At 41.5% G+C, this 72,089-nt stretch overlaps 1 protein-coding gene across 1 annotated transcript; it reads left to right on the top strand.

The window, feature by feature from the left end:
• The first annotated feature begins 18,129 nt into the window (after positions 1-18,129).
• Positions 18,130-65,192, top strand: RRP41L (3'-5'-exoribonuclease family protein). The gene is made up of 7 exons (XM_087694189.1): positions 18,130-18,619; positions 18,945-19,023; positions 36,700-36,811; positions 36,941-37,061; positions 55,585-55,673; positions 64,111-64,260; positions 64,599-65,192. The coding sequence occupies exons 1-7, from the start codon at positions 18,490-18,492 to the stop codon at positions 64,686-64,688; spliced, it is 771 nt and encodes a 256-aa protein (XP_087550315.1). The 5' UTR covers positions 18,130-18,489; the 3' UTR covers positions 64,689-65,192.
• Positions 65,193-72,089: the final 6,897 nt, after the last annotated feature.

The raw sequence follows: 72,089 nt of genomic DNA, 5'->3' as shown, positions 1-72,089 counted from the left end.
AACAAAAAAAGATAATCAAGCATAGGTGATATGCATCTAAGTCAACACCATGGGATTCAGATAAGTGATGTCTCTTTGTGTTGCACCTGTTCATTATAGTTAAAACATATGACTTGCATGTACCCTCACGAGTTGTCAACTAGTGGATACAAGACAACACATGTCTCTATACGAAAGTGTTCAATGTCCAAGGTACCACAAGACCACCAACCCCACAAAGAGCCATGATAGAAACCTCACTATCGAAAGCAAAAATCACCCTTGCAGCCTGCCCACTTCGCATGGCCCAAAGCATAGTCATTGGCTACTCTCTCCTAGGTCACAAACTCTACATTTGACTCACTGCAGTTGTTACCTCAATTGTACCGACATCGCATGTTACAAATACATTTTGCAAAATCTCAAGTGTATCTCTCCATCTCAACAACAGTTCCCCTAGCAACGAGGCTAGTAACACAATCATAGCCTTTGAATCTCGACATTTCCCAATCCAAATGAAAGGCCGATAGCCTCAACATATTGCAATGGTTGTATTCATGTTATTAAAAATATAAAAAACAAAGAAAAAATAAAAATAAAATAAAATAAAGAAAATAAAAGAAAAGAAACACTCAAAATCACAACACAACACCTAGGGGTCCTCAAATTAGGTACATTCAGTGACCTTGGTCGGCTGGCTCCGTCCCTAGTCCCCTAGCACTTTACACATACCCCACAATTGTTCAGGGCACATCAAGGGCAGGACATACTTAGAGAGCTTGTCTTGCCTATGGTTAGACCTGTCACGATTCCTTTTTGCACCCCACCTTAGTACCATTGCAATCGATCGTAGTAAGCAATGTACAAAAGACCATGCAAAGTACACCATACTCGTCAACCACTACATGTAGCCACTAGCCACCAAAGCTAAGGCATCAATGAGCTCAATTATGCTACATCATGTTATCAAAAGCACAAATGATGTCTCAAGAAGCGTTCAAGTGTACTTCTTCTCAACATCGACAAATTTTCCCACCCCATCAAACCCTTACTTCATCCATCCATTGCTATGAGAAATAGACTAGCATTCTTCTAACCATATAATATCTAAGTATGCATGTGCACTCACATAATATCTACCCACAATATATACACAGTTTGGGTCCTCAAGTGCAGGATAATACTCTTAGCTTGCTTACAGTTCAACTAGTCTCCCAAGCTAATCAACCTACGTCGTGCACAATAAGAAAACTAGCACTACCCCAGGGAGAGATCACATATGAGAGGTTTTCAATTGCAGGTATTGCAAACTCCAACGAAAGTACCGACAGCTCTTCATCAACATTCAACTCTGAATTCTTATCTTTTATCATCTTGCAAGCCCACCAAAGAATTGTTACTTGCCGCCACAGAATCCCTAGAACATCAACACTTGTGCAACCCATGAGTGCAACTCCCAACAAAAACTAGCCCTATCACCAACTTCAAAAACCCTATCACCAACCAATCAGGTCAACAAAGTGCCACCAACCACCATCATCCACACCACCAAAACTCCAAGGCAAATTATAGTAGTCCCTTCCACCCATGTCTTTGGTGCATAACAAAGCCTGCTACCTACGATGGTGAGTGCCATGGGACTGGCACTTATCTAGGAGGGGGGTAACGTTAACCCTCAAACGAACAAGGTGGAAAATCCAAAAAATTTAAAGCAGAAGACAAGGCTAAGGCGAAAGTGAAATGGAAGGCAAAGGTGCACCAAAGAAGAATCTAGAAACACAAGAAGTGCAAAATAATCCTAAATCAAGGAGAAAGGTGCACAAGAAAAAGCACAAGTCGATACTTTTGTAAAGGAGTGCAAGGTGCACCATGATTTATGTTAAGAGCGTCAAGCTCTCACGCGTGCAAATTGTAAAGGTAGATGGGCGGTAGGAAGGAAGCTAGGAAGATAGGAAGACGATGGGAAAAAGGGCCTAGGCCACGACCAAGCCATCTAAAAAAGGGAATAAGGGAATGACCGTCCAAAAGGGATTTAGGGTTTTGTATATAAAGTTAAAAAGTGAATAAGAAGCTCGTTGTTGTGTGTGGCTAAAAGTAGATCTCTTCTTCTTCTTCTTGCTTTGCTTGAGCTTATGCTTGAGAGAGGGAGTGTGAGAGTGTGAGGGAGTGAGTCTATGAGGGTGAGGGACCGTGGTGGAGACGCTCTCCATCTTCTCCTCTCTTCTTCTCTTCTCTTGTCTTACTTGCGGCAATGGAGCTTGGAGCATGGAGCTTGAGGATGGAGCTCACTTGAAGCTTGCACTTGGATCGTGGAGCTATCGAAGTGCTCAGGAGAGGAGGCAACTCAATCGAGCATGGAGGTATGCTCACTACACTCGTAGGAATGGATAGTGCCTTGGCTATGTGAGAGGTAGCCATTAGTGCTTATCTTGGAACGCTTGAAATAATAAGCAGTCTATGGATCTAGGTGGTTGATCACCTCTACATAGGTCAAGGCCAAGTGCCTAAGACACTAAGGGATACTATGATAGGTTTAAAGGCTCATGTCCCCAACATAGTGACTTCAAAGGGAAAGTCCTAGAGAGCTAGCACTATTTGTGAAATAAAATATGGATCTAGAGCATACCACTGACTATGGAGGATGCAAGTCGGTAACAAGACTCTTAGTGACATAGACAAGAAGACAAATTATTGCTCAAGTGAATTGGGTTCCAAGATGTAGGCTTGGACTCATAAACACAATCTCGGGTTGACCATGACAAAGACTCAAAATGAAGTACAAAGTACTAATAGCATTGCATTAAAAAGTGAACCAAGTACATGCCTTTATAACTTTTCAGCTTCTCCACTCTCCTCACTGTGCATATGGGATTCAGGACATCTCTTCCTGGAGCATACATCATTTGTCTCTCTTCTAGCCTCTTCAGGGCATATGTCATTTGATTTCTCAACACCCCCCTCCAATGATGAGTCTCTATCTTTGTTGGATTTTGCAACCCCTGCATGTGAACATGGACCAAAAGACTTGCTCTTTGGCAGCCTAGTCAAGTTAAGGCTTGAAACTTTATGTCTTGAGAGGGTTTTTGCAAAGCAAATCCACTATGGGAACAAATTCCTTACAACAATCTGTCAGAGTTGTTGATGGTAGTGGAAGCATATTCTTCTTCTTCTTCATTCATGAATTGACTTTGGTGGTGGTCATTCTCTCGTCATTCCGCATCTGATGTGCTCTTTTCTTGTGGAAACATTAACTGACAATATGGCCAGTCTTACCACAATAATGACATGTCATTCAACTTTTATTGTCGGTGTTGAATCCTCGACCTCTTCCTTTGGATCCAATAGCTGCTTTGTTTTATAAGAGATTTTCCCTTGAGCTGGTCAATTTTACATCTTTGCTTTTAAATTTACTTTCTCCATCAACGAGTGAGTGCTCAATGTCCTTGAGTGAGAGACTGGGAACATTACTTAGTGTTGAAACAAGGTTTTCGTATGGTTCATGATTAACACTGGCGAGTAGCATTGCTATTGCCTCATCCTCATCAATGTTCTTTTTAAGAGTTGCTAGCTAAGTTTTAAGGCTCTTGAACTTATTGATGTGTACAGTCATAGATGAACTATCTTTTACATCCAACTTATTAAACTGCATAAGTAATTTTACCTTCAAGTTCTTTGTTTGTGTACCAAATATTTTTTCAAGTTCTTCCCATGCCTTCTTTGCATCCCTGCTACTAGAGATGTGATGTAGTACATCATCTGATAGACCCCAGGCAATAATACCTAGAGCTTTGTTGTTCACCTTTTTCCATGCCTTTCTTTTAGGCTGGTCTTCTACAGCATCTTCCTCTTTAGTATCTTGTGCATCATCTTCTTCAAAGAGATCCCACAAATCGTTTCAAATAAGGTGGCATATGGTCTTCAAAGAGATCCCACAAATCTTTCTACATAAGGTGGCACATGGTCTTCTCCTTCCAGGCATAAAATCCTTTCCCATTAAACTTTGCTATTTGCTCAAGCTCTGCCATTTCTGAATAGCAGCAATCAGCTTCATATAACCAGCAAATAAGTTGTATCTCAATGTGTCAAGAGACACAGGATGATTAGTGTTTAACAACGTTGTATGATTATCAAGGAGATACTATCTTGGAGCTCAATGTTGGTCATTGATGCTTAATCTTCTTCTTTAAGCTTTTTCTCGTTGGCTTGGAGAGGAAATATTGATGGACTTTGAGTAGATTTGATTGACAGAGGCTTCAATGAGGAGGAACAGTGAGGAAAAATCAAGTTTCCAAGCTTTAGTTATGGCTGCCAGTTAGGGTTCCAAGACAAGGGCCTGGTTTTACAATCTATGTGGGCTGTATAAATCATCATTTCCAAATATTTTTTTATAGGAAGATAGCTTAAGTATTGGGATTCAATCGCCCTATGATGGCCGCCTAGATTTTGCCTCGTGTTGCACACACAGTCATACGGAAATGTATAGCACAAATACGCAAGCCAGGAAAATGCAGCTCAAGCAAGAGTTGCACAATGTGCAAAGAGAAAGTATGAGCATCAATGACTACCACATGAAGGTGAAGAAAATTGCAGATGCACTTGCTTCCATTGGGTTACTAGTGAAAGATGATGATTTAGTTTCTGTGACCTTGAATGGTCTAGGAAAGGATTATGCACAGTTCCGAACATCCATTTCCGTCCGTGAAAGATTTCCTGATTTTGAGGAGTTGATTGCTCTTCTAATTTCTGAGGAGTAGAGAAATGGTGGTGCATCTTCTTTAGGAGGAACTTCAAAAGAAGCTGTCTTCTACTCAAATACTGGAAGAGATAGAGGCAGATGTAGAGAAGGCTGATCTGGAGGCCGTGGTAGAAATCAGAATATGCAGCAAACTCAAGAAAACCAGTCCTATGGAGGAGGACGTGGTAACTCTAGAGGCAGGGGGAGCCAAAGAGGTCGTGGTGGATGGCAAAGAGGCCAAAATGCAAACAGCAATGTTGAATGCTACTACTGTGGTAAAATGGATCATATGGCTAAAGACTGTTATAAAAAGTAGAATGACATCATGAATGGAAAATTGCAACAAGGGAATTATGCATCTTCTAGTAAACAGGGTGATGACAAAAATGAGCATTTGTTTATGGTGCAACACATGACCAATTCTGTGACAAGTGTAAAAGAAAATAACGATGTGTGGTATGTTGACTCAAGTGCATCAAACCACATGACAGGTCATGCAGAATGGATGCAGGATGCAAGGAAAATAGAAAAACCAGGATTTGGGAAGACTGGTGATGATACTGCACATCCTATTGTGCAGATTGAAAATATTCATTTGTCTATGCAGGATGGGAAAAAGAAATACTTGTCGGATGTATTTCATGTCCCGAATATCACCAAGAACCTAGTTTCTGTTGATCAAATGGTTGAGCAGGGCTTGCAGGTCAGATTTAATTCCCATGGATGCTTTGTTGAGGATATGAAAAATAAAGGTCGCTTGATAGCACAAGGAAAGAAGAAGGGTAGAATGTTTACATTGGATGTAGACATGTCTGAATTGAGTGCAGCAATGTTTGCACATGGGACCGGTGTAGTTGCATATATTGATATCTGGCATAAACGCATTGGTCATGTTAATGTACAACGACTTAAATCAATGCAAGCCCAAAATATTATTGCAGGACTGCCAAAATTCAAGGTTGCAGAAATGCATAAGGTATGTGAAACCTGTCAGTTTGGAAAACAGGCAAGGAAACCATTTCCTAGACATGTTCAAGAGAGTAAGAAGCCATTGGAATTAATCCACTTTGATGTGTGGACTACTAAAGTTGCATCTCTTGGAGGCTGTCATTATTTTGTCACTTTTATTGATGACTATAGCAGAAAAGTTTGGGTGTATTTTATGAAAAAGAAAAGTGAAGTTTTTGGGCATTTCAAAACTCTTAAAGCTATGGTTGAAAAAGAAAGAAACCTGCAAATAAAATGCCTAAGGTCAGATGAAGGGGGAGAGTACCTCTCAAATGAGTTTGCAAGGTTCCTACAGGAGCATGGCATAAAGCAGCAATATTCATGCAGTCATACCCCACAACAAAATGGAATTGCAGAAAGGAAAAACAAGCATATTGGAGAGGTATCTCGTCCCATGCTCAACTAAAAATACTTGCCAGATTTTTACTGGGCTGAAGCAGTTGCTACAACAATCTACATAATGAGCAGGACTCCCACTGCAGCAATACATGGGATGACTCCAGAGGAGAGGTATACTGGTAAGAAACCAGATATTTCTCATTTGAAGATTTTTGGTTGCATTGCCTATGTTCATGTGCCAGATGAGTTGAGATCCAAGTTGGATCCAAAAGTTGAGAAGTGCATCTTTATTGGTTACTCTCTGCAGCAAAAAGGGTATAGATGCTATAACCCTTCTACTCGTAAATTTACAGTGAGTAGAGATGTTGTTTTTGATGAGATGAGTAGCTGGTATAAACCAGTAAATGTGATTGATGATGTAGATGCACATAATGGTAATGCTGCACAGAATTCACATCAGCAGTCACAAAATATTAGTGGACCTGGAGTGTCCTCTAGCAGTGATTCACATTCCTCGCCATGGACATGCTGATTGAGATCAGGAGAATCTCCTCAAAACAATGCAGATAGTGGTATGCAGGTTTCACAAAAAGGAAAACAAAAGGTAGATCAGCCCATGTTTGATGTGAATGCAAGTCACTCTTATGTGGATGGTGAATCCAGTGGCTCAGAACAGAGCATTGATGATGAGTTGGGTATTCCTTCTATTGTTACACCTGGAGTAAAGAAGACCAGGGATGTTTTGAGAGCACCTGGGAGTGAACCTACTTTGCGCAGGTCTACCAGAGCTAGGTATCCTGTGGATAGGCTGAAATATGATGGATTTACAGCCATTCACTATGCCTATATGGTCAAAGTGATACAGGAACCAGAACCCACTTCTTTTGAGCAAGCCATGGGAAAAGAAAAATGGGAGAAAACCATGGATGAAGAAATGGATGCCTTGGAAGCAAATGCTACATGGGAATTGGTACCTTTGCCTAAAGGTAAGAATGCAATTGGTTGTAAGTGGGTTTATAAGGTGAAGCACAATGCAGATGGTTCTGTGAACAGATACAAGGCAAGATTAGTAGTCAAGGGGTATGCACAAACATATGGCATTGATTATGAAGAAACATTCAGTCCGGTTGTAAGGATGGAAACTGTAAGAGCAGTCATTGCTATGGTTGCATCAAAGGAATGGTCTTTACATCAGATGGATGTAAAGAATGCCTTCTTGCATGGTGATTTGCAAGAAGAGGTATATATGGAGCAGCCACCAGGTTATGTGCATGCTGTTCATCCTGAGTTTGTTTGCAGGTTGAAGAAAGCCTTGTATGGCTTGAAGCAGGCACCTAGAGCATGGTCTGACAAGATAGGACAGTATCTTGTCACTATTGGCTTTCAGATTTCCAAGGCAGATTTCTCACTTTATGTGAGAAAAACAGAGAAAGGTATTATACTGCTTGTCATTTATGTTGATGATTTGATTATCACAGGTGATAGTGATGAAGATATCCTTCATGTGAAAATGCTATTGAAGCAGAAGTTTGAGATTAAGGATTTGGGAGAGCTATGTTATTTCTTGGACATTGAGGTGATTAGATCACCAAGTGGGATACGGCTCTTGCAGAGGCAGTATGGATTGGACATGCTGTCCAAATATGGGATGACAGGCTGTAAGCCTATTTCAGTTTCTTTGGAGCAGAATGTGAAGCTTAGTGCAGATGCAGGTGAGCTTCTCGAAGACCCTACTATGTACAGACGCATAGTAGGAAGTTTGATTTATATGACTATTACCAGGCCAAATTTGAGCTATGTTGTTGGATTGGTAAGTCAGTTTATGCAGGCTCCAAGGAAACCGCATTTGGGTGTGGCTAGATGCATACTCAGGTATGTGAAGTCCACATTGCAGTATGGACTACTTTATGAGACTGCACTCAACTTTCTACATATTAGATTTATGCCTATCACAGCAGACTTTTCTTCCTTTTTTTCTTTGACTAGCCACAAAAGCTTGATATGTAAATGGACTATTTTTCCAAGGTTATTCTTCTTATAGCAAGACAAAAACCAACTTATCAAGTGACAAAGTATTCAAATTTCCTTACATCATTGTACGAAGAGGAGATGCAAAACTCTAATAAGAATTAAAAGACCGTGGGAATAGTCTTCGCAAAAGTGGATTTTTTGGCAAAATCTCATCAACTACTCAAGCTATTTTATATTTGTTAAAAAACTAGCCATGGAATCAATGTTGCTTATGCAAGTAAGCAATACATGCCTTATTTCTTCCTTGTACAAACATGCAAGTATATTCCAAGCATTTTTAGCTATCTTACATGAGCAAAGACGTGGGATCGTAGTACATCTAGCAGGCAATGCAATCAAAGAATGAGCCTTAGCACCTCTACCATCCCAACAATATATGCTCAAGAGTAGGTGATGATGGTGTTGTAGCATTAATTATAGCAAAATTACAATTTGCAACATCCTCCACAACACATGTTTCAATTGCATCTTCCAAAACACTATGATGTTTTTCAATTGCATGCACAATGTTCCAAAGCCTCTTTGCAACAAATACATGACACATCATATAAGCCCACAATGTTCCAAAACCTATTTGCAATAAGTACATGATGCATCATATAAGCCCATAATAAATAACTAGTTCTATCCAACTTGCCCTCAACAACCAACATACAAAATACATCATTGGTGCCAACCATGTTCATTGATTGAAAAGTTGCCTACATAGAGGAAAATATGCACATAACCAATCTGTGCTATGCAACATAGTACAAATGTGACTACAAGGGCTCTTACCTATAGAATTGTTTGTTGCCAAAAATTATGCACAAAAGGATGAAATAGCTTGTCTAGTACTTGCCAAAAATTATGAACCAAAGGATGAAATTGTTTCTTGCCAAAAATTATGCACAAAAGGATGAAATATCTTGTCTAGTACTTGTCAACGTATGAACACTTGTCAAATTTTATCGCAATGAGAGGAAATAAGTGGAGGGTGTTTACAACTCTACCCAAGAGGTGGAACTGTGTTCTGATAGGAATACACACACTGAGAGCCTCAAGAAGAATAAGCTTGAGAGAGCACAATACAATGTGTATTCACATAGACTCCAAAAGACTAAGCTTGAGGGAGCACAACACATAGTGTATTGAGTACTTTTAATAGAGAATATATATGCCCTAAAGTGAATAGGCATACATACAAGGATGGGGGGGGGGGGGGGGGGGGCACGGTGCAACACGGGGGGACCTCCTAAAGAGGGAAAAAAGTATCTCAACAATCCTAAGTGTGTTCATCTATATCGCTACTAAAATATGGTCACACGTGAATGATGTGAGAAGTAGGCCATTTTGCATTTTTCCTCTCCCAAAAACTTATTTTAGCATTTTGCATCTCCCTTTGAGTTAAGTGGAACTCCATGTGGACTTTTTCCCATGGTTTTGATTCTAGAGTAGTACCATTCCATAGATTTGCCCACTTTTGCATGCCCTTGGCCACCACCTTAGTTGACAAATTGAAGGATTCCATGGTCAATACAGTGTCTCCTTCAAAGGCAAAGTGCATGGCCCAAAAAAGACTGCTACAAGGATGCACCATGTCTCTTGCCACCACCCAGATAGCCTAGCTCAACATCTCACACCAGTAAACAACTAGCACACATGTTGTTTCTAAGTGATAAACCACTAGGCTCAAACTTGAACTAAGCATTTTATCTACCCAATCCAACTCAATCATGAGCTTCTTGCCTACTCACACCACCTACGTGAAATATTTGACCAAACACAATCTATCTTACTAGGAATTCATTAAGTAATTGGAGAACGAGCCTTTTGCTCTCTCCACGGGCTTTTCTAGTCCTAAATCCCCCACCGAATTGCATGCCATGGCTTACTCCCAATTGATAGAGATCCAAATCTTATTGTTATTATAGCTCCATAAGTGTAGCCTAATTAAGGCATTGATCTTGCACCATCTTGTATTGGAGAAGGGGAAGATAGCTCCCATGAAGATGGTGTAAGAGGGCACAATACCCCTATAGGATATCAAGCCACTTGGCAAGGTACAATTGTGATTGTGCCACCTAAGTAGCTTCTATTTCAAATAAGTGAAAAGCCACTCAAAGCACTAAACTAGTTTGATTCCTAGCCATATGGGATAGCACATGGAACTTATGACAGTGCCTTGGGCCACCAACTGGAGTCCTTTGTCTATGAGGTGGTAGGGGGAACTCATCCCAAGAAAGATATAATACATGGGTTTGTCATGGGCTAATTAGAGAGCACGAGGCCATTGTGTAATCATTGTAGTGTTCCATTGGGTGTCTAGGGATTTCTCTTGTCTCTACCACATTGATGTTATCATCAGTGAACATTTGTGCTCAAAAGGATGTCCCTAAAGCAAAGTGAGTTCTCCAATAAATCCCTCTTCAACCTTGGGTTTCAACAATATTTCTATAGTAAAGGCAACAATAAGGGGTGAGAACGAAGCAATGGTGGGATGCAAGGTAGAAGCTATGTAGTGCAAGAGGGTTAAGAGAGAGAGAATAATACAAGAGAATTAGAATTATGTGGATATAGAATTAATGGTATCCTTATTCATTATTATCTTCATATATATATGACTTTGCAATGTGTTCTTATACAAGGGGTAACCCTTCGGCTATAGGCCATTGGCCTTTACCCCAACACCCTCCGACTTAAAGGCTAATGCACATTTATGGGAGTATAAGAAGAAAGTGAATATACTATAAAATCCCCATCAGCACTCCACAATGTGCAAAGCACTCAAAAGACAAACTCTTCCTGAGAAGATCTGCAAGGTTTTTATCAGTATAGTTCTTGACAGGCTCAATGTGCTTGTCCTCAAGAACCTCTCTAATGAAGTAATGCTTCACCTCAATATGCTTCGTCTTTGCATGAAATACATGATTTTGTGCCAACTCAATGGCACTTTGGCTATCATAGTGCAATGTAGGCACCTCTCCTATAATGCCCAAGTCTCCCACTAGATGAGTAGGCCATATAACTTCCTTTTTGCAAGCCTCAATGGTTGCAACATACTCTACTTGAGTGGTAGGTAAGATATACATGGTTGCAAATCAAGAGACCCAACTTTGAAAGTGAATAAAAAACTTGTCGTAGAATTCCTTGAGTCTACACTCCCTATAAAATCAATATCTACATATAGAATTGATGCATTCTCCTTTGTAAAGTATATGCACATAGATCTACTACTTCAAGTATCTCATGATGCTTTCTACTCCCTCCCAATGCTTCTTGCTATGGTTTGCTATATACTTACTAACAACTCCCATTACATAGGCAATGTAGTAACCATGGTGTACCTCAAGCTACCAACTATCTACACATAAGGATTCTTGGCCATTTCAACTTTTTGCTCACTTATAACTTTGGGCTATCCTCCTAGCTAAGTTTTAGATACAGAGCCAATGGAACACTAATAGATTTTCCTCTCTCCACATGGAAATGCTCTAATACCTTCTCAATGGATTCCTTTTAAGACAAATAGCATATTTTTTTGTATTGATATTGAATAATGTACATACCAACAATGTGACTGAGTCCTTCATGTCAAAGATTTCATACAACCTTTTCTTCAAAGCATCCACATTGCTAAATAACTTCCTAGCAATCAACATGTCATCCACATAAATAATCAACATCACAAGGCTATTATGTCGAGCCTTCGTAGTGTATAGGCAATAATCATCCTCTTCTAGTGTACCCCTAATATCGCATTAAGACATCAAACTTATGATACTATTTTGTAGGAGGTTGTTTCAAGACATATGAATTCTTATGCAGGTTACACACCAATTGCTCCTTGCCTTCAACAATAAACACCTCAAGTTGCAACATGTAAATATCCTCGTGCAAGTCCTCATACAAGAAAGCAATCTTTACATCCATCTGAACCAGCTCCATATCCACTTTGGCAACCAAAGCAAAGATTAAGAGTGGTCATCTTGACTATTGGTGAGAAGATCTCATCAAAGTAAACCCCCTTTCTCCTACTTAAATCCTTTATCTTAATGCATACTTGGGTAATGCATCAAATGGAGATACCTTTAGTTAATAGATTCACTTCCATTACAATGTGTGTTTTCCCTTAAGCAAAGAAACTAGCTCCCATGTAGCATTCTTTACCAAAGAATCCATATGTGGCTGCATAGCCTTCTCCTGCTTATGACTACCGTCCCTTGTCATAATATTTGCATAATAAGAAGACTCACCAGAACATGTGACCATGACATAGTGTATAGATGAGATATAGCCACTCGTGGTCTAGAAATCTGATAGATCTACGTGAAACTGGCTCAATAGGAGCCTCTAGCTGTTCCACCTATCTATCTTATAAGACACAAGTGTGCCCATCATCTTGTGGAACTTCTCCCTCAAGATTAGCATGTAGTCCAAGCCCTACGTTATGTGGAATGGGTCATACAATATCCTCACGTGCTAGCTACCCATCCTCCCGAAATACTACTCAGCAAATCTCAACCATATTTATAGATTGCTTGTGCATCTTATTCTCATTAAATATGACATTATCATGGCTGCATACTACCCTTCTAAATTCAGGATCCCACAAGTGATAACCCATTTCACCCGGTTGTCCATATCCAAGAAATATCAATTCTTGGACTTATGATCAAGCTTAGTCCACTTTTCCCTAGGTATATGTATAAATGCCTCACAACTAAAAGCACATGAGGAATCATAACTAGGTCTCTTGCCAAACCACAACTCCTCTCTAGGTATATGTATAAACGCCTCGCAACTAAAAACAAATGAGTGATCATAGCTAGGTATCTTGCCAAACCATAACTCCTCTAGTATCTCGCCATCCAATGGCTTGCTACCAAGAGGCCTGTTGATTAGATGACCTACTGTCTTTGCAACTTCAGTCTAAAATCCATTAGCGAGACTATAATTAGAGAGCATAATATGGACCCTTTCTTGAATGGTCACATTAAATCTTCTTTGCCACACCATTTTGGACTGGATTCTCACGAGTTGTCAACTCTCTCTTGATAGCACAACTTCCACAAAAGTTTGTAAAGGCATGTGAGGTATACTCTCAACCATTGTATGTCCTCAAGCACTTAATCTTTTTGCCTAACTAATTCTCTACAAATGCCACTAACTTTTAAAATGTATCCAACACATCACTCTTCTCACAAAGAAGATAAGCCCAAACCTTCCTTGTGGCATCATCTAAAACAGTGACAAAGTATGATTCTCACCCAATGAAATCATAGGCATTGTCCCACACAAAGTATTATGAACCAAATCAATATATTTTGATATTCTACTCCCATTACTTCTCTTACACAACATTTTAATTTGCTTTCTAAAGAGACAATGCTCACAAAATCCAATATCAAAAAATTTAGATAAGAAATATAGTTCAAACAACATAGAGCTTTCATTCTAGTGACTAACATATGTCCCAAATAGTGATGCCATAAAGAAACAGATAGTTGTTCAATAACAACTACAACATGGTCTTTAACACCAAAAATATGCAAAGGATACAAAGTACTAGATTTTAATCCTTTGGCCGCAACAAGAGATCCCTTGTAAATCTTTCATACATGATTACCAAAGATCACTCTATAACCACAATCACCAAGCTATTATATACTAATCAAACTTTGTGTCAAGTCTGGGACATGCTATGTATTCCACAAGACAAAAGAAGAACCATTTGGCAATAACAAGTGTACATTCCCAATCCTAACAATGCTATATGCGTAGTTATTTCTAAGACGAACGCATCCTTTGTTTCCATTATCATAAGTAGAGAACCATTCCCTACTATTTGGGGTAATATAAAACAATGCTCCAAAATCGAGAAGCTGGTTGTAAGACATGTTATTATCCATGGCAACCAAGAATGCATCACCTAGAGAGGATACATATAAAATATCACCATCATCACTATTGCATGCATTTATCTCCCCTATCTTTATTTGCTTTTCTATTCCCTTTTGCCATCATCATCATTTGCATTTTTTCCTTTGTGCTTGTTCTTTCACTTGTAGAAATCCCTTTTTATATGTCCCTTCTTGTTACAAAAGAACCGTTTTGTGTCCTTTTTGCTGCATGACTTGCTTTTTTGACTTCCCTCTCTTAGGAGAGTTCCTCCTTGGCGTTTGACCTTCCTCTCGCCATAAATGCACTAGAGCTCTTTGACCTTGCATTGTTTTTTCTATTTACCTTCTCGATGAGTAATTTGCTCTCAACATTAGCACTTTTAAGACCACTTGTGGGTACATGGTTACTAATGCTAGCTTTGAAAGTATCCTAACTCTCAGGTGAGTTAACTAATAAGAATATGGCCTACACTAAACCGTGAAAGACAATCTTCTGAGATGTCAACTAATTGAAAATAGTGTTGAACTCATCGAGGTTGTTAGACATCGAAGCCCCCTTCTTCATGTGGAGATTAATGAGTTTTTCCAACCAACAAACATGTGAGGCTACACTTTCTTTTTCATATGGGTAATCAAGCTTTTTTCATATACCATATGTACGCACTTTCTTTTACATTAAAATATATAGACTTTGAGAGTGTCAACATAATAGTGTTGTATGCTAGCTCATCCAATTCCTCCCATACATTTGCATCTATGTCCTCAAGTTTAATCCCACTACATTTGATTCACTTGCTTCTTCTAGACCAATATATTCTATATTTGCTCTTTCCAATATATAAATTTCATACGGTGAAGCTTTTATGCATTTGTTAAACTCAATAAAGAAGTCATAATGATAAAAGTATATCTATACACCAAAAATAGCAACATGTAATCTAGATCTAGGTGATGAGAATAGTACCTCTACAAGATGTGGGTAGCAAGCATCAATGTCAGAGAATAAGCTTGAATCCTTAACCTTCACAAGACAAAGCTTCACTCCTTGTACTCTTCAATGCAATGTTAAGTAGCTTTGATATCAATTGAGAGGGAAGCAATGTTGGGATGTGAGGTAGAAGCTATGGAGTGCAATCATCAATATCGAAGATAAAGCTCAAATCCTTGACCTTTATGACAAAGCTTCACTCATCGCGCTCCTTGATACAAGCATGAGCTCCAACGAACACCAAACCAAACTCTAATACTAGTTGAGTGGGAAGCAATAGTGGGATGTGATATAGAAGCTATGGTGTGCAAGCGACTTAAGAGAGACGTGGGTACAAAATGAATAGTATCCTTATTCTTTGTTTTCTTTACATATATATGACTATACAATGTGTACTTATACAAAGGGTACTTGCTTGACTATAGGTCATTGGACTTTACCCCAACAAGGGGTTGAAGGGTTATGCTTGTCTTAGTCTTCTTCTGAGGGTGAAGCCTTTAAATAGGACCCCATTCATTGAAACTTTTTGGAGGCATTGGAGAACATTGTGCCAACCATGCTAATGAACCCCTCACCAACCCCTAGCACCTGTAGGACTTTAAGTAGGAAATGCCAAGAGATGCAGTCATAATCCTTAAAATCCATATTGATAAGGATGCATGGGTTACCTAAGAGCATGACTTAGTTGATGAGGGAGACCACATTTAGAATAGGATAGTGGATCTTTTGTTCAAGCAATGAAATGATATTGCATCATGTGAAGTAGCTCAAGTAGGAGGAACTTGGCTTGCCATGCTTGGCTTTAGCCATGATTCTATGGACATTATTTAACTTAGTTAGGGGATGCCAATCCCCTAAACTAGCTCTTTATGTAGACTTTGGTATTAGCTTGATTTTGCCCTTGTTTATTGTTGGAAGATGTAGCCTCGTCTTGAAACCCACCCAAAGTTTTGCAAAGGTCATTGACCTACATCTCCCAAAAAGGTTCCAGAATAACTTTATGGGGAACTTGTCACAATTTGATGCTTTCTTCTTTTTCATCTTAAAGACCATGAACTTCAACTTCTTGTTGGTGAAATGGCCTACCTAGCAACATGCTTTTCCCTTGTAGTATCCTAACTATGATGTAGCTCAAAAGGCTGCTCAGCTTAGTACTGACCCATTTAGAGACATTAATGGGGAGCCTAGAACACTCGATAATAGGCATCAAAGGATACAATTGCCTCATCCTTAGTGTATGTAGCACCTAGGTTATTAATAATGCTATCCAAAATATATTTCTTTTGCTTTAGGTCAAGTGCTATTATGATATGTTGGAGCATACCACCTTCAATGTGATGTTTTGCACGTAGACACATCAACACTACATCATTAGGATGAATCAAAAGGCACACAAAATATTACCTCTGATATTGGATGCCACTGCATTGACAACCCTTCTCATATTGGTTGCATTTCTAACATAGCCTTTGGAGAACTCGGTGACTTCATCCATGCATAGTTGCCAAGTAATCTTCGAAGTAGTAGAAGGGGATGACGCATTAGCTTAGATCTACCTAATAGTTGCACAATAGACTCGCTTGGTTAGGAAGGTAGCATTGAGCATGAAGGGCGCCGGGGGGGGGGGGGGGGACCATTTCTATTGGGGGAGGCACATAGTAGATTGCAACAAAATAGAACAAGGATGTGGTTAGATGACATCTCCTCCAAGGACGTATGGAGGGAGCACTTGGAGCCAACCTACCATCCATTCCCATTAGCATATAGCTTGTCTAGTTGAGCCACCTACCAGGTGGGGTCACAATGTTTGTTATGTAGTAGTGTCCATTGAGGAAAGTGTCGATACGTCAATCAATTGGTGGTGCATGGAGAGAGAGTCCCATGCCTTCCTTTTCGTCTCAATTGTGCAGACAATGCCATGAGATTTGTCATTCCCATGCAATGGCATGTTCCAATCATCTCGAGTAAGTTAGGGCTTGTGGCAATCATCTACTCAAGGGTGGCATATAGGTTGGCTCTTTGGCTTAATGAATTAGGCACATAGATAGAAGTTGTTGTGACTACTTCCCCGTCCCACTCAAAGCATATAATGATGGCATATCCATTGTTGTTGGACCACGCTACCTTGGCTTTCAACTTCGTTTTGGCAAGGATGATCGTGTGCCTATCTCTAGTGATAACCTCTAGGAAGTAGTTGTGCCTTCCTAGAGTCAATAGGTCATCACCATAAGCACTTACCTTAACCTCTTGGAGCATGACAATCTCTAATTGGTGTCTTTAACCTCTTCTAATCATGATAAAGCATAGAGACTTGTGCTCTTCAATGCACAAACCTCTAAAGCATTAAGACTTGTCCTCTTTAGTGCACAAACCTCTAACATTCTAAGTTAAAGTTTAATCCTCCCAGTAAGCCTACTAACCATTGAGATAGCTTTGACTCAGGTTGGCTCCACACTACCAATCCCTTGCCTACCCAATTCCAAAATCCCAAATTTTGGGCATGGTTAAGCCAATCACCTTGTGAAAGTGGGAGTTCAAATCACATTCAATGCAATGCCTTCTATAACGAGGGAAGTATTTGTCTTTATTCACATTGGGCACATGTATGCATGCTGGGCAACATGAAATATTGTCGGTCCAAAATTTGTTTGTGGAGCATAAAATGCAACACCTATATACCTTTGCCATGTGTCAGTACGCCCCTTCATATTTTTGGGCAAGCGAGGGGTTCCCATAGGTGTGTAATCCCCCTTGGGAGGTTTTATAGTCGTCTCGACATATGGCCCAAGTACTAGAAAGAACTGAAAGATGGGTGCTTCTCATTCACATGAGTTTGTACAGGTTTCATGGGTAGCTATGCACCAAATGGTTTAAGCAAGAAGTAAAAAATGGGCGCTTCTCATTCACACCAATCCAGACAAGTTTCCTAGGTAACTCTGCATTGATGGGTTGAAGTGCTATGTGTTAAATAGAGATATGCTTTCAAGCTCTTTATTGGACCATATGATGCAAAACTGTCCGACCAGTCAATTTGGAGAGGCAACGGCCACGATTTTGACCAATGGGTAGGCTCCAAATTTGTAGTCGCAATCATGTGCTCGGAATGAATGAGAAATGGTTCCTTAATGAGAAATGTGCTCGGAATGAATGAGAAATGGTTCCTTAATGCTCATTGTTGGTATTTTACTTACCTTTTGGCGGCCTTTACCTTGCAGTTACTTGCCTGAGCTGCCTGGAGGCGCTGCTCTAGGCACCGGTGACAGTGCTCAGGCGCCTGGCTGCATCCGCACGGTAGAGGAGGCTTGCTGCGCGTCAGCCTCGTTCCGGGGAGGATTATTCTGCAACGCACAACTTGATAATTATCTTGCAAGCTCGTGTTGCCATAGCGAAGCTGCTCGTGAAATCCCTCACACCCCGAAATTTCTGCCCTCCAAAGTGAAACCTAGAGCGCAGGTTGCGTGCCACAGTACTGGCGCCTCTACCCTAGCATCGGTTAAGCTTGTTAATGGTTTTGGCAACCTACTTTCATGGCAGCCTCTAGAGGCAAAGCATCTAGCTACGCTTTGCAACAAGACATCAGTCGGAAGTCGACGTCTCTCCTCTCGCCAGAGGGAATACGAGAAGATGGCCGCCATCTCCACGAGTGCAGACCTGTCTGTAAGTGTTGATGAAGACCTTACCAAAAACAGACGGAGAGAGGGAGGCAGGGAGCAGTTCTGCGTGAACACTGAGCGCACTCGAGACAGTTTCATGAATTTTTTGGAACATCTTTGTCATGAAGTCTGTTCCCCTTAAATACTGGACACTTGTATCACAAAATGTGTGCGGGCGTGTGTGGCTGTAGCATTTCTCAAAACACACACACACACACACACACACACACACACGTGAGCATGCACGCACATGTGCACACACCCACAGAGCATGTGTGCATGGTGTGCCGTACCTTTTGAATTCACCTTTCTTTCATGTTGATTTGCAGTCCTTCAAACAGGTCCAGTCAATGCTGCAGCTGGCTCAGCTTACACTGAGTTTGGCCAAACCAAAGTCATAGCTTCAGTGTAAGTCTCTTCCTGCTAACTTAAAATGCAATTGTATTGTGTCATTACCATGGAGTGGAAAGTTATTCAGAATTGGGAGTTCGTTGAAAATTTCAAAGCTTAAAATCGCTTAATCTAATTCTTCCAATGATCAAAAACACTTGGTGAGCTCTGAGATGCAGGATGTTTTCAGTATGATATGTCTTAACATAAGTATTATAATGCACATGGGGGCCTTGAATTGAGAAGTTGTGATCTTGTTTCCAAAGGGAAGAAAGAATGTCGACAGAGAGAAGTTTTATGTTCTTTGCTATCCACAAGGATAGAGTAGATGCACTGCAACTTGATTATTTCTTTGGGTTTGATCAGAGATTCTAGAATTTACAGATCCTTAGGGGAATTGCAGCTTTGAGGAGTAAAGATGAAATGCTTTGTTAAGATATTACAATTTTATTTTGAACTTGATTTTGTCAAAGCCCTATGGATGTTTTCTATACAAGAGTAAATGATTGAAGAGTGGATGAAATGCCTTCAAGGGAGTCTTATGAGGGATTGCTACAATCGGGTACTGATTGAGGATGTGCACCAGAGTGTTAACAGTCTCAGCCCATAGATGCTTACGTAGATTTGTTGTGAACAATATAGATTGAGCCATGCTCATCACAGTGTGGTTCCTATGCTCACAACTCCATTATGAGAGGGGGAGGTGGTAGAAGTAAGCTGGTGTTGAATGTCATGCTCTTGTAAGAACTTAGAAAACTGGTGGGGAACAAACTCTCCACCACTATTGCTCCTAGTGTCCCAATATGGACATGCATCTGATTTTGCACCAATAACACCCATGCAGAGAAACGTGAAAATGTGTTAGATTTTCTCTTGAGAAAGTATATCCACATATATCTCAAATAGTCATCCATTAAGAGAAAGAAGTAGGATGTGCCATTTAAGGCGGTAGTGATTGCTGGCCTACTGAGGTCAACTTGAATCAACTAAAGAGATGGCTCAGCTTTGTGTGGCTTGTTGAGGGTATGGTGTGCGATGTTTCCCCATTTGACATGCTTTATAGACATCCTTGGATAACTGTAAGTGTGGAAGGCCTTCAACCATTTAATGGCAAGCCAACTCATAAAGAGGGACTTATAACCAAGGTGTCCTAAGTGGAAATGCTAGAGACACTTTTCATTTGTGGGATTCCTAGCATTAGCTAGGCCATGAAGTCTATGGAACTTGGAGCCCTCAATGGTTTGCTAGGATAGAAATTGTGATATTAGATAGAGACCATTAGACCATACCTCACTAGGAGCAATCACTAAACCAATCTTGGCATTCAATGCCTTGACTTTGGTCGCTATAACGAAGATTGCTCTCCCCAAGCAGCAAAGTTGATGAGTGGATAAAAGATTCACTCCCATCCAAGGGATGTGATATACATTGTCAAATGAAGCGAGATCCAAGTCTTCAACATTATCAAACTCGATGTAGCCAATGCCTTGAATCTTGTCAAAGGAGTTGTTATCATATGGATCATTCCTAGGCGTAGAGTCGTGGGTAATGAATACATCTTGGAGTGGGATCATATAGTGTGTGGCACCATTGTCCATAATCCAAATGGTTGCATAGCATGTAGGGTGGACCTTTGTAGTAGCCTCATTAGTGGGCAACTCTCGAATGTGGACCAAGCTTTGAGCATTTGATGTCTCTCCAAAGACAATATGGACTCGAGGAACCAAAGTTCATTAAAGGTCCAATAGACTAGTCTAACATCCCCCTAGAGATTTATCTTCTTCTTTAGTGTTTCTAAGTTTCTTTGTCCTAGTGTTTGCTGTACACTTTGTGTTTTCTTTCTACAAACCCTATTGTTATTTTGACAACAACATCATCATGGTTGCAGGCATATATGGAAAGCGGGGAGTACGCAACTTAGCCAATAACCATTGCATACCTTTAATTTGAGCTTGTAGATTAGCCACAAGGGACGAGTTTGCATCAAATTTCATGGAAGAAGATCCTTAGGGTTGAGTTTGGGAGAAGCTATGTTTGGCATCCTCCATGTGTTGAGGTTTGCTCATAGCTAGTGCATTGAAAGGAGGCACATTGTGAGAGGCCATGATATTGATAGAAGATTACGGTATGAAACAAGAAGAGACTTAGAGAGATTGTTACAAGTTTGAAGTATTAGAGATAGGATATACAAGTGACTTCTGGTTGTTGAAATAGTAGAAGATTGTAATACAAATTTGCTTTAAATGCATACTTGAAATCCTGTTTTTTTGGGGGGTTCAAATTAGAGTTCCAAGACCAAAATAGTGGGCTACCCAAAATGTGGCAAATATTATAAGGTTACTTATGACAAGGCTACATGGGAATGAATATGTTCATTGAAGAGTTGTTTTCCTCATTTCATCCCAAAGGATATTGTTGAGGACTGATCATTCACAAGGGGGAAAGTGTTATATCCTTGGACATCTAGATGGGTGCTAGTAGCATTGGTCATAGTGGTCATGAAGTGACTTAGTGTGAAAGCACTAAGGACACTTTAGGGTTAGGGCAGCCGAGCCCTATTTATAGAATTCAAGGCCCTATTGTGTAGGCTATAGTGTGATCACCTGAAACTAGCCTTCCTCCTTGGAAAGGGTGGTAGATGACTTGTTTTACCACAAATTAAAGCAAGCAATAAATTCACAAATCTAGAAATGCGAACTTTACCACTTAATCTTGGATAATCGACTCTTGGTTGGCCCCAACAAATTGGTGTCCCTTTTGGTATTGATTTATCTTGTATTACTAGAAGGTTGAAGTATACTAAGACACATGCTGATCTCCTTCAATCTTCAATAGAATTGATGTCAAGGACGGTCTACACTTCATAAAATGAACTTGTCCCTTGATTGTATAACAATTGGGGCACAATTGGGTTAATGCTGTCGCTAGTTGCTTGGCCCCTCCCAAATATTGTCTCTAGACCTAGAAGGCAGACGCCGTCGTTGGCGCCTCCAAAATGTTGTTACTAGTTTCACAAGGTAGACACTTGTTGGCCACCACTTGGAAGTTGTCTCCTATTGTTAGAGACTCGCTTGCTGGCTGAAACTGCCTTGGGATTGCTAGCGTCTATTGTAGCAACCTCTCCTTTAACTCTCGCAGCCTCCACTAACTACTGAATGGCTAGAATGACCTTGAACCAGTTCCGACAGCCTTGTCTCAGCCTTGCATGGGTTAAAACTTGGCCCATGTTGTTGAAAAGTGAAGTCGATTGTCAATGTTGCGTCCTGTGTCAATGTCGCGTCTTGTGTCACTGTTGGCGGCAGGAGGTACCAAGTGGTCTTCACAGCACGCGTCCAACGTGGTAGGGACCACGAGAAGCACCCAAGGAGGCAACTTTGTTGAGGGATTTGCGGGAAATCATCAATGGCGAAGGATATTGCACTAAGCTCACAGTCACTTAAATGACGGAAGAATAGTCACTTGCCCCATTACGGACATCACTTGAGTGAAAAATGATGGAAACCCAGTCTCACACCCGGTTTAGAAATTGACAAGAGAGAGGGTATAGAAGGAGAGTACGCGGGGGGTTGAGCGTGATGGGTGTTTCCTCAATTAATTATCGAGAGGTGAGGATTGCGACACTTGGAGTCAGGTACGTTTTTGTTTCCCTATGCACACATGGGGTGGGTTTTTGCCATTACCACAAGACATGTCACCCTGTTCGGTACACTGCACAACAAGGCTCCCTGGCCTTCCTACTTGCACCTATGCTTGATGGGGTGGGAGGCACTAATGCACCATCAACTGTGAACCCTTGACAAGTGGCAACTTGTTTTACCACTTGGTAGCCTTCTAATTGCATTTTTTAGCATTAATTAGTTGATCTTTAGAATTCAAGGTCTAAAAAGTAATATTATTTCGTTGTTCCTACTCAGGAGCTAGCTAGTGCCCATTCACAATTAATGTGTTAATCACCCCCATGGGACATTTAATTGCCCCAACATTAATTGGCCTTGACTAACATTAATTTATTAATTAACGCCTAGTCCCCTAATATCATCACTAGATATTTTAAAGGGCCATTAATGGCGTAGACCCAAACGACACAAGGCAGCCACAAGTACATGTCCAACATTACTTTATACATCTTTGCCAATGTCACACCCATTGCTCGCTTGGGATACTTAGGTTGTTGATGTGATTTAACATATTTGCACTTCGCATGTGCATAGTTTAATAATGCTAGAGCTAAGCATTAAAAATACACGTCTTCATGAACCCACTTTCCCCCTGGTACCACTCTTGGACTCTTGGCCCATAGGCTGATGTGTTTGAACACTGGGACGGTATGGTTTGGTGGTATGGGACACTAGCTCTTGAGCCATGGTCATGACCGTGTGTGCTGCTAGCTCGGAGGCTTGGGGCTGAGCCTGTTTGGCTCTAAGGTTGGGAGGTGAGTTTGATGTCCAATACTTCCACTTAGTACTAATAAAATAATATAAATTGCATTTTAAGGTTTTAAAATTTAAGCAGACTAAATTAGGTGTTAATGCAAGATAATTAATATTACTTGCAAAGCCTAAAACTCATGGCCGAGGATAAAAAGATGACTTGCTGCATCAAGTGGAAGTATTTTGAGGGTAGTTTGTTTAAGAACAATGTAACTTGATTGTCATTTGACTTTGGTGAGCCAATGATGGTAAACTTGGGGAGTAATCGCCTATACTCGGCCGTCTTGAATTTTAGATCATCTCCTTCTTCCATTGCGTATCCTCTTCTATTATTTTCAAGGTATGTCTAGACTTATGGATTAGACGATGAGGAAACATTTAATTCAATTGAAAAAATGACCACCGTTAGATTAGTTATTGCTCTAGCCTCTATTTATGGTTGAAACATGTCTCAGATGGACATTAAAATTTCTTTCTTCTTGTACTATATGGGTTGAAGCAAGCACCAGAGCTTGGTGGGGAGGATTAGTAGGTTTCTATGCAACATGGTTTCCAACAGAGTATGGCTAATTACACTCTTTATGTTAGTCATCTTGATGATGGGATAGTGGCTGTGATCATCTATGTTGATGATCTCATCATAATAGGCACTCTTGAGAAAGAGTATGGCTAATTACACTCTTTATGTGGAGAACTTGTGTAGCTCATGATTGAGATTGATGCTCAAGTTCGATCTCTTGCCACATAGCGGTTGTAAGATGACTCTTGAGTCTACTTTTTTGGGGGGAGGGGGTGCTCAAAATGGCCACCATGCATCATCTGTGCACAGTGGATCTATACAAGTATTTGGGCTAACTAGGCATAGACATGGCCATTGTATAAGTAGCCCAAAGAGGGCGGTGGGGATGACATCATAAGTAGGGGATGGATATCCCTACATTTGAGTTGTGTGTATATGTCCATAGGGAGTGAGGGGGATACCCAACATAGCCATCTTGGGATATAGGTGGGTGTCTTCACTTTTGGATAGGGGTACGGTATGGTGTGTATGGGTGGCATTCTCAATATCAAAGCACTAGGTGCAAAGTGGCATGCACTTGTGGATGGCTAACATGTGGAACCGAAAAGAAAATTGAAGTGGGAGTTGAAACAAAAGATCCTAATTCTATTGTACTTGACATTGATAGATTAAACCTAATGTGGACGGGAAAGTGTTGAATCTAGCACCAACAACATGCTTAAATGAAGCAAGAAGATAATGTAATAGGTATACTTGAAGACGTACGTCTACCTCTAGAGCCTCCTTTGGATATTAACGTATTGATACTAGTCGCGGTCTCCTGGTAAATTACAACCAAATTCTGTACAAAAGAAGGAGCAATAGAGAAGGGTGTGAAGAAATATTCTAACACATAAACTCAAACACAATCATACGACCAAGCACAAACTGATAATAGAACACAGTTAGGGTTAGGGTAACTTAGAGACAATGAACATAGTGAATAAGAAATTGAAGGAATCTGAGAATTATACAATGTTCATGCAAGAACCACACTATGCAACTAAGGAATATTGAACCTCGAACTATCGAATATTGAGCAATAGGGCATAGAGTATGAGCTGGAGAGTGTTGGTGTTTGATAGATCTTGAAGTGTAGCAAGGCAACCTCCATAGGTGTTTGGCATCAGCCAACACAATTGTGGGCAGCTCGATCAGTGTGATAGACAGCCAGGAGAGAGAAAATCCTCAAATGCAGTAGTGGAAAGTGTCAGGCAGCAAAGGTTACAGCTGAAGAAGGATAAATGCAGCCTCTAGGTGGTGCAATAGAGCCAAGCAGCAACTGTATATAAAAAATGCGGCTGAGGATGATGTCGATAGCATTAGATGATGTGTTTTGGCAGCAAACGCAGCTTGGGAATGGTTGCCGACACAGTAGATAGAGCCTCTAGAGTAGTAAATGCAGCCTCCAAATTGATGCTAGGCAATAAACGCAAAGTTTGGACAAAGATGGACAACTAGTGATAGTAACAAGGGGAGAGAACAATGAGAAGAAGGTTGCAAACAAGCTCTAGATGATGGTAGATAGTGTGGGGCAGCTTCAGCAGAGGTGTCCTTAGGAACAAAACTTTGGCACTTGCAATTTGCAAGAATGAGATAAGACTGAGTGGGAGGATGGCTTGTCTATTTATAGAAAGTTTGGGGCCTCCCAAATTAGGGTTTGTATGTGGGACACTGAAACTCTCTAAGACCTCGTTTGTTTTAAAGAAAATGTTTAAATTCATTAATTAATTTGAATTTTGGGGCTATTTAATGAAGAATATACAGTAGTTGGAGAATGTTGGATAGGTGTTTTTAAGTGCTCGTGAAGTCTAAAGATGATGATGATGGAGTATGGTGGCACTTGTCAAGGAATGAGGTATGCTTTGATACCATGTCAAGAAAAGGTACGCTTTGATACCATGTCAAGAAATGACTGTTGTGAAAGCTAACTAGAGAGACAATAAGGTTTGTGGGGAGAAACACAGAGTGAGTATAGCAAACATTGAGAGAGAAGAGAAACTTAGAAAACACAGAAGAAGAAGATGATGAATCACTGAATCATGCTAAATGAACAAAGCTTATATAGTGGAGCCAAAGCTCTAAAGATAATTGCCATGGGGCTTGTCTTGTCTAAATTAGGTAGCAGCACCTAAAGAGAATCTGCACAGTGAAGGGAGCGAAATGCAATCCTTTGAGGAGTGGGATGTCGAAGTAATCTGAAGATGAAGGACAACTGTTGAGGGAGTGGAACGCAGTCCTTAGATAGATTGGAGTCGAGGAAGAAGATCATCAGCTCTATGAACATGTGCTCTAGAAGATGAGGATTAACAGGACAACTTGCTAGATGAAGAAATCCATCCCTTGATGAAGTAGGAATTGCAAAAATGCAAGAATTTGAGGTAGCAAGTGCTTGTTGCAGCTGTTGCCGATACTAGGGTGGTATCAAACTGTGAAACATAGCGTGAGAGGTTGATGCTAGGTGGAGCATTGTTGCTAGGCAGAGAGAGGTGATTTGGTAGTAAAAACGTAGGTGCTCTTGCTGATGCCAATTGGAGATGATGGTTGCCAAGTGGAGGAAGAGAATTTGCAGCCGAAAACGTAGGTACAATCTGATGTGAGATGGTTGCCAAGTGGAAGAAGAGAATCTATATCTTAAAACGTAGTTGGGAAGGTGTGGAAGAGAGTGTGCTCATTGCAGGGAGAGATGTAAACCACGAATTGCAATATCCTATGGGTGGAGTATGAGCAGTAGTGGAGAGGAAGAGAGTGACTAAATGTCGAAAGGAATGAATGTGGGATGGGTGAAGTTAGTGCCACATGTATAGGCATAGATTGTCTAGAGTGTCGCCCACTGAGGTCTCTCGGGTGGTGCCCCAACTCTTTTGGAAGGTGCCTAGAAAGCCTTTTTGGGGTTGTACATGGAAATGAAAAATAGGAATGAAGGAGAGAAACTATATTGAATAATATGGTTTCTCAACACCCCCTTTGAGGCCCAAAAAGGAGCAAAAAAGCAAAGTGCAAGAGAGAAAAAGATCAACCTTGAAATCCTAGTATTTGAAGTTACCTGTAGTGAAGAACAGCGGACTTGATGAGCTGATAGTACTTGAAACTCAACCTTAGGAGAGAAGCGATAAGCTTTGTTACTCGATGTTGGGAGGTATATGTAGGTCTAGCCACCAAGCCATGGCTGAAACATCATAAGCCTTGAACTAGGAATGCGTAGATCTAAGGTATCATTGGAAAGTAAGGGGAAGGGGAATCAATGGGGGACATGGCATGGAGATGTCAACCACTCCAAGAAGGTAAGGGTGTGTGAAGAATCACAAGATGAGTATGGAACCCCTTCGAAGTTGAAGGAATGGGATCCCCCTCTAAAGAAAATATACGAGTCCCCTTTGAATCCCCCTTAGATAAGAACAGGGAATCTTGAAACTCACGGATCACCGCCTTTGAAACATTGAAAGACGAAGGAAACACTACCAATGGTGCTGATGAATGTATCTAGGGCTTCAATGTAAAATGGGCTAGGTAGCTTCTATAGGTGGCCTCTTGAACATGAGTAGAAGAGGGAGTGGAGGGAGGGGTATCACATAGAATTCCCTTAATGCTCGCATTGGAGTTGCTTTCTGTGGGAGCAATCAAGGGAGGGTAGGTAATAGATAGCTCCTGTGGAGCCATGGGTGGACAACTGTCAATTTCTTCTCAGTGGACCGGGCTGCGGATTTGAAGAAGAGGTGAAACTAGCCTTTTTTCTTGAAAAGGGTGGTAAATAACTTGATTTAATACTAATTACAACAAGGATAAAAATCACATAAATTGAAAATGCACATTTACCACTTTAATCTTGAACATTGGACACCCTGTTGGCCCTAGAATTGGCACCTATTGCAAATGGAAGGAGTAGAATTGAGATCCTTTGACCTTCTCTGCTAATCCAAGTGTCTTTTGCTGTCAAAACTGACTAGCAAGTCTCCAAACCAATTTGCTCCTTGGTATGCTTGGGCTCACCTTACTCCTTGAAAGACAAACTTAGCTTGAAATTTGATATTGGTTGGTTGGCCTCTTGAATCTTCTTGAAATTACTCAAATTTAGTTGTTGGAATTCGAGTCTTAGGTCCTTAATTTTGAGCTTGTTTCTCAAGGCGGCTGTCAAAACCCTAATTTTTGCTATAAATTAGAGTTTACAGTAGAGATTGATTGAAATCTCTTCCTCTAGCAACCTCTCCTTGCTCTCTCACAATGATTGGAATAGACTTCTATCAGCCCCTAAAAACTTTTTTTTCACTTGCATGGGCAAGTTTTGCCAAGTGGCAGTCTTCTAATACCATTTTCTAGCATTATCCAACTTATTAAATTAATGTTTAAAATATTACTTTTGAAAATTAATTTAATAATTATTCTAGTGCTTAGAAAATTAATTCCACCAGCCAATAATTAAATTGGCTAGATCAATTTGTCTCCTAAGTATCATTGAGTAATTATGAGCCCTTAGATGGGCATTAATTTAAATTAATGCCTAGTCTCTAATGTCACCATTGACATTAGTGGCCAATAAATTGGTCTATGCTCAAATTTGATAGTGGGTACCACCTTGTCCTTATCAGACATAACTTTTTTACAACTTTTGCCATTGACACCCACTGTATCCTTGGGGTCCTTGGGTTGTTACTATGAAATAACTGCCATGTGCATCACGTATGCTAAACAACCTTGCACATTTGATTAATAATTTAATCAAATGTTATGGATAAGCTTAAAGCATCTTAAAATTTTAGGTTTCTGTGACAAGAGGAAGGAGTTGAACAACCTCTATCTCTTGAAGAAGCGGATTGACAAGATGAGAGTATCCAACAATCATTGTCTCTTGGGAAAGTGGATTGTAGAATTGTAGGTGGCGGCCGTGGAAGCCGTTGGACATGAAAATAGATGGGAAAAACCTCCGCAGTGCATTGTAGTGGTCTCTAGGAGGTTGTGGCGCTTGATGATCCTCCTTTCTCTTGTAAGGACTTAGTGTGCATTGGATGCACCTTATTGCCTTGAGCTTAATACTTTGATAGTCGATGTTGAATAATCTTTGTGGCCCAAAAGGGAGATGTGGCACAAAGAGTGCTTGGTGGTAGATGTCAAAAGATGACGTACCAGCGAGACAGTAGGGCTAGTGGGGAGGAACACGGAGTGAACTTGGCAAACATGGAGAAGAGAAGAGAGGAGAGAAGAAACTCTGATGAATGGAATGATGAAGTTCCGAATCATGGAGTGAATGTGATACAAGGGAACAAGGGTGCCGTAGCACAAGGAAGACGATGAAGACAGCCACGAACCACGAATCGCAATGTCCTCCTGAAGGGGTGTGAGGGTAGTGGAGAGGTTGGAGAGAAGAGGTGACGGATTGAATGAATCAGCCGTGAGGAATGAATGAGAGAGTGGCCTATAAATAGGCATAGTTAGTCTAGGATGGCAGTCCCTTTTTGGGGCTGCAAACCCTAAACGCAAAATGCAGAAACGCAAAAACGTAAACTGCGGGTGAAGGGTTTCTCAACACCCCCTCTCAGGCCCAAAAAGGGGAACAAGAGAAGAGTGAGATGGAGATGCAATGCTACATGTTGAAGAATGTCGGACTTTGTGTGGTGCCGAGAACCATAAGGATATGCCGGTACTTGATCTCGGGAGGTGGCTCCATGCTAACTAAGTGACCAAGGCAAGAAGAGAAGAGGAGGAAGAAGATGTAGAGGATCCCTAAGATCCAAGATTTCCATCGGAAAGGAAACCTGCAGTAAAGAATAGTAGAAAGAGTGAATTGGAGAACCCGAAACTCAACCTCGAGGACATCGCTCCGTGCATCCATGCTGGAAGGAATATGAAGGCCTCGTCACCGAGTGGCAGTTGAACCTCCGAGGTCCTGATCTAGGGGATACCTGAAGATCTTGGGTATCAGTAGAAGAGATGAGTGGTCAAATACAGCCACCCGAAGAAAGTAGAGGATGGGTGAAGAACTTCATGTGGAGTAGGTTCCCTCTCTAAGGTGAGAGGTGGAGGGGCCCTCGTTGAAGTTGAAGAAGTAGATGTCCCCTATGAGGGTAAAGAAAGAACATCCCCCTTTGAATCCCCCTTTGAAGTAGATAGGGAATCCAAAAACTCATGGATCACGGACTCCGAAATGTCTGATAACAAAGAAAGTGCCTCCGGTCGTGCCAAAGAAGGTATCTAGGATGCCGAAGAGCTCCCAGAGGTAGCCTCTCGAACCTAAGTAGTCAAGGGTGGGGAAGGGTGGGGCTCAGAATGAGCAAGAGGTGGGCAACAGTCGTTGTCTCTCAGTGGAGCAAACTGGGTAGCCGAAGAAGAGGAAGGAGTTGAACAACCACTGTCTCTCGAAAGGAGCAGATTGACGAGGAGACGGTATCAAACAATCACTGTCTCGCAATGAAGCAGATTGCAGATCCGTAGGTCGTGGAAGCCACTATACCTGAAAATAAGTGGGATAAGATTGCCGCTGGCATTGCGACGATCTCCAAGAGGTCGTAGTGCCAATCGATCCTCCATGTGCTCGAAAGGACATAGTGTGCATTGGATGCGTCTTATTGCCTTGAGCATAGTACTTTGATAGCCGATGCAGAACAATCTCTATGGCCTAGAAAGGAGAGGTGGCACAAGGAGTGCTTGGTGGAAGACGCATATACTCCGGGGGGTGGGGAGCAAGGGTCGAAGTCGGCAAGCATTGGTGGTGTGTCCGGTGATGCCACAGTAGAAGCACCCAGTAGTCTGATCATCTGTTGATAAAGAAGCCGTGGATACCAGTGTGCCTTGCTGAAGAAGGAAGAGATTAGCCACCATGAACCACGAACCGCAATGTCCGCCTCAAGTGGTGTGGGGGCAGTGTGAAGCACGAACCGCAATGTCCACCTCAAGGGGTGGGAGGGTAGTGGAAGGGCTGGAAGTGAGTTGCAAGTGGGAGGAGGATGCGACCAGCAGTAAGAGGTTGCAACCAGTAGAAAAACGCAGGTGAGGAGAGAGACTAAAAACGCAGGCAACAGGTGAGAGAAAGACTAAAACGCAGGCAGGACAGCCTACAGGAGAGAGAAAGACTAAAAACGTAGGCAACAGGTGAGAGAAAGACTAAAAACGCAGAGAAAAACAGCAGCAGCAGTCCAGATGCTGGAATTAGCTCCGAACAGTGTGTGATAGACTGGAAATAGGCGCCAGACTGTTCTAGACAGCAATGGCCAGCTTGGACCGCTATGTCCTCCGTGTTTGGGGTGTGGGCAGCAAGCTGAAATACTTGAAATCTGGAAAAATGAGATTGTTTTCTGAATGGAGAGTGATCAGCAATAGTCGTTCTGCTGTAAACAGCTGCAAACTGCGGGTGGAAGGCTGGAAACAGGTGCTAGATTGTAGACGACAGCAAGGGACAGCTAAGACTGCGATGTCCTTTGCGAAAGGGGGTGTGGGCAGCAAGCTGAAAACACCTGAAATTTGCAAAAACGAGATTTTGATGCAGCGGAAGAAGAAGAGAAGTGGATGCCGAACCTGCCACCGATCTTTGCCTTCACTGGAGTGGAGGATCTTTGTCGCTATTTGAGTAGATCCAGCTTTGATACCATGTCAAAAGATGACATACCAGCGAGACAGTAGGGTTGGCGGGGAGGAACACGGAGTGAACTTGGCAAACATGGAGAAGAGAAGAGAAGAGAGAAGAAACTCTGATGAATGGAATGATGAAGTTCCGAATCATGGAGTGAATGTGATACAAGGGAACACGAACCGCAATGTCCTCCTGAAGGGGTGTGAGAGTAGTGGAGAGGTTGGAGAGAAGAGGTGACGGACTGAATGAATCAGCCGTGAGGAATGAATGAGAGAGTGGCCTATAAATAGGCATAGTCAGTCTAGGATGACACCCCTTTTTGGGGCTGCAAACCCTAAATGCAAAACGCAGAAACGCAAAAATGCAAATTGCGGGTGAAGGGTTTCTCAACAGTAGAGACATATACTCTGGTAGTGTGGGGAGCAAAGGTCAAGGCCCGATAGTCTTTGGTGGTATGATTGTTCTTGCCGCAGTAGAAGCACCCAGTAGACTTTTCGTTAGGAGAAACGATGGCATTAGTGTGTGAACTTGGAAAAGGGAGGATGGGAGGGAGAAGAAGAGAACGACATCTCCCGATGATGCAACGGAAGCAAGGGGGAAATTAGAAGATGATGTCGGATCCACAATCTGTCTTTTCCTTCTCCGATATATAGGTTCTTTGCAGCTCTCTGAGCACCTTTGGCTTTGATACCATGGCAAGAAATAAGGCATGCTTTGATACCATGTCAAGAAATGATTATTGTGAAAGCAAACCAAAGAGAGAGAGTAGGATTTGCGGGGAGAAACACAGTGTGTGTGTGGCAAACATTGGGAGAGAACAGAAACTCAGAAAACACAGAAGAACAAGACGATGAAGTACTAAATCATGCCAAGTGAACAAAGCTAATATAGTGGAGTTGAAGCTCTGAAGATAACTTCACTGCTTTGTGTGAATTAGATGGTAGTACTTGTAGAGAATTTGCATAATGAAGGGAGCAAAACGAAGTCCTTTGGGCAATGGGATGTCGAAGGCATTTGAAGATGAAGGATAATTGTTGAGGGAGTGAAATGCAGTCTTTAGATGCATCAGAGTTGAGAAAAAAGATCACAAGCTATGAAGGCGTACTCTAGAAGTTGAGATCAATAGGACGGCTTGCCAGATGAGAAATCCAATCCATGATGGAGCATGAATTGTAAAAATGCAGGTATCTAAGATAGCAGGTGCTTGTCGGAGCCATTGTCCATGCCAGGGAGGTGTCAGATTGCGAAATATAACCTAAGAGGCTGAGACCAGATGGAGAGCACTGTTGCTAGGTAGAGAGAGGTGATTTGGCAGCAAAAAAGCAAGTGCTTGTTGATGTTAAATGGAGATGATGGTCGCTAGGTGGAGGTAGAAAATCTATAGCAAAAAATGTTGGTACAATCCAATGCCATTGTCCATGCCAGGGAGGTGTTAGATTGCGAAATATAGCCTAAGAGGCTGAGACTAGATGGAGAGCACTGTTGCTAGGTAGAGAGAGGTGATTTGGCAGCAAAAAAGCAAGTGCTTGTTGATGCCAAATGGAGATGATGGTCGCTAGGTGGAGGCAGAAAATCTATAGCAAAAAATGTTGGTACAATCCAATGCTAGATGGTGGAGATTGTTGCTATGTGGAGGAAGAGAATTTACAGCCCAAAATGCAGCTTGGAAGGTGTGGGAGATAGAGCCCCCAGTGCAAGAAGAAATGTAGACCACGAACTACAATATTCTCTAGGTGGGGTATGAGCAGCAATGGAGAAGAAGAGAATGACAAAACGTTGGAAGGAATGAATGTGGGATGGGTGGAATGGGTGAAGTCAATGCCATATACATAGGCATAGATTGTTTAGAGTATTGCCCATGGAGGTCTCTTGGGTGGTACTCGACTCTCTTGGAAGGCGCTTAGAAAGCCTTTTTGGGGCTGTAAATTCGGTTTTCTATTGTCATGAGGATGTGAAATTTTGAGATGCTCTAATCTTGCTGATAACATTTGATTAAGTTATTAATCAAATGTGCAAGGTTGTTTAAACACATGTGATGCACACGGCAGTTATGTCATGGTAACAAGCCAAGGACCCTGAGGATGCAGTGGGTGTCAAAGGCAAAAGTTTAAAAAGTTATATCTGACAGGTACAAGGTGGTACCCTGTGTCAGATTTGGGCATAGACGAATTTATTAGCCACTAATGTTAGTGATGATATTAGAGACTAGACATTAATTAATTAATATAGGTCTAAGGGTTAATAAGTACTCAAGGATACTTGGAAGACAAATTGGCCTAGCCAATTTAATTATTGATTGGTGGAATTAAACTTTTGAGCTCGATAATGTTGCAAAATGGAATTAGAACGCTGCCACATGGCAAAACTTGCCCATGCAAGTGAAAAAGACATTTTAAGGGGCTGATGGAGTCTATTCCAGCCATTGTGAGAGAGAAGGAGGTTGTTAGAGAGCAAAGAGAGGCTGCTAATGTGATTTGCAGCCACCAAGGATCACTCTTGCAGCATGTGACAACAATTTGGAGCCCTCTAGGAGCAATGGTCCTAAGTTGTAGGTGATAGCTTCCATGGCTGTTTGAGCAGGGCAACATTAGTTTTTTAGCGTTTCTCTTGATGAATCTCTGAAATTTCTCTCTCTACAACATTCTCTCTCATTCCCTAGCCATCTCTCAAATCATCTCAGCATTTTCCAGCAGTTTGAGCCATCAAAGGAAGAGATTTCACTCAATCTTTGTTGTAAACCCTAATTTACAGCAAAAATTAGGGTTTTGATAGCTGCCTCAAGATGCGCGCTCAGAGTAGAGGGCCTAGGACTTGAATTCTAGTAGTTGAAATTGAGGAATTTCAGGGAGATTCAAGAGGCCAACCAACCAATATCAGATGTGGGGCTGAATTTGTCATTCAAAGAGCAGGGTGAAGGCCAATCCTCAAGCAAACCAAGGGGCAAAATGGTTTGGAGGCTTGCTGGTTAGTTTTGATAGCAAGATGCACTTGGATTAGCGGAGGAGATCAGAGGATCTCAGTTGTACTCCATCCATTTGCAATAAAAGTTAATGAAATATTACAAGGGGCAGCACTTTTGGGGCCAATAGGTTGTCCAATATCCAAGATTGTATAGTAAAGTGTGCATTTCAATTTTGTGAATTTGTTAATTGGTGTAATTAAGTGCTTAATCAGGTTATTTACCACCCTATCCAAGGAGAAAGGTTGGTTTCATGGTTCTATCTCTGGGATACTATCAATTTTCTTGAATTTGTGGGCTTGAGGCACCTAATTGAAGGTTGGAAGCTTTGCTTTAGTGCTGAAATTGTATTCAGCTGAGTATTACACCAAGAATGTCTTTAGATGGTGAGATGGGATCAAGCAAGGATGATGCCTCTCAATCTGAAAATTCACAAAGTGTTGGGGAAAATGCAGTGCCTGATCTTGGACAAGGTACATAGTATGGACAATAAGCTGATAATGTTGGTTTAGACCAAGATGTGGGTCCTTCTAGGCCTTTAGAAGCTGATGATTAGCAAGAGGAAAAGGAAATTGATGGCCAGTTTAAAGAGCATCTGAGGACAGCAACTGAAATGTTTATGCAATTGGCAAATGATCCTTAGTCCATGTGCTTTTTGAACCCTTTAAAGGACGGCAGCAAAGGCAAGAAGAGGAGATCGTCTTCGAGAGCATTGAGACAGCAAGATGCATCAAAGGAAGGGCCAATTCAGCAGCATGATGTTCCAAATATGGGTAGTGAGCGCACGCAAATGATGCTAGTGGGGCAATTGATGCATATGGAAGTCAACTTGGAAGTACCAATCCAATGCTTTTTGGATAGCAGGACATGCATGCAATGATGGGGTAGCCATGATACTTTGAAGGTGGCACTAGTTTTCATGCTATGGTAGGTTAAGGACCGCATATGGGGATGTATGACATAGGCCCTTATTATATGCAATAACCAATGCGTGGGATGTAAGGCCCAATGTATTCGAGTATGGTTGGTAATATGCATAACTCCATATATAGAAATGTTGGCATGATGTTGGGGCACAGAGTGGCAAGTTTGGCAATGCATATATGCAGCCCATTGTGTTTGGAACTCATGGTATTAATGCTGGTCGTGCAAATGCTTTGTATAGTGTTGGTCATGAGGAAAAATGCAGCTAGTAATGCATGCAATGTATGGAAAAATATATCTTGGTAGTGTGCAAATTCCCATGCACAGTTACATTGCAATGGTTCAAAGTATGCAAACAAGAATGCTTCCTTATGCATTTGGTGCTCCTACCATGTCAGGTAACACATGAGGACTAGTCAACTAGATGCAATGTTGCATATTAGTTAAGTTGGAATTGCATCAATGTGAAAGTATAAAGCATTGCAATGCTTAAGGGGAAGAAAGGCTTACAACCTAGTAGAGGTTTTGAGGCAAGTAAAGTTAGAGGTAAAGTTTCCATATGCTTCTTGGTGAAGCTTCAGCACTGTTTCATCAATAGATGCAAAGTGGATGGAAGAGGATGACTTGACAGACCGTTCTTAGTTGTTGCAACTTTATCTAGATGCCTTTCATGCAAGACGCGATAGACGAGCACTTGTCCGTAGGTTAGAGAACAGAGTAGGCAGCTGAGCTCGATGGTCAATGGTGGCTATGATGGCACGCGAGGAGAGTGGCGGTGTTGGGAGGTATGGCTCTGATACCACTTTTAGATTAGGTTTCAGCAGCACATGCGCACACACACACACACTCTCTCTCACACACTCACAGTGGACAAGTGAACAACAAGAGAGAAGAGAGTACTGGAGGGTCACATCCAAAATGTGAGAATGAATGAAAGTACAATCCCTAAGGTACTAAGTACCACACCCATTGATGGATGTTCACATGGGGAAAAAACACTTCTCCAACTAGAAGGTAAAAAGTGCTTGTGGGATAAGGGAGTGTTCACACCAGAACTTAGGAGGAACAAGATAAGTGTAACACTGACTAATTGTAGAGTGTGATTTTCAAGCTTGTGATGCTGGCTTTTTGATTTTTGACAATGCTAATTGCTTGATTCTCTTTTTGATGCTTTGGCTAATTAGTTTAGAGATTTCTTGTTGTTTGAATGCTCGTTGTTAATTTTTCTGAGCAACTTCTGGCTGCATTACTTGCCATGCAGGTTTGGCCCAAGAGAGAGCAAGAAAGCACAGGTGTATAGTGATAGTGGTCGCCTAAAATGCCATGTCAGTTTCGCTGCTTTTGCTGGTCCTGTTCGTGGAAAGTGTGGTCAAGTATGTGGCTTGCTTTGGATTTCACTCTGTGTTTGTGAATTGGTGTAATTGAGCTTGCTTGGTAAGAAGTATCAAGAAGGCAGTCTCTAGCAGGATTGGATTTGTTTTGAATACTGGCTTCGTTTTTAGAGTCCGGAGGAGAAGGAATATTCACAAATGCTACACAAAGCTTTGGAGGGTGCTGTTGCATTGCACACATTCCCAAAAACAACTGTAGATATTTTTGCCCTTATCTTGCAGTCGGGAGGTGGTAAGCTTAGTTAATGGAAATTCAATGTTTCTGGTTTTTGTTTTAAAGGCAGGACAAGTCTAGTTATAAGAAATGGATGTTTTAGGTTACGTTTCACTTCAGGCTTGTTATCAGAATGATAGAAGAATGTTATTGTAATTCATTGTTAGTTTTGAAGATGATATAGGATTGATATCAGTTGCAAACTACTTTGCTTGTATCAATCATGGTGGTCTTGCAGAAACCACTTCTCAATATGACATTTCTTTTCTCTATAGCTGGTAGTAAGCATGGTTTATGGGATTGATGGGTAAGCTTTTGAGGGCAATACTTTGCACTTTAGGTGTCATCAGTTTGATAGAATGATATCTCATGCCAGTTTGAAGATGATTTAGTGTTTATCTGCAAGCTGCATTCTGCCCATCAATCATGCCTGTCTTCCAGAAAGCATTTTCAATCTGACATTTTGTTTGTTCGTTTTATACATGGATCATTGAGTTTTGTGTAAGTATCAAAATTAGTCTTGTGTGCATATGTGAAATGTTGCAAGCTCTGCAGAATAGTATGTCTTGCGGCTTGCCTATGTGATAGAATTGTTGATCTTGAAGCATCTGTCTCATCATTGTTTGATTGATTGCCCTTTTGCTTCTTATTTTGTTAGCTGCTTTTTCGTTTGCTATCCATATTGTTAAACTTAGAGAAGGCACAGATTCTTGAATGCTCTGATCTAGGAAGAGGTGAAGCAGGTTACATTGATCGTGGGGGGCTCAATATACTACATGTCCTATAGGGCTGCGAGATTTTACTCTTCCTTTTTAAACATAATTGTACATCACTTAGTGGATTTATGCATGGTTTAGATACCTATCATCATATCCAAAAGTGTTGGTTAAAGGTCCAAAAGGAAGGAGGTGATAATAAGTGTAAAAAAAAATGCGTCCCTATAGAAGTAGATCCACCACTCTGTGAAAGGCTGGTATTTGGAGCATATCTTGAATTAGAACTGGTGTGTGGTTGTAGGGCTGTGTATTTGAGACCATGTGATTTGTTGGGCTTCTTACTAGTAACTTGTTGACGGCTTGGGCTCCTCAGTGTCAAGCTATTAATTTGGGCCACCAACTCTCACATGCTTCGATTTTAGTTTGTCAATGGTAGAAAACACATGCAATTTATTGCTGTGTGCCATATGCATTTTCATTGGGTGCCTTAAGTTGAGAATTCTCATCGATGTCTCCCCTCTAGAAGAAACAATTTGGGTGCAGAGTTTTTTGCTACTTGTTTTGATATGGATCATGCAAAATGGTACTGTGTAGTTCAAGGTCTTCCTTGGCATAGTCACTACCCAATAGAAATGAGGTGGGCAAAAAGCTTTCCACAGTGAGTGATCCTTATATATCTCTGAATATGCAGTAGTAAATTCTCCATAACTATGATTGTTGTTCCTCCTCTCCACTTCCCAAGTTTCCACATTCCCTAACCCTTGTATTGTGGACTTAGAAATGTGATGCTCAACAACACGGAGCTTCATACCTCATCAAATGGCATAACAGTGTCTTAGGGTATGCCTTTTGAAGGTCAGGATTAACATGTGATTTACTTCTTAGGCAGCCAGGATATTCCATAAGTTGTGTAGGACATTGCAGGTATATCAATGGCAGGCGTTCAATAGTTGAGAGCGAGGGAATCAATTAATCATCTAATGTGCAGGCGCTCAGTGCATATTTAAGTAATTGGGGCTTTTTGAACCTTAGAGCCAAGTTAGAATTAAAATAATCAAAATTGTGCTGGAGACCAAAGCTTAGGCTAGGACAACAGATTAATAATTAAATGGACAGTTTTATGCTTTTGTGTGAAATTTTTTTGCCAAATACAAAAATGTCTTTGCAAAAGCTGGAAACAATTAAAGTAAAGGTTGATCATGGCATTAATGAGGGGGTTGTACCTGATTTGGAGAAGTGACGATAACATCTGAAGCAAAGGTGACAACATCTTGAGTCAAGGTGTTGTTTGGGCAGTCATGGCTGTTGCACATGCATTGCTGCTCTCTCTCTCTTCTACTCTACAGTTAAAACAGGCTGTATTCTCCTCTTGATGCACAAAAGGCTGACTGGACAGCATTATGCAGGGTTGGGTTAAAGTTCTTGGCAGTATAGAGTTTGCTGTTGGTAGTGGTCTTGCGCTGTATGCTAGTGCTTTTTGTGGAGATTATGCAGGTTTGGTTAGTTGTGGAGACTGTCAATCACAGTTGGTGAGAGCAGCTTGTGTTTTGTGAGCAAGCAAGGCTGGATTGATTTGTGAAGGGAAGATACAAGAACAAGTTGCTGGGTAGAGTCTTCTAGTGGCTGAAATGTAAGGTTTCAGAGCACACCTTCCAATACTTTATTGAGTTTGAATGGCTTTAGTAACCTTAAACAAGGTATTGGAAGGTGTGCCAAGCTTGGGGGCCAATCTTCATCTTTTGTCTTTGGGTAGGAGAATACTAGCTCCCCTTGTGTGAAATGTTTGGTTGCTGAAAATGTGTTTTAAGCTCAAGTGCTTCAAGTCGAGTTAATTACTGCCCTTCCAAGTGTGAAGGCTGGTCTCATTGTACTTGCACATTAAATAGTTAATCAATTCTTTGGGTCTCAACCATTGAACCCTTGCCATTAATGGGCTTGTCCATGTCTTGCACAACTTATGCAATACCTTGCCTGGCCAAGAGGCTAGAAGTAAATCACATGTTGTTAATCTTGAGCTTGGAGAACACAGTGGACATATCCAACCCTTCAGCAACATGTCTTATTGTATCTTGACACATGGGCTGGCTTAGTACTGATAGTGCACATGCCATTAGTTTATAGTGCCAGCATGTCATTATCTTCTAGAAGATGTAGTGAGCAGACTAATAGTGCACATGCCATTAGTTCTTAGTAAGATGTCATTGGACACATGTCATATCACATCCATTAATTTCATGAACAGATGTCCTGACTCCTCACACTGATCTCACATGTGATACAAAGTGAGTTACCATTATGGTTTCTAGAATTACATAGGACATCGTAGAGAGCATAGTTGGCATCCAATGCAGATGGTTGACTGAACAAAACATCTGAAATTAGCGATTTCAGATCTGTAATGAGAAAAGGGAAAATATACTTGACCCTGTTGGGGTTAAAAATAGTGGTCCCAAACATAAAAATTACTGAGATGTTGCAAAAGTGAGTCTGTTTTTCCATTTTACCTGTTTACTGCAGTCTATTGTTCAGCCCTTGTGGCTGAATATGCGAGAGTGCACAACAGAAAGGAAAGTAAACGTGGAGCAAATATAGGAGATTGAATGAAACAAAGGAGAAAGAAGAAACAAATTGACTGATGGCTGAAAGATGCAAGGCTGCAACGGTCAGCCCCAATATGCAACATTGAATGTTAGTATGGGCGCTAGATGGAAGTAGGGGGATGAGGAAAGAATGAGGAGGGCTAGCGGAAGGAAGACTCCATGAGTAAGGGGGATAGGCTGCCTAAAAATAGGCAACTGAGGCCACAATTGGTTTATACAAGCGGCGAGTCCCAAACTGTGAGCACCTAGTGTCAGAGTGCAGCGGTGCGGAAGCGTAGGACTGAGAGAGAGAGAACGCAGAGAGAGAAGAGAGAGAAAGAGATAGTGGACGATGAAGATCTGCTGTATAAAGAATGCTGAATACAAAGATATGCAGATATATACACGGGCGCAGTGCGCTGGACTGCGTGTCTCCACCTCGACGATGCAACCTGCTGTTCACCTCGAAGTCCGCTGCAGTCTGCACTGTCTGCTGTCTGAAATCTGCGAACAGAGACGGAATCTGCGCGTCACCGGTCTGTAATCTGCGAGCAGAGAAGTGTGTCAGACTGCTGAAAGTGCCAGGTATAAATAGCCGAGAGACGGGGCAAAAGAGGGCTCCAGAAATAGCCAGGCGGCTGCATTAAATGCAGCCGACTGGCTGCTGCAGGTCGGACTGCCACGTGGCAGTCCGACTGCACCAGGCCTGCCCTGCTGCCCTGATCTGATCTCTAACACCCCCTCTCAGAGCCTGGGCAGGGCAGAAGCCTGAGGGATCTGGAATGTCTCCGAAGTAGAGCCTGAGGAAGCGCCTTCGTAAACAAATCTGCAAGATTGTCCTCCGTCTTGCAATACTCCACAGTGATGGTCTCATCCAGAAGCTTTTCTCGGATGAAGTGGTACTGGATCTCGATGTGCTTCGTCCGGGCATGAAAAACAGGATTCCGTGCCAAGGCAATGCAACTCTCATTGTCACATCGCAGCAATGTAGGACGAGTCTGGGGGCACCCAAGCTCCTCCAATAATCTCCGAAGCCACACAACCTCGCATGTGGTGGAAGACGCGGCTCGATACTCCGCCTCAGTAGACGAAAGGGCTACCGTGGGCTGCTTCTTGCTACTCCATGAAATAACACCTGCATCCAAAGTAAAACAGTAACCTGTAGTAGACCGCCTGTGGTCCACGTCACCGGCCCAATCCGAGTCGCTCCAACCTGCAAGTACAAGATCTGACCCATCTGTCCCTGCGGGGTAATGAATCCCTAAATCAGACGTCCCCCTCAAATACCGAAGTATCCTCTGAGTAGCCTGCCAATGCACCGTCTTAGGTTCACTCATGAACCTTGCCAAGAGCCCAACAGCAAAACATAGATCAACCCTGGTGTTGAGAAGCCAAATCAAAGATCCAATCAACTGTCGATAGCGGGACGCATCCGCCAAAGGAGAAGCTGAATGGGAAGTGGCCTTCCAATTCAGATCCATAGGAGTAGATAGGGCCCGACAATCCTCCATCTCAAAAGACACCAAGAGCTCCTGTATATATCTCTGTTGAGAGATAAAGATCCCTCTCTGAGAGTGATAAATCTCATGGCCTAAAAAGAAGTGGAGTAGACCCAAGTCCATCATCTTGAACGTTCGATGTAAAGCTGACTTCGTCTCTTGGACCTGCTGTGCAGCATCACCTGTGACAATCAAATCATCAACATATAAGACAAACAGCACACAACCATCCTCGGAAGTGTGAACATACAGCTGCGGATCGGCCTTGGACCGCCGATATCCCAACTGAGATTGGAGGAACGAATCAATCTTCTCGTTCCACGCACGCGGAGCCTGCTTGAGGCCATACAAGGCCTTCTTCAACCTGTAGACTTTCCCATCTGAAGATCCAAAGCCAGGAGGCTGCTCAACATAGATCTCCTCCTTCAAATCACCATTGAGCAAGGCCGACTTCACATCCAACTGATAAACAGGCCATCTCCTATGGCCAGCCAAAGCAAGAACAGCTCTAATGGTCGCCATACGAGCTGTGGGGGCAAAAGTGTCATGACAGTCAATCCCTGGGCGCTGTGCAAAACCTTTAGCAACAAGGCGAGCCTTGTACTTATCCAAAGTACCATCGCTTAGGTATTTGGTCTTGAAGACCCACTTGACGCCAATCACCTTCTTCTTCGGGGGGCGGGGCACGAGTAACCAAGTGCCATTCCTCTCAATAGCCTCCAACTCAGCTTCCATAGCTTTCTTCCATGGTGCGGACTGTAAAGCCTCCTTCACGGAGGTGGGCTCTTGATCTTGCATAACACGGGTCAACAAACAATAGTTGGAGCAAAAAAGCTCCGTAGAATGTGCCTGGTGCCTCCGTGACCGCCGCGGACCATCCTGCGGTCCCCACTCCTCAGGAACCCCCTCGATCCCTGAATCACGGAGTGTGTCATGGGCCCAGCGAGGAGGAGGCCGAACCTCCCCTCGTCTTTCTCCATCAGCAGAAGACTCTGGAATATCCATCGGCGGTAACTCCTCAGAGGTGTCCGGTGGAACAGTAGACTCTGTGTCAGAAACAGAATCATAATCAAAAGGCACGGGCTCCAGTGGAACTGTCGAAGGAGCCCAACTCTCCCCTGGATCTCCAAGAACGGGATGCTCTTCACCCGTTGAAGTAGCCGGAACCTCCACAAACCGCACATCACGGCTAGTGTACACATCCCGCTTGACGGGATCATACAGTCGGTAGCCTTGGGACTGGGAGCTATAGCCAACAAATACCTGTTTTCGGGAAGCTGCTTCAAATTTATCACGGTGAGCCTTGGGGATGTGAACATAGGCATCACACCCAAAGATCCGAAAGTAAGAAACATCTGGCTTCGTTCCAAAATAAGCCTTAAATGGGGTCATCCCTTCCACTGCCGAAGTAGGGGATCGATTAAGGATGTGGACTGCAGTAGCCACAGCCTCAGCCCACAGAATCTGAGGGGTCTGTCGGTGCTCCATCATGGTGCGCGCCATCTCGATCACACTGCGGTTCTTCCGTTCAAGAATACCATTTTCTTGAGGAGTGTTGGTATTGGCAAACTCCTGGTGAATTCCTCTATCTGCACAAAACCGAGCAAACTCATTAGACACAAATTCACCTCCCTTGTCGGATCGCAAGGTCTTCAACTGCCGGCCTGATCGGTTCTCCTCAAAGAGAAGCCAATCCTTGAAGTGCGAGAAAGCTTTTGACTTTAGTGCCAAAAAGTAGGCCCATGTCATCCTGCTGTAGTCATCCACGATCAACATGAAGTACGAGCTCCCACGCAGGGACTCATTCCTCATAGGGCCACAGAGATCCGTAGATACTAGCTCCATCGTTGAAGTAGACCGCTGCGAAGCTGTGTGGGGAATGACATCCCTATGCTGCTTCCCCCGTATGCAGGAGACACATGGCTGCTGGCTCACCACTATATCCGGCAACCCTCGAACAAGCTGTCCACGTGACGCCCTCCGAAGATAGTCATAGTTCAGGTGACCAAACCGAGCATGCCATAACTCTGACTGTGACTGAGAGGTAAGAAGAAGAGTAGAGAGGGCGGTGGAAGACTTCAGTTTGTAAATGCCGTTCTCCTCATATCCGGATGAGAGAACCTTCCTTGATCGTGGATCAAGGACTCGCACTGTAGTACTGTCAAACTCCACCAAGAGACCAAGGGAGCAAATCTTATGAACTGAAAGGAGATGGTACCCTAATCCTGGTACATGCAAAACCTCTGAGGTATGGGTACCACCTCGTCCATCCGGAATAAGCTGCATCTTACCCTGACCTGCAACAGAAACTGAAGAGCTGTCTCCAATGAGAATCTGCCCACGTGAGGGTCGCAACTGGGCAACACCATCTGATGAAGGAGTCATGTGCCGTGAGGCACCACTATCAACAATCCACTCTCGAGCCTGGGGAGCCGTCATCGCAGCATCAGAAGCATTCGGTGAAGCGTCCTCAATGACAGCTAGATGAAGAAATGTAGCTGATGAGGGTGCAGCCACCGCTCTAGAATCCTTGGTGTCCTTCTTCTTGGTGTCCTTCTTCTTGGTGTCCTTTGTGTCTTTGTCAGGGCAATCCTTCTTCCAATGGCCAGTCTTTCCACAAATATGGCATGTGGAGTCTTTGTCCTTGTCCTTGTCCTTGTCCTTCTTGGACTTGTTATCCCCCTTTTTCTTCTTTTGGTCCTTCCCCTTCTTCTGAGAGGCTTGACCTGTCAGCGCCTCCGACTTGGAAGCATTCTGTCCCTTTAACTGTTCCTCTTGGTCCAAGACCATAGGAACCAACTCTTCCCACCGAAGAGTAGACTCTCGCCCCGAAGCAATAAGGGCAGAGTTAAGTGTACCGAATCGTAGCGGCAACTGGGACAATAGTGTGATCGCCATGTCATCGGAGGAAATCGGCTTCCCCGCATTCTGAACCTGCATCTGTAGCTGCCTTAGCTTGTTAATGTGCTCCCGTAGCGAAGAAGACTTATTTACGGACAAGGTCCGCATCTGTACCTCCAAAGAAACCCGCTTCATTAGGGTCATTCGATTGTACATCTGATCAAGCTCTAGCCATATCTCCCGAGCCACCGTCAAGTGCTCGATGTGAGCGATCACGGCTGTAGTGCATGATAGAAAGAGAAAGGATCGAATCCTGGCATTTAGTTTGTCCCAATGAGACTGGGCCTTGGCCAACTCCGCACGAGCATCGGAAGAGAGTTTGGACTCATCTCTTATCGAGGGCCGGTCAATCTCCTCCTGTACCAACTCCGCCAAATCATAGGACTCAAGAATGGCCAACATCATGATGCGCCAAATGCGGTAGTTGTCGCCGTCGAGCTTCTGATCTGTAGGAAGAGCCGGTAAGACAGGCACCTTCCGGTCCATAATCGCCTGGAACTCCAAGTCAATCTCTGTAGACATCTTCACCTGCAATGCCTTCACAAACGCAAAAGCAGCCCCCTCTGACTGGGAAAACTCAGCCTGCTAAGGCTCTTCCGTGTCCTGAACCTTCGTCACCCGCCGGAGGCGATGAAAAAGCAAAACCTGCACTTGTAGGCTGAAAACTCAAACTTCCTCCGCGTCAAACAGTAGTAAACAGCAGCAAATCCACCACCTGTACTCCTTTCCTGTGCGCCCACTCTCGTTTCAGCCTTGTTCCAAGGCGCAGCCCTCCTGTCTGCCCTTAAACGCAAAAAACACAAATTTGTGTCGCGATGGAAACTCCTCTTCAGGTTGATTCTGCGCTCAGTCAGCCCTCAAACACTGCTCTGATACCATGTCAGAGTGCAGCGGTGCGGAAGCGTAGGAGTGAGAGAGAGAGAACGCAGAGAGAGAAGAGAGAGAGAGAGACAGTGGACGATGAAGATCTGCTGTATAAAGAATGCTGAATACAAAGATATGCAGATATATACACGGGCGCAGTGCGCTGGACTCCTTGTCTCCACCTCGACGATGCAACCTGCTGTTCACCTCGAAGTCCGCTGCAGTCTGCACTGTCTGCTGTTTGAAATCTGCGAACAGAGACGGAATCTGCGCATCACCGGTCTGTAATCTGCGAGCAGAGAAGTGTGTCAGACTGCTGAAAGTGGCAGGTATAAATAGCTGAGAAACGGGGCAAAAGAGGGCGCTGGAAATAGCCAGGCGGCTGCATTAAATGCAGCCGACTGGCTGCTGCAGGTCGGACTGCCACGTGGCAGTCCGACTGCATGCAGTCCGACTGCACCAGGCCTGCCCTGCTGCCCTGATCTGATCTCTAACACCTAGGTCAGCCCACCCAATTGAACAAAATGGTTATAGCGCCAGAAACCAAATGATATGATGTGTCCTCTATCTAAAGTATCCAAAATGCATAAAATGATGGATAATCACAATGTGAGAGCTCCTAATGTCCTTGTCCAACTCAAATTGAGGCTCATAGGCAAGAGATGATTGTATATGACACACATCTTCTAAGAGCCCCTCTTAGATCTTGGATGTGATAGAAGGAAAAAGCAGATGAAATGGATTCAAGGGTGACAAGAGGAGTGCCATTGCCAATGAAGTCCATTGATGAAGAATGCCAACCAAAGAGTAAGATCCCCTCTCTAGATGAAATTCGGATCCAATGGGAGGTTGCCATAGGCCAATGGAAATGGAGAGGCCTTAAATACATCACTCGAGTAAATTCCAATCGAGGATGGCTGAGCCAAGCCTTTGACTCAATTGAGAGACGATAGTGAGGGGTATTGATGGCCTTATAACTTGCCAAAGAAGAACAACAAGGACAAAGGCCCATGAATGGGATATGAAGGTGGTAGAAGATGGAAAGAAATAATCGAATATAGGATACGAACACAATCATACAACAAAGCCTAGTTGATAATAAACTCAGTAAGTTAAGGGTAACTCAGAGACAATGAACATAGAAGATAAATGAATCTATGAATAGATACAATGCTCAATGTAGTAAATACACTATGTTAAGTGAATATAGAACCTTAAACTCTCAAGTCTCTGAAGGACCGAGGTAGAGGGTATGAGCTGAAGAGTGTGTCATACTTTGTACGGATCTCGAAAAGAAGCAAATAGCCTCTAAATGTGTCAAGCAATTGCAAATGCATATATGTAGAGTCTAGATCAAGCTGAACATGCAGTGCTATCTTTGAATAGTACGCAGCAAGCTCGAGATGATATAGAAGATGAAGACGCGAACGGTTGGTTGCAAAATAGAGCTGGTCATTAGTGTTTAAAGTATTTCAAGACTCAAAAGCACTTATAGGAGAAACATGAAATATAGAAAAACTTCTTGTTTGTGTTTCATTTTCAAATTATGTACACTCCAAGGAAATATAATATAGTTGTTGATACCCTTTCTAGAGTGTCTTGCATTGCCAATTATTAGAGTGGCTCATCATGAAGATTTCCAAGCGATGAAGGATATTTATGACCAAGATGTTGATTTTGCATTAGTTTAGAAAAATTTAAAGTTAGGAGTTTTCATCTAGATTATTCCATCAAAGGTGATTACTTTCTCATGAATAATTGTTGGAAAATGATAGCCAGCTACGGAGGAGAGAAAAGAGAGACAATGAGAGTGTGGTGAAGCAAAAGAGTAGAGTGTATTTGTTGAACTAAAAGAATGAGAATGAAAGGTATAATATAGGTCTAAGATAGACCTAGCTCTAACTCGACTAGAGTTAATTGACTCTAACTAACTCTAAGAGTGGTGACAGAGCTTATAACTTTAGTTGTGTTCACACTTAAAACTGAAAAAGAACTAAAGACTAAAACATTGGGCATTGCCTATAGAATTGGCAAATTCTTACACCCCCATGTAGTGCCAATCTGGTAAAGTACAGGAATGATCAATCACCAAAGGATAGCAAGTCTAAGGACTTGCGAAAAGCCTTAAACTTCTCACAAGGTAGTGCCTTGATGAAAATGTCTGCAACATTTTCACGTGCAAGAATATACATCAACCTGATCTCTGGTGCATAGCATCTCTCTTTGACATAATTGTAATGCACCTCAATATACTTCGTGCGAGCATGAAACATAGGATTTCATGCCACTGCAATAGCACCTTGACTGTGAGAAAGAATGGGTGTAGGATCCTCCAATGGTAAATGTAGATTAGCCAACAATTTGAGCAACCGTGCAAATTCCAGTGTTGTCGTGAAGGTTGCCTTGTATGCAGCCTCAGAGGACAAGGTAGCCATTGTAGGTTGTTGTGGAAGAAATTCGAAGGCGTCATTACCAAGTTGCGGTTGAACCTCTAAGGCCGCCTTGATCTAGTTGGTACATGAAGATCCCGAGTATCAATAGGAGAAGTGGCTGCTCTAAGATAGCCATCCTCAAAAAGGAAATGGTGGGTGAAGAACTTCATGATGAGCAGGTATCCTTGCTAAGGGTGGAGATACAGGGATCCCCTTTGAACTCGAACAAGAAGTAGAAACCCTCTTGGAGAGCAAAGAAAATACATCCCCTCCAGAATCCCCGTTAGCGAGAGATAGGGAAGCTAAAAACTCATGGATCATGGACTTCGAATCGTTTGATGACGAGGGAAGTTTTGTTAGTCATGGGAAGAAGGTATTGAGGGTGCCAAAGATGTCGGAGAACTTTGAGAGGTGGCCTCTCGAACTTGAGTAGTTGAGGGTGGAGAAAGGTGAGGCGCACGCGGAGCCAAGGGTTGGCAACAACTGTTATCTCTTAGTGGACTGGATTGTGAAGTCGAATAATGGAAGGTGTCGAACAACCACTGTCTCACGAAGGATCGGACGGACGAGGAAACGTCACTTTCTCTTGGCAGAGTGGACCGTAGAATTGTGAGTTGTCGTGGGGGCAACCATTGAACCCTAGAAGTAGTAGAAGAAACCTTCGTAGTACATTACAGTGGTCTCAAGGAGGTTGCGGTACTAGGTGATCCTACTCTGGCTCGAAAGGACTTAGTGTGCATCATATACGTCTTATTGCCTTTATCATAAAAATCTAAAAGTCAGTGTAAAATAAGCTTTATGGCCTAGAAGGAAGAGATGGCCTGGAACGGAGAGGTGACATGAGTGCCTAGTGGTAGACGCATATACTCCGATGGTACAAGGAGCAAAGGTCGATGTCGGCAAGTATCGGTAGGGGGTGATAATGTTACAATAGGAGAGCCCCGAATGGTCTATCCATCTGCTTGTGAATAGGTCATAGCACTGGAGTACCAACCTATAAAAGGGAGGGTGGGAGGGAGAATAAGAGAAGGGTATCTTTCTCTCGTGGTGATGCAGTGGAAATAGGGAAAAATCAGTAGATGATACTGAACCTATAATTTGTCTTTGCCTTCTTTGATGAACATGATCTTTAGCTCTCTAAGCTCCTATGGTGTGATACCATGTTAGAATACGCGATGAAGTAGAGAGACAGTAGGGTTTGTAGGAAGAAACATAGTGTGTATGACAAATGCTGAGAGAGGAGAGAGACTCAGAAAACAAAGAAGAACAAGATGTTGAATCATTGAATCATGCTATATGAAGAAAAGCTGATATAGTGGAGCTAAAGCTCCGAAGATGATTGCACTAATTTGTCTGAATCAAGCAGTAGCACTTGTTTTGGATCTGCATATGAAAGGTGAAGGACAATTGTTGAGGGAGCGAACCGCAGTTCTTTGATGCTGTCAGATATGTAGAAGATGATCACTAGTTGTCGAGGGAGCAAATTGCATCCAAACTGAAAAATACGGGTGAAGGTGGAGCTTGAAGGAGAAGGATGTTGACAAGCAGAGGATGGTGACGCCAGGTGGAAGATGCTCCAAATGCAAGGCCTGATGATGGAACATGGCTCATGAAGTAGAAGAGGAAGGGTGAAGGCAGCCACGAGCCATGAGCCACGAACTACAATGTCCTCTTGAAGGGGTGTGAGGGCAGTGGAAGGGGTTGGGGAGAGAAGGGAAGTGGTGGTGGTGACTGAAGAAGGTTGGTGAAGAATGACTGAAGAGAGTGGTGACCGAAGAAGGTGGTGAAGAATGATTGAAGAGAGGGTTGAATGAATGAAGCGATTGCCTATTTATAGGCATCAGTTGTCTAGGGTGGTGCACCACTGTGTGGATGCCCACTAAAAAAGTGACCAAACTTTTGATACCGGTCCTTTTTGGGATTGTCAGTGCGAAACCCTAAATGAAGTGTGTGAATTGAAGAAGTGGGTTTCTCAACATCCCCTCTTAGGCCTACAAAGGGATGAAGAAAGAGGGGCAAAGAGAGATACAATGAAGAAGAAGAGGATCACAGAGATCCAAGATGTCCACTCGAAAGGTAACGTGTAGTAAGGAACAATAGACGGGATGAATTGTAGAACTTGACTCCACCTCGGGAGAGAAGCCACTAGCTCCATAACTCCATTTTGGAAGAAATTCGAAGGTTGCGTCACCAAATCGCAATTGAACCTCCAAGGTCCCGATCTAGGTAGTCTCTAAAGATCCTAGGTATCTATAGGAGAAATAACTGCTCGAAGACAGCCATCCCAGAAGAGTAAATGGAAGGTGATGAGCTTCATGATGAGGAGGTGCCCTCCCTAAGGGGTTGAAGAAGTAGAAGCCCCCTCTAAGGGAAAAGAGGGTATATCCCCCTTTTGAGCCTCCTCTTCAAGAGAGAGGGAATCTAAAAAATCATGGATCATAGACTCCAAATCATTTGATGATGAAGGTTGGATGTGTCGAAGAAGGTATCTTGGGTGTCTAACTCTCAAAGGTGGCCTCTCAAACTTGAGTAGTCAAGGGTGGGGAAAGGTGAGGTTTAGGTTGAGCCAAGGGTGGGCATTGGGTAGCAGTCACTGTCTCTCAGGAGCAGACTGCGGAGTCAAAGTAATAGAAGGGTCAAACAGCCACTGTCTCGTGAAGGAGCGGATTGCCAAGGGGACGGTATCCAACAATCACTGTCTCTCAAGGGAGCTGACTGTAGAACCATAGGTTGTTGAGGTGGCATTCTTGAAACCCTAGAAGAAGTAGAAGCAACCTTCGTAGTTTTTTGTGGAAGTCGCAAGGAGGCCGTAGTACCAATCGATCCTCCTGCGGCTCCAAAGAGCTTAGTGCACATCAAATCTGCCTTATTGTCTTTAGTATAAAAATCTAAAAGCTAGTGCAAAATAAAATTTGTGGCCCAAAACAGAGAGGTGGCACAACGAGTGCCTAAGGGTAGATGCATATACTTTGGCGGGGTAGGGATCAAAGGTCCATGGTGGCAAGCATTTGTGGGGGTTCTGGTGATGCCAGAAGAGGAGCATCCAGTGGTTTGTCCGTCTGCCTACGGAGAAGTCATAGCACCGGAGTGCCAACTTGTAAAAGGGAGGGTGGGTGTGAGAGGAAGATAAAGGCATCTCTATCTCCTGGTGATGTAGCAGAAATGAAGGGAGAAATCAATAGATGATGTCGAACCCATAACCTATCTTTGCCCTCTCTGATGAAGAGGTACTTTAGCTCTTTGAGCTCTTGCGCTTTGATACCATGTCAAAGTAACAGGTCTGCTATGATACCATGTCAAAAATAACAGGTATGCTTTGACACCATGTCAAAATAAGCAATGATGCAAAGAGACAATAGGGTTTGCGGGGAGTAACACAAAGTATGTATGACAAAAACTGAGAGAGAAGAGAAACTCAAAAACAAGAAAAACATGGTAATGATGCAGTGGATCATGCTATGAGAAGAAAAGTTGATATAGTAGAGCTGAAGCTCAAAAGATAACTGCACTATCCTATCTAAATTAGGTTGTAGCACATGTGTGAAACTACACAGTGAAGGGAGTGAAATGCAGTCCTCTGGGAAGTGGGCTATCGAAGCAGTCACTGGAAGATGAAGGACATTTGTCGAGGGAGTGAAAGGCAGTTCTCTTATGCCATCGGATATGTGAAAGATGATCATCAGCTGTCCAAGGAGCGAACTGCAGTCCTTTGATATCCTAGAGTGAGACCTAGGCAGCCAAACACAAATCTCAAAGTGTCAGAGTTGTCAAATGCGGGGAGAGCAGCCTAGGTTTTGATGCCAGGTGGATAATGATGACGCCAGATGATGGAGGATGAGCCAGGCTGCAAAAGCGCAAGTCCCAACAGTCTCTGTGATAGACAAGTGACGCCAGGTGATGTAGGAGGATCCGGGTTGCAAAAACACAGGTCCCAGCAGCCCTTGTGATAGATGAATGATGAAATCATTGATGCTTCCTGATGTAGACTATCGCCAAAGGCTAGAATGTTGACGCCAAGCTAGAGATGATGATGCTAGACATGGAGAAGACCTCCAAATTGAAAAACGTAGGTAAAGGTGGAGCTTGAAGGAGAAAGGTGTTGACACCAAGCAGAGGATGGTGATGCCAAGTGGAAGATGCTCCAAATGTAAGGCCCGATGATGGAACATGGCGCTTGAAGCAGAAGAGAAAAGGTGAAGGCAGCCACGAGGCACGAACCGTAATGTCCTCTTGAAGGGGTATGAGGGCAATAGAAGGGGTTGGGGAGAGAAGGGAAGTGGTGGTGGTGATTGAAGAAGGTGGTGAAGAATGATTGAAGAGAGTGGTGACCAAAGAAGGTGGTGAAGAATGGCTGAAGAGAGGGTTGAATGAATGAGGTGACTGTGTATTTACATGCATAAGTTGTCTAGGGTGGTGCACCAGTGTGTGGGTGTCCACTAAAAAAGTGACCAAAATGTTGACACCAGCCCTTTTTGGGGCTGTCAGTGCCAAACCCTAAATGAAGTGTGTATATTGAAGAAGTGGGTTTCTCAACAAGCGTTTCTCAAGATGAAACTGTGAAATTTTTTTTTCGTAAATGAAACTGTGAAATTTCTCTCTCTATAGCATTCTTTCTCATTCCCAGCTATCTCTCTAAGTTATCTCAATATTTTCCAGCAATTTGAGCCATTGGAGGAAGAGATTTTAGTCAGTCTCTGATGTAAACCTCGATTTACAATAGAAATTAGGGTTTTGATAGTCACATCGGGATGTGTGCTCAGAATTGAGGGCCTAGGATTTAAGTTCTAATAGCTGAAATTGAGAAATTTCGTAGAGATTCAAGAGGCTAGCTAGCCAGTATTAGATTTGGGACTGAATTTGTCTTTCGGATTAGCTATGGAGATCAGAGAATCTTGACTGTTTTCCTTCCATTTGCATTATAAGATAAAGAAATATCACAAGGGGTGGCAGTTTTGGGGCCAATAGGCTGTCTAATGTCCAAGATTTAAGTGGTAAACTGTGCATTTTCAGTTTATTTGGATTTTATGCTCGTTGTAATTAGTGCTTAATCAGGTGATCTATCACCCTATCCGAGGAGGAAGGTTGGTTTCATGGTTCCATTGTTGGGATACTATCAACTTCCTTGAATTGGTGGGCTTGAGATACCTAATTGAAGGTCAAAAGCTTTGCTCTACTAGTGAAATTGTATTCAACTGAGTCTTACAATAAGAAAGACTTCAGATAATGAGATGGGATCAAGCAGGGATGATGCCTCTGAATCTAAAAATTCGCAAACTGTTGGGGAAAATGCAATGCTTGATCTTGGACAAGGCACGTAGCATGGATAGCAAGCTGATAATGTTGGTTTAGACTAAAGTGTGGGTCCTTCTAGGCCTTTAGAAGTTGATGATCAGCAAGAGAAAGAGGAATTTGATGACCAATTTAAATAGTAGCCGAGGATAGCAGCTGAAATGTTTATGCAATTGACAAATGATCCTTAGTTCATACTTTTTTTTATATTCCTTAAAGGGGGATAGAAAAGGCAAGAAGAAGAAATCGTCTTCAAGAGCTTTGGGACAACAAGATGCATCTAAGGAAGAGCCAATGAGTCGAATGAGCATGAGACAGAGGAGGCCAAAGCTATGTAGCACTTGTGTCTCAATGATCAATTTTGGTAGAAAGTTTGTATCATTGTTATTGTCATGACTTCCTTTAATAGGGTGTTACGTACGAGTGATTGCAAGGGGTCTACCATTGGCCTTCTCATTCACTGCTTTAGAGCGGCATTGGTAGAGGCATGTGCTTGCATAGAGATTCCAAAGACATAGAGTACACATTTTTTAGAGATAGCAGAGAGGAGATGGGCATGGATGTATAAGTCCATCCATGGTTTTGCAACATTGGTACATTGGGTCTACAAGTCACCGACCATCATGGACAATAGAGAGCTCTGTTTAGACCATCTTGCATATTTGACTCATGTGGTTTCTATGGATGACCGCAGTGCAGTGTTGGAGGAGGTAGGATGCTATGTAGATCAAAGATGTAGATCAAAGAGGGTATGTGGCTTTTGCTTCTCCCACTTGTTGGAGGAGAGAGTTACTTGTGAAGTCTCTATTTTGGTGGCAAAATTTTAGATATGTGCTAGAGACCCTTCAACCCTTAGCCATGAGAGTCCTTGCTCAGGATTGCTCTTCGGGTGCGTGTGGGAGAAACTTGAGTGCATATTCTTTCCTTCACCCAAAGACTTGCAATGAGTTGAGTATACGACAATTAGATAGCTAGTCTATTGTCATACTAACTTACATATGATGAGGATTATGATAAGCATAGGTAGTCCAAAGCAGGTAAACACTTAACAAAAAAATGTAAAATTTGTAATTTTAAACTTCAAAGTTTATACTTTAGAACTTAGAGCATTTGCAATCTTATGTGTATTGTGTGGGTGAATGTTGATACATTCAAGTTAATGGGTGATACTTTTTGGAGTGTACACGAGGAGGTGGATGAGGAGGAGGAGATGATCTTTGCACAGCTCTATAGAGAGTTTATACCAACAAATACTCGTGACTCTCGCAGTCCGTATACTCGTGGGCAAGGAGTTTAGTAGATGGTAGTAAGGGCATGGCTATTCGGAGCCCTTTGACATGGAGGAGGGGTGGTTTGAGTGGCTTGCTGACATATGTGAGGTGGGGCTCTAGTAGCTTCCATCTCGTGTCTCGTGATGATATTTCTCCCCTTCCCCTTGCCTATATAGTCGGCGCCTAAGGAGCCATCATTTGATGATGATGATAATTTCATCAGCGAGGATGAGTATGAAAGTATCTCATCCTTTGATGCGGAGGAGTCATCTTTAGACTCTCTTCACGAGCACTCAGATTGTTTTGATGTTGATGATGATAATAGTAATGCCTCATCATAGATTCATAGGGCTCTTTTCTTTTTGTATCTAATATCATTGTATCTATGTATGTACTCTAGTTGTATCGCATGTTGTGTGTGCAATACATATGATCCTCATGTATTCATTTTATTTTGTGATGACATCGCTATTTTTACTTTAAACACGTTTTCTATAATTTAAAGATTTAATTTTTTAAAAAAATTCAAGTTATCTTTTGTCGTAGTAATATTATATTGTACCTTATAAAATCATAAAGTAACATTTAGTACCATATTTTATTGTATCATACCGTATTGTACCTTTCGTTTTTTATAACTATAAGATCTAACTTTTGACCAGCTGTATGTGGAGTTGCATCAGTAATTAGAGAGGAAAGGCAATGCCAGTTAAAGGTGATATGCATGGGGGTTTTCTTCACAGAACAGATAGATCTTAGGAGTTAAACAGTGTCTTTTTCCAAGAACATTGAACTGAATATTACCTGAGTGCTGTGTTCAGGGTGTATGAAGAGTGTGATTCATATTGTAGTTCATCTGCAATCTTTGAGTTGAATCTACTTTGCCAAATAGATGGTGCACCCTGTGGTTTGTTATGTGATATGTTAAGTACAGACAGTTATACTGTGATGTAGATATGTTTGTACTGATTCAATCTTGCAATTTTGCAGGGGATTTACCAGTTGTAATATGTTGTGCCTCTTTAGCACTTGCAAATGCTGGTATTGTCATGTATGACTTGGTCTCGGCTATGTCTTTGGTAGGTTTTGCTTTCGTTTGAGTTTACTTGGTTCCTGCGGTGTATTGGGCTTCCAATCTTTGTTCCTTCATCTTTCATAGCATCAAGTTTTTATTTTGTATGATGCAGTTCAGTGCTGGCTTGCACATTAACTTTAATGTTCACCTGGTTTAGTCAAAACTTGTGACATAATGTACTTGCTCATTTGTTTGTGTCTGTACTCTAGTGTTGACAAAGTCAATAACAATCCAATACAACTTTAATGGAAAACTAATGATTCATCACATGTAATAAAACAGGCAGGCTCCTGATGCATTGTCACATGCCAAATTCGATCTCTTTCCTAACCAGTCACTTTTTTTTTTTGAAAATATTCTTGTTATTAACTGATTTAACTTGTTGAGACACTATGAGTCAATCCCATTGCAGACAGTTTGACTAGTCAAACAGTTACCAATTGGTTGACGTCATAGACACAAGACACATGTTGAGCTCAGAGGGCATGGAGATCGAGACACACAGTGATTGCTAGCAGCAGAGAGACAGAGAGAGAGAGAGAGAGTGCAGAGTTGAGAGTGAGAGTGAGCACGACTTGTGGGTACAATAATGAGAGTGTACCTCTTTAGTTTTTTTTAGATAGATATATATATGAAAGTCCAAGTGCTAAGGGTGCGTTCACACTCCAGCACATTTAAAGGCACGAGGGCCTTTATTCCCAACAACCTCCCACCTAAAGGCAATGTGCCTTAAGAGGAGAAAAGAATCAGCTAAGTCTAGGTATGTACAAAGCTGAAATACATATATCTATCCAACTCCCATCATTTGTTGACAATGAGCAAACCGCTCTGCTGGAAGACTCTTCATGAGAAGGTCTGCAGGATTATCATCTGTATGCACTTTGACAAGCTCAATGCTCTTGCTATCAAGTACATCTCTAATGAAGTGGTACTTCACCTATATGTGCTTCGCTTTGCATGAAAGACGGGATTCCGTGCTAGCATGATAGCACTTTGACTGTTACAATGGAGAACATGTAACTCTGTAATGCCAAGCTCTCCCACCAGATATGAAAGCCATAAGGCATCCTTGCTTGCCTCAATGGCAGCCATATACTCTGCGTCTGTAGTAGACAATGCAACACACTTTTGTAGCTTGGAGATCCAAGAGGTTGCTCCTCCTGTGAAGGTAAACACATACCCAGAAGTGGACTTTCTGCAATCTGCATGATCAGCATAGTCTGCATCCGTTAAGCCAACGACAGATGCCTTCTGCTTTCCAAAGCAGATGCACAACTCCTTTGTGCCTTTGAGGTATCTTGTAATATCTTTCACTTATTTCCAATACTTTTTACTAGGGTTTGCCATGTATCTGCTAATCACTCCCACTGCAAAGGCAATGTGAGGACGTGTAGGAATCATAGCATACATAAAATTGCCAACAGTTGAAGCATATGGTATCTTGGCCATTTCAGCCTTCTCATCATCAGATGTAGGGCTGTTCTCCGTACTGAGTTTCATATATGGAGGGAATGGAACCCCAATTATTTTCCCCTCCTCCATATTGAAATGTTGCAAAACCTTGGAGATATACTCCTGTTGAGATAGATAGAGTAATCCTTTTGACGTATCTCTGAATATTCGCATGCTAAGAATGTGATTTGCATCACCAAGATCCTTCAAGTCAAAGCTGCCATGAAGACTTTGCTTTAGCGAGTCCAAGGCATGAGCATCCCTGCCAACAATTAGCATGCCATCAACATACAAAACCAAGATAATTAGGTTGCCATTTGCTACCTTCTTGGTGAACAAACAGTGATCCACTTGACTTCTATGGAAACCTTGAGACTGCATAAATGTATTAAATTTATGATACCATTCTCTTGGTACTTGTTTCAACCCATACAAACTTCTTTTGAGTTTATATACCATCTTCTCTTTCCCTTTTTCCACAAACCCTTCAGATTGCTGTATATATATGTCTTTATGCAGATCACCATGTAAAAATGTAGTCTTTACATCCATCTGTATGAGCTCCATATCTTCAGCTGCAACCAAGCCCAAAATGGTTCTCAATGTAGTCATCTTGACTACAGGAGAGATGATCTCATTAAAGTCAATTCCATATTCCTGCTTGTATCCCTTCGCAACTAATCTTGCTTTGTACTTTGGTGAGGAACCAGAAGTGACCTTCATCTTGTAAACCTATTTGCATGGAAGTGTTTTCTGCCCTTTAGGCAACTGCACCAAGTCCTAAGTGCCATTTTTTTCAAGAGATTTCATTTCTGACAACATGGTTTTATATCATTTCTTGTTGTCATGTCTGTCCATTGCTTCCTTGAAGCAAGACGGTTCACCACAGTCTGTCAACATGACATAATCAGCCACATTGTTTGCACCAGGAATGAATCTATTAGGTTGTCTAGTAGCCCTAGATGATCTCCTAACCCAATGATCATTGTTTGCTGGCTGTTGAGCATTTTTAGCTTGCTGTCTTGGCATTTCAGCCTCCAAATCAGCATTAACAGCTTGCTGTCCTGGCTGTTTCTGCACATGTAGTGGCTCATAATCATGGGCAATGGCTGGTTGATCATTTTTAGCATTATTTTTTGCATTTACAGGTTCATTTACAGCAGGTATTCGTTGCTGTACAGTGGACACATTTTGCTGTCCAAATGGTATTTTTTCTCGGAATACAATCCTACAGACCTCCTCAGTCTTTTCGGACTGTTTATGCATGCGATCTTCCCAGAAGATAACATCATTGCTGCGTACTACTTTCCTTTTCTTGGGATCCCATAATCTATACCCCATTTCACCTCGTCACCATAGCCTAGGAAAATGCATTTACAGGACTTTGACTCAAGTTTGTTGCTTTTTTTTTTACGAATGTACACAAAAGCTTCGCAACCAAACACTTTCAGGTGAGCATATGAAGGTGGCTTGCTCGACTACGCTTCTTGAGGAAACGCCCTAACCCCCCCTTCACAAAGACCTGGTTTGGTGAACGATTAATCAAGTGTACGTTTGTCATAACAGCCTCTGTTCAAAAACCATGGGGTAATGCAGCATGAGACAGCATTGTATCAACCTTATCCTGATGGTCTTATTCATACGCTCTGCAACGCCATTTTGGGGTGGATTATGAGGGGCAGTGAGCTTCCTTTTTATCCCTTTTTTGTCACAAAATGCTTGAAAGGCCTTGGACACATATTCTTCACCATTGCCAGAGCGAAGACACTTAAGTGTCTTATGAGTTTGATTTTCAACCAATGCAAATAAATTTTTAAACTTGTCAAGCACTTCATCCTTGGTACGAATAGGATAAACCCATACTTTCCATGTAGCGTCATTGACAAAGGTGACAAAATATTTCTTTTCCCCTAAAGATAATTTTGGCATGTGACATACATTGGAATGTACTAACTCTAGAGGAGAAGATTTCAATGAAAGAGACTTTTTATGAGACGTGTGTGTATGTTTACCATAAACACAATGATCACAATGCTCAAAATCAACATAACGAAGACTAGGCAAGTAATCCAAACGAGAGAGCACTTTCATTCCGGTTTGACTCATGTGTTTCAACTAGCCATGCCACAAAGAAACACTTGGCTGCTCGGTCACGGCAACAACATGATCACTCACACTAGATACATGGAAAGGATACAAGGTATCACTTTTACAACCTCTGGCAATCACTCAAGATCCCTTACAGATCTTCCATTTCCCATCACCAAAGGTGGTATGAAATCCATTGTCATCTAGTTGCCCTGTGCTAATCAAGCTCTTCTTGAGCTGAGGTACATGTATACATGTTGAAGTGCGAAGGCAAAACCATGCTGAAATTGCAACTGCACACTGCTAATACCTGCAATGTCACATGCATAGTTATCCCCAAGATGAACAACACCATGTCGACCCCTTGTATAGTCAGATAACCACTCACGATGAGGGGTGACATGAAAGGAAGCACCTAAATTGAGAATCCAAGTGTGCATGTCCTCATCTGTATCTGCAAGTAAAGCATGTGCACTAAAGTGTGAAGAGACCAAGAGTACGCCATTCCCACTGCCACTGTCATGAGTGACTACATTTATTTCTTCAATTTTGACACTGCTCTTCTTAGGCTTACTTTCTTTCTTCTCTTCCTTGCTATGATCTGTCTTCTTGCCCTTTCCTTTTTCGTTCTTTTATTTGTGGCAGTCACGTTTAAAGTGACCCTCCTTGCCACAATGACAGCATTCAATATCTTTTCCACGTGATTTACTGCATCCCTTGCTATCAAATTTGCCTTTCTGCTGTGATCTGTCCCTAGTATGCAAAGCACTGGAAGACTTATTGGATGCATTGTTGTGCCGATTCATTTCTTCCACGAGTAGAGCACTCTCTACATCAGCATACAAAAGATTTGCATTAGAATCACTCATAGTAGTCCTGAATGTATCCTAACTCTCTGGCAGAGTGCAAAGCAAGAACATAGCCTTAAATTCTTTATCAATCAAGAACTTCAAGGCAACCAGCTGGCTGAAAATGGAGTTAAACTCACTCAAGTGAGTAGACATTGTTGTACCCTCTTTCATATGCAAATTCATAAGCTTTTTCAGCCAATACACTTTGCTTGTGGTACTCTTTTGTGCATACAGTTCTTCCAGTTGAGTCCAAATAACATATGCAAAATCCAAACCATCAATGTTAAACAACAAGGCATTAGAAATTGATAGCTCGATGGTTAAGCGTGCAAGCTCATTTAACTCATCCCAATCTTCCTGTTCCATATCTGTAGGCTTTGCCCCTTTGGTCTTAATCGGCTTTGCCTGCTTCTTTTGCAACAGGATATTGTAGCATTGTTTTTGCGAGGCATCAAAGTTATGTGCTCCTTCAAGCTTCTTAATGTGCATGAGATTACTGCTGTTATTGCTGCCAGCCATGATTTTCAGCCCAAATGTGACAAAAAAATTCAGCAAATGCAGGCCCAAACTATCATACAAGTGGCCAAGGTACAAATAAGTACCAACCAGCAATAAATGACCATGTAGAAGCAGAAATTTCAGATCTGTAAGTAAATTTTCAGAAGCACCAAACCATGCACTACAGCATTCCACAACTGATTACAGTTGTTCCAAGGGCAAATGATCACATTACATGAGAAGTTCCAAGTTTTAGCTGCAATTTCTGTTGTACATGTGTCCACGGGCATAAAATTTGACACGCACGGTCAAAAGCCCCAAAATTTTTGTGCTCAAAGCATCAACCATACATCTGTACTATCTCTGACATGCATAGAACATGCCAATTTTGCCAAAATAGAGCAATTTCAGCAAAACCCCCAAATTTCACTAACCGATGTGTCCCGATTGTAGTAATTCCCGAAAGCATAAAATGGGCAAAATTGGCAAAATTTCACAAGATTTTGCAAAAGCCCCAAATTTCTTAGGTCCAAATGTGCACCAATGTCAGCCAATCTGACTCAGCTGAACAGAATTTCACGAATACAATAGAAGTCCCAAATTTTATGGGTCCTATGTTGAGAAATTTCACTCATATTAGCAAAAATTCAATAATTTTGGCGAAATCCCCAATTCAAATGCTCACAATGTTTGCAATTTCTGACGTAGATGCCTCAATTTTGCATGAACAACATTGAGCACTCAATCTGGAAAAGTCGCAAATTTTTGGGTCTAAATTTGCACGAATCTGCGCACCATGCTTGTGTGTGCGAACCCTCGGTAGTGGAAGAGGAATTAAAAAAAAGTTTGAAGGGGAAAAAAATGTTGGATGATGGGTCCGTTGACTTGTCAGGGCTGAGAGCGCCCCTTTGTGCCAGTCAGCTGCTGCGTTCATCATCAGCTGTGTCGACCCGCCACTCACGCCACGCAGTCGTGTTGCGCAGGACAGATGCCCAGTCAGTCGCGTGACGCAGATGCCTGTGAATCCCCACTGGTCGTCGCCACGCTGGTCAGCGCCCCACTGGTCCCACCGTCTTGTCAGCTGCCGTCACATGCTCTGTCCGATTGGTGCGATGCCTGCAGCGATTGTCGTCTATTCACAACCTGTCGCATGCCGTCCAGCAGTCCATTGACTTGGATTTCGTCAGTCCTGTCGCCTGCGATGCGTGCAGCCCAACCTGCAAGTCTGACTCTGCCGTTTGACTCCTGCACGAAAGATGGAGTATTGAACACCTGGGCTCTGATACCAGTTTGTCGAGCTCAGAGGACGTGGAGATCGAGACACACAGTGATTGCTAGGAGTAGAGAGATAGAGAGAGTGTAGAGTTGAGAGTGAGAGTGAGCACAACTTGTGGGTACAATAACGAGTGTACCTCTTTAGTTTTTTTGGAGAGACACACACACACACACACACACACACACACACATATATATATATATATGAAAGTACAAGTGCTAAGGGTGTGTTCACACCCGAGCACATTTTAAGGCACGAGGGCCTTTATTCCCAACAACACAGGTCTACTTTTCATTTCCCTAAATCCCTATGGAAGTAGTAGGGAACAACCACATATCCCATGATGCACCAATGATGTAAATCTCAGAACTAGATGATCTTCAGATGCGACTTCTGCTTCAAAGAGTTGTAGCATCATGGGTTGGCTGGCAAATGATGAGTGCAAAGCTAATAGATGATGGTGTACAGTGTTCCTGATGATCTCACAGTTAGAAATGATGGTGGACAATGTGGAATGGGCTGTGTATCAATGATCTTGCATGTATTTTACCTTCCATGATGCTCTATTTTAGCTTTTCTGTTCTCAGCCTTTGCTTGCTTTTCGCAATGATGTCGTTGGGGTGGAGAGTAAACCTTCCCATATAAAATTTTCCCTTGATTGCCCCATCTCTGGCTTTGCATTCACTTTTTCTGATGTAGTATTGTCAAAACTCCCCACACTTTTTTCTAAAATCTAGTTGAAATAAACTGCAGAAATATAATATTTGCTACTTTCAAAAGCTAGATTTGGTTGCTTCAGGTCATACTGCTCCTCTTCCTTCTCCCTCTGTTTAATTCCCACACTTTTAAAATAACAGAATCAGTTGCTCTGTGTAGCCTGTGGGCTCTAGCTCCCACATGTTGTAGGCTGTAGCCCTTTCTCTTCCCCTGCTCTATGTTTTATACTGCTTGAATTCTTCTTTGCAATGTACTCTCATTTCACTCATCCCCCGCCCTCCTCTCTTGTTGCATCTAGTTTTTCCTTTAATCAATCAATCCAGCTCGTTACAGATGGCTTTCTCAGTCCTTTCCATGGTTCGGAGTGTCCTGCATAGCAAGAATTGACTGCCTCAAAAAGTAAACTCAATTGACAACTTGTGAGCAAAAAAGCAATATAGCTGATTGGGAAAAGTATCAAATGGATGGATTATTTCTCAACCCAATGTTAAGAGGTCCCACAAGGAGTCACGACAACAACATTGCAGCATGACAATCATAATGCAGTGAATACAATGATGTGAGATGTTTCCTTGGTCTATGCTTGGGTTACAGATGCGTCGGCAGAATTGAGAAGATACAAGTTGTAAATTAATTGATGCCAAAAAGAGTGATCTTTTCTGAAGATTTACTATTTGGGGGAAAGTATCTTCACAATGGTGCAAGGATGGATGGAAAGTTTTGCTAATTTGGGGTCCAACCCATGAGTTTTATGAAGTGAGGAGTTTCCCTGGTTTATGTTTGTGTTACAAGCTTTTTGTTAGAATGATTGCAGTTCCAATTCCTTTGTATGACTTGACACAGGAATGTCTTTCCTTTTAGGTCACGAGTTGTGAAAGGTTTTGATGAACTCAAGCAGGTCGAGTTTTGGTTTAGTGTTGGTTTTGCAAAGTCTAAGAGAACCTTCTTGTGCAAGCTGATGCTTGTGGGATGGCAGTGCATGGGACAGCAGTATTCAGAGAATCACTATGTAGTGTATGAGAAACAAATGTTGGCTGTGATACATGCAGTGACTTTATGGTAACATTACTTGCTTGGATCTGAGTTTGTCATGCAAAGCCTGTGTTACATGTGGAAAACATAATGAGGTTTCAAAGGGATATATGAGATGGGCAACCCTCTGTGAACATTTCATGTTTTCTCAACAAGAAAGTGTGGCATGACTAGAACAAATGCATAACACACATGGTGAATGGAATGTAGGCCTGTGAGAAACTTTTATTTTCCAGTTGATAAGTGCCCTGATTATCACTTCTATAGAAGTACCTTTACCCTGGGATAGAATTTCATCTATTTGTCCATTTGGTCTTTAATAAGCTGATCGATGTTTCAACTTTAAAAATCTGTTTGCTTTTTGGTTGGGTGTGCTGCATTTGGCTGAGTAATGATATCTCTGGATTTTTAAACGATCCCGTATGTCTAACAAATTTGTTAATAGATGATAATAGTACGCTCACTATCAAATGCATGCTGATATCTCTCTCTTTCTGTTAAGTGTCTTTTGATATACTTTTCTGCAGAGCTGTGTCGGTAAAAACTTGCTTCTTGACCCTACTTCAGAGGAGGAATACTCTCAAGATGGAAGCTTGATGGTAGCTTGCATGAGTTCTCGCAATGAGATGACTCAACTCTCACTGACTGGAGAGTGGCCCAAATCAAGGCTTTCTGAGGTATGTGTCTGCCTGCAATAGTCTCATCCAATTTTCTTACACTATCCTTTCCAAGCAGATTTATACATTGTGTGAATTGAGATGCTAGCAGCTTGTGAAAGTCTTTATATCTTTTGAATAAGGTTGAAACTTGCTAACATCAATCATGGCATTGTTTGCTTGCATGGTTGTTGTAGCCATAATCCGTTTTAGGGATGGTTAAAAATCAAGTTAAAGTACAAGTGACAGAAAGTTTCAACCTGAGAACCAACAATCATTATTGGGATTAGACTAAAATAAGGCATTTATTTGATTGTCCAATTTTAAATGACGTGATTGAACTGAACGTTCTGTTGCAGGCCTTAAACCTTGGCGTTAATGCTTGTGGTAAATTGACTGAGGTTATGAGAGCCACGTTGAAAGAGTCTGCAATGAGTGAATTCACTTGAGAGAGTCCAGCAGACAACCATACAAGGCAGTTAAAAAGTCATCCAAACCAGTGTCATGCTTTTAAAAACAGCTTGCAGGGCAGGACAGGTACTTTTATCAGTGTCATCGGTTTTGTACATGGAAAGATTCTGCTAGTTTTTGCTTATGGTGTGTCCAGCCTTTCAAGCAATCAACATGTACAGGCCTGACGGTGCAATGATTCAAGTTAAGCTTTTGAGATAGTTCCATTCCCAACTCATGGCTTTGGATTCAAGGAATGATGGGAGCCATCATTGATTTCACTAGGGCTTTAAAGGATGACAACACAGTGTGAGGGGAAAGCTACATGGCCATCAATGAATAGGTGGACATGAGCACATCACGTGATCCAAGAGTTCCTGTTGACTGCTTGGTTCAGATAGTTTTTCCGCCTGCTTTATTGTATCAGCTTATCGTTAACAACAAGAACGCTTAACAAATTACAATGTCTAGGCACACAAACTGTGCAATTGTTTTGTGTTAAATCTTAGATGCATTTGTTTCTAGGAAAACTAGTATAGAATGCCTTAAGTCGGTCATTATTCGTACTATGGAGTAAAGTTCTCTCGTGTAGTTTCATAGTTTCCTCATTCTCACGGTTCAAATTGCTTTTTGCTTGGTTACTTTTCTTAGAATCTTGAAATTCGATAATCAGTGCCATTGAGACAAATGCTAAAATGCAAAGAAATGAAAAAAGCATACAGGAATTTGCTTTAGCTTTGCTTAAGCCCCTCTTAATCTGTTGTGTGGAACTGGACCTCAATGCATGACTTGAACTTCATCGTGTATAATTACTCGTTGGCCAGTCAAATACCCAAGGAGCAATGAGATTGATAAATGACGAGTCTTCAAATATTGTTTATTATCTCTAATTTGTCATTTGAGGTTTCATCCCTCGATTTGTCTTTGGTTCCGACCGTCCTCTGCTAGATCTACTAAAGGACATCTCATAGAGGAGATTGTGACCCATAAAACTCCAAAGAACATAAAGATTATTAGTCCAAGGTGAGTAGTTGAGATTAACTCAAATGTGCATTGGTTAAAGTTTTAAGACATCATCCTTGATCATGAAAAGGTAAGACTCCACCAAGTTACTCTTGCAATGCTATAGAAGATGGGAGCAAACAAAGCAAGTAGCACTCATAAAGTGGCTAGATCAATGAGGAGCTTTTAGAGTACCAGTCAAAGTCTAAAGTGAATAGTGATAGCCGTCCTAAGATTCCTTGGTCCACCAGGGCTCATAGAAGAAAGAGGGACCTTTAAATCCAGCTATGTTACAAAAGACTGAAGCAGACTAGAAAGGACATGACTTTGAGGCAAAAATGTAGAGTAAACCTAAGATACAATTATGATATTTACAAAATCCAAGAAAAGGGGTTACTTTATATGAGAAGATAATACCAATGAACCCATTAGAAAGACTTTGAAAGGTGAAATAAGTGAAATTAGTTAGAGAGAGTGAACCAATTGAATGCTTGTTCATAAAATCTCAATAAGAAAAACAAGTATTTGCCTAGTCACACAAGGACTTGAGAGGAGTACCTTGAAAAACAAGAAAGTTTTAGTATACATATGCTAAAAAATTTGAATGTCATGACAAAGAGAAATGACTATCTACTTTCAATATGTAGAGTACATGCTCAAGCATGTGGCAAGCAAGGAGGTCTACAACTTAGGGGATTTTTAGATACAATTGTGTGCAAATCCACCTAAACATTAAACACAAGACAATCTTAGCCACCATGTGGAGAGTATTTGCTTGGCTTGCTAAATGCATTGATGACAATTGATCACTTAATTTATATTGAATTCAATGAAATGTTAAGAAAGGTTTTAGAAGTATACATCAATGATGACCACATGTTAGTTTTGACTAGAATGCCTAGATAGATTGATGCAAGTGTTTAGATGATACAAGCAATAAAAGAATGGAATTGCAACACATTTTCTCAAAGTAAAATATTGTAAATTGTCCATTTCTAACCAACCTTAAGGATGTTCGATGTTTTTTTCATTACAAATGCTACTATATGCAACTTGTTCTAAACTAGACCGTTACCCTAAGGCCTTTTATATAGGCTTTTTCTAAACTTTAAATGTGCCAACATAGATTGGAAACTTTGAAGAAGGCTCTTATCCTAGCATCAATTTGAGTCCTAGATTAGATGATTATGTTGAATATCTATATAGATGCTTTTGAAATTGCTATATGAGTAGTTTCATATCAACCTAATGGACATAATATGGATTTCAATGTTGACTACACAAACATATGACTCAGTATTGTTGAGATAGATTATTGAATAAAAGAAAGGGAAGGATTGAAAAATGGCTTATACTTGAGTTTTGGTTCATCTTTTGAAAATTCCATTCACTTTTTTAAAGTGACTATTAAGCTTTGTTTATTTAGTAAACAAATTATGCAACAAGACATGTAGCTTGATGACATCTTGTAATTTTTGTGTGCTAGTGCAAAAGGCAAAATAGTAATATAGAGCAAACCATATGTTAAGAATTATGTTGGAAACCAATAGTACGAATTATATACGACCTTTCCAATGTTTGCTTATTTTGCAAAATCTTTAGAGAATCTTACTCCCTTTGAACTATTGACATCATACAAATTTAGATAATGCAAGTCTCATTCATGTTGTTAAATTACATGATGTAACAATTTGAATTTGAGCAAGGAATAGACAATGCACAACAAATTAGAGAAGAATATAATTTTATTTAATTCCAAATAGATTGACATATGATGGACCTATCCACTTGTGTGTTTCCATGGTGAAGCTTAGATAGTGGTCTAAACAGAATCTAGGTGAAGAGTTTCAGCTAGTTTAAAGAATTGACTTAATAAAATATAGATGATCATGGTTTTGACAGGTTCTTTTTCTTGTAACTTGTGATGGTGGTCAACTTGGTCTAATCGACATACATATTAACCTTTGCTAGTCAGTCAGGGAATATTTGATCACATAGATCTCATATGACATACAACTCAAGGTTCGAGCTCACACTTGGTTTCTCATAATGTGGGCCTTACAACATTGAGCATGATGGATGATTAGTGGTACGTTTAAGGGTAGGATATTGAGTATATTTAACACCCCCACTCCATATCCACCTTTTGAGGCTGGGGTATTGAGTATATATAATTGATTGTATCATTTAAGGGTGGGGTATTGAGCACTAACACCCCCCTCAATATCCACCCATATATAAACTACGTCCTTGTAAAAACATTGAGTCTTTGAAGATGAACTTGAAGAAAATCCTTCATAAGAGCTTTAGTGAAGAAATTCACTCCACTCTTCTCCATTGGAAATCTACTACTCTATCCTTAATCAAATCATGCACATAGTGATATTAAGTCTCTATATGTTTGGTGTGCACATGAACACTAAACTTTTAGTAATGTTGATCCAACTTTGGTTGTTACATCTTAGCACAATTGACTCTTTATCCTACACTCCCATATGCCATAGGATTCTCCTTAAGCATACTCCTTCACATACAACAAAATAAGATGCCTTGTACTTTGCTTCAATAGAAATAATGTTGGTTACTTCTTAGTAATTCAATAGAAAATTTTTGAATCTAAACAAAAACAATAATTAAAAACTCATTTTTTGGAATCACTCTTTGCTACCCAATCGTAATTTTTGACCAAACAAGTTCTAGAACTATATTTGATACTATACATAGTCAAGCTTTTCCTTCAAGTATTTGCTCTTCAGGACTCTGAGCACTTGTATCTTCGTTTTCTAGTAACTTGCCTTGTACATTACTTTAGTAGAAGACAAATGCTAATGTTGGTTGTTTCTTAGCAATCCAAGAGAAAATTATTGAATCCAAAAAAAAAAAACTCATTTTTTGAAATCACATTTTGCTACCTAGTTATAGTTTTTGTCCAAACAAGTTCTAAAACTATATGTGGTACTATACATAGTTCTTTTGAGAGGTAAATATCTTTCCTAGCTCTTGTCAAGTTTTTGACCAAACAAGTTTTGGAACTATATGTGGTATTATACATAGTTCTTTTGAGAGGTAAATGTCTTTCCTAGCTCTTGCCAGGTTTTATTTCCGAAACAACAGTATAAGAAGCCCAATTCTATCATTTTAAACTTAGAACTTAGATCCTTTTAAGTCTGATGAATGATATATTCATGGTCACCTATAATGAGAAGGTCGTCCACACATAGGACAATTAGCATAAAATTTTCACTATTGCTATAAACATACAGGTTAGCATATGAGGCATAGCTTTTGAAGTTTAATCATAAAAAGTACTTATCTATCTATTGATACCATGCTCTAGGGACTTGCTTCAACCCATACAATGCCTTCCTTGTCTTACAAACTTTGTGTTCAGAATAGGGGTTCTCAAATCTTATTGGTTGAGTCACACACCTCCTCCTTGAGGTTAGCATATTCAAGAATATTGATTTGACATTGGTAAATTGGCCACTTCTTGTGGGTGGCTAGTGCAAGTATTGGGTAAGTAGTGTTGTGCAAAGAGTGCTCATTTTGGTAGTTGGAGCGAATGATCCTTGATAATCAAATCATTCAGTATATGTGAAAACATCCACATAACTAATCTTGCTTTGTACTTTTCTAAGGTTCCATGGTCCTTATACTTGACCTTCTAGACTTGCTTAGTGCTAATAACCTCTATCTTGGTTGGCCAATCCACTAGCTCCCAAGTGCCATTCTTCATTATACTATCATGCTCTGCTTGTCTAGTTGATCTCCATGCTGGATTTGCAATTGCTTCTTCCACATCACCTAGCTTGCTTACTTCTTTCATGATCTCAACTATCAAGGCTGTATTGACAATGTGAACAAAAGTCTTTCTTTACACCTCTATTCTTTGAGATTGCCTTGGTCCAAGTACCTTTTCCCCAAGATATTAAGCATAGTACTATTTTAATCTTAAAGCTACTTTATCAATCACAAAAATGGCTTTTTCGATGGTGTAATGGTAGATTGGCTTCTTCGTCATCCAAAGATTGTGCTTTCTCTAAGGATGGGGATAGCTCTTGGGAGAGGTCCATAATGAACTACTTCTTTGCTCAATGATAAAGTTAAAGAACTTACATTTTCCTTCACTGTATGTGTTTACTCCTTGAGCACCACATCACTGCTTGCTGTAATATTCTTTGCCTCTTGGTCATCATAAAATTTGAGGGACTTTTGCTCATTACCATAACCTAAGAAGATACATTTCATGCTTTTTGATTTTAACTTGTTTAGTTTCTCATTTGGAACATGTGTATAACATTTATACCCAAAGGTTTTAAAATCAAAGACATGTGGTTTCTTAGCAATGTAAGGCTTATGTGGTGATTTTCCCGTGAGCTCATTTGTGTAGCTCCATTGAGACTTGAAACCATAAAATAAGAATGAAAAGGATTAAGAAAGTACTAAGCACTTTGCACCTAGGCACATATTAATGCAAGTTCTGGTACTTATCAATGCCATGCTACTATAGTGTGTGAGGCGTCATGAATTAATGGTTGATTCATTTGCTCTTGCAAAAGTCTTGAAACTCTTTTGAGTTGAACTCGCAACCACCAACTAGTTAAAATTTATTCATATTATTTCTTGTTTCATTTTCAATAAGTTTTATTTACTCTTTAAACTTACCAAAAGTTGGAGCCTTATCATGAAGGAAATACATTTGTGCACCAACTATAGAAGAGCTTTTGCTTTGTTCTCACTTTCTTATGGAAATTCCTTTCTTTGTTGCTTACTTCTTATGCAAGCTTCACATGGTTCCTTCATTTCGAATCATTGCAAGTAGGTGAGAAACCATACCTTGCTCGTGTATCTCCTCCAATACTAAAAATTTAGTGTGACCAAATCTTTCATACCAAGTTTACTTGTGTCCACTCTAGTAGTGGCCATAGGAGCACTTAGCTCATATAAGTTGTTCATTCTTTTTTGTTTGGCAACAACTTTACGAACAATGTTTCTTGATGAATCTCACTTCATGGCCAAGAACATGTGTAGAGAAAATTGGTAATAGATTTCTCGTCATCTATGGAATACACAACACATTTGAAATCTATTTGACTTCACCATTTGTAGTAAAAAAGGACATAGTATGTGTGCCCTTAGTAAGGCATTTGGTATTGTTGCCAAGTGTCATAGTGATGGGTTCTTGTAGAGGCTACATGGAAGTGTATAGACCTTTCTTGTTGGTCATGTGATGTGAGACACCACTATCCAACATCCACGAGTTTGTGGTAGATGAATCTTGTACTAAGAAACACACTTCTTCAATGGCCATCATGAATAACTTTAGCTTTGCTTTAGCTATATTGGATGTCTCCTTCCCTTTACTTAGGACACCATCCTCTTCATTTGCCTTCTTGACATGCCAACTTACAATTCTGCATGTCCTTTCTTGTTACAATAGAAGACTCTCCTTGAGACCTATTGTCACCATGACTTTTGGTCGTGAAACCACCTTTTCATTTACGTTGGCAGAGAATGTAACATCTTCATTGTTGCTTCCTTCTTGGGCTTTAAGCCACAACTCCTCCCTTAGTAATGCACAAAATTCCTTGAATATCAAGGCTTGAGGTCTCAGTAAGAGCTATTACTAGTCCATTAAACTTTGGTATAGAGATTGCTAAGCTAACTCCTTAGTAGCCTTTTGTCTCCTAGTACCAACCATCACACCGTGTAGATTCTCGATTTGATTGGTGAATGCTTTAGCTCTCTCTCCTTCATTAACTTGTCTAATACTAGTCAATTCTCTAAGTTTTGGATCTTTGTTTGGTTTTGCATTCTGTATTGAATCTTTAGTACGTTCCAAGCCTATGATGCCTTGATTGTATGCTAAATCAAGGTCAAAAGTTCTTGTAACTAGGGCTTCTTTTTATATCATGTAAAGAAGGTTAAGTCAGCCTATATGATATACCTATTAAACTTTGCTTGTGGGCTAGGGAAAACTCTAAGGAATATTTTTCTTTACCATTGGATCAAGGGCATTACCCTAAACCCTCACTAGTGGGATTGGGGCCTCCTTCATGGCCCTTGGGATCCAGAATAGGGATTCCTAATAACTCCCACATTCCGCAACCCAATGCACCGTGCCTCAAGTTACTACCAACTTAACTACTCTAGCTAATCCAAAGGCCAAAGCCATAAAGGTTACCTTTTTGCCATTTGGTCACATAGACCTCATTTGATATACAAGTTGAGGCCTAATTTGACCCACACATGGCTTCTCCTCATAATGGGGGCTTTACAACTTTCAACACCATGAATCATTGGTGGCACTTTCAGGGATGCGACATCGAGCATATCTAACAAGGTCTTCTATGGGTCTAGGGTTTCCTAGTGGATTATCGATTGGACTTCTTCTAATA

Source organism: Lygodium microphyllum, chromosome 2 (genome assembly GCF_053477565.2).
Source record: "Lygodium microphyllum isolate KBCC chromosome 2, Lygodium_microphyllum_v1.1.10, whole genome shotgun sequence".
Classification (NCBI taxonomy): Eukaryota; Viridiplantae; Streptophyta; class Polypodiopsida; order Schizaeales; family Lygodiaceae; genus Lygodium; species Lygodium microphyllum.
The sequence above is the reverse complement of the archived record's forward strand: the minus strand, read 5'-3'. Positions and strand labels throughout refer to the sequence as shown.

Bases quoted from the DNA above. Each gene is read 5' to 3' on its own strand.
- RRP41L (XM_087694189.1), top strand. From the start codon at position 18,490: ATGGCAGCCTCTAGAGGCAAAGCATCTAGCTACGCTTTGCAACAAGAC. The intron at 37,062-55,584 runs GTAAGCTTAGTT...GCAATTTTGCAG, and splicing joins TATCTTGCAGTCGGGAGGTG to GGGATTTACCAGTTGTAATA. The intron at 55,674-64,110 runs GTAGGTTTTGCT...ACTTTTCTGCAG, and splicing joins TGGTCTCGGCTATGTCTTTG to AGCTGTGTCGGTAAAAACTT.